This window comes from Pocillopora verrucosa, chromosome 4, assembly GCF_036669915.1.
Source record: "Pocillopora verrucosa isolate sample1 chromosome 4, ASM3666991v2, whole genome shotgun sequence".
Taxonomy (NCBI): domain Eukaryota; kingdom Metazoa; phylum Cnidaria; class Anthozoa; order Scleractinia; family Pocilloporidae; genus Pocillopora; species Pocillopora verrucosa.
The window spans coordinates 17,454,959-17,527,047 of NC_089315.1; the positions used below are offsets into that span (position 1 = coordinate 17,454,959).

The 72,089-nt window shown below is 37.7% G+C and overlaps 2 protein-coding genes, 1 long non-coding RNA gene and 1 pseudogene across 7 annotated transcripts; 1 reads left to right on the top strand and 3 right to left on the bottom strand.

Annotated features, from left to right (window-relative positions):
- Positions 1 to 666: 666 nt before the first annotated feature.
- LOC131788605 (uncharacterized) lies at positions 667 to 15,468 on the bottom strand. Its single transcript, XM_066165348.1, has 16 exons — positions 15,268 to 15,468; positions 14,127 to 14,398; positions 12,491 to 12,770; positions 11,792 to 12,084; positions 11,244 to 11,396; positions 10,563 to 10,606; positions 9,986 to 10,086; positions 7,163 to 7,487; positions 6,672 to 6,704; positions 6,388 to 6,519; positions 5,967 to 6,089; positions 4,671 to 5,021; positions 3,506 to 3,731; positions 3,045 to 3,197; positions 2,138 to 2,286; positions 667 to 1,614 (listed from the first exon to the last, which is right to left on the bottom strand). The coding sequence occupies exons 1-16, from the start codon at positions 15,466 to 15,468 to the stop codon at positions 1,415 to 1,417; spliced, it is 3,036 nt and encodes a 1,011-aa protein (XP_066021445.1). The 3' UTR covers positions 667 to 1,414.
- A 6,728-nt stretch (positions 15,469 to 22,196) lies between these two features.
- On the bottom strand, positions 22,197 to 37,798 carry LOC131780656 (uncharacterized). Of its 2 annotated transcripts, none has more exons than XM_059097272.2 (16): positions 37,605 to 37,798; positions 32,935 to 33,203; positions 32,373 to 32,652; positions 31,535 to 31,827; positions 30,741 to 30,893; positions 30,408 to 30,451; positions 29,809 to 29,909; positions 28,707 to 29,031; positions 28,019 to 28,051; positions 27,366 to 27,515; positions 26,631 to 26,753; positions 26,091 to 26,441; positions 24,469 to 24,694; positions 23,847 to 23,999; positions 23,006 to 23,148; positions 22,197 to 22,740 (listed from the first exon to the last, which is right to left on the bottom strand). In XM_059097272.2, the coding sequence occupies exons 1-16, from the start codon at positions 37,725 to 37,727 to the stop codon at positions 22,529 to 22,531; spliced, it is 2,979 nt and encodes a 992-aa protein (XP_058953255.2). In that variant the 5' UTR covers positions 37,728 to 37,798; the 3' UTR covers positions 22,197 to 22,528. The 2 variants fall into 2 exon arrangements, 1 of the variants encoding a protein (XP_058953255.2); XR_010717285.1 differs by lacking the exon at positions 22,197 to 22,740 and adding an exon at positions 23,382 to 23,703 and having other exon boundaries at positions 23,031 to 23,148.
- An 887-nt stretch (positions 37,799 to 38,685) lies between these two features.
- LOC131780652 (uncharacterized) lies at positions 38,686 to 47,123 on the top strand. Of its 4 annotated transcripts, XR_010717289.1 has the most exons (8): positions 38,686 to 38,721; positions 38,835 to 38,916; positions 40,348 to 40,437; positions 40,885 to 40,945; positions 42,995 to 43,171; positions 45,659 to 45,719; positions 46,329 to 46,393; positions 46,952 to 47,123. It is a non-coding gene; the product is annotated as an uncharacterized lncRNA (long non-coding RNA). The 4 variants fall into 4 exon arrangements; XR_010717286.1 differs by having other exon boundaries at positions 38,701 to 38,916; XR_010717288.1 differs by having other exon boundaries at positions 38,701 to 38,916; positions 40,885 to 40,941.
- A 14,326-nt stretch (positions 47,124 to 61,449) lies between these two features.
- On the bottom strand, positions 61,450 to 71,550 carry LOC136280544 (uncharacterized; annotated as a pseudogene).
- Between the last annotated feature and the right edge of the window lie 539 nt (positions 71,551 to 72,089).

The following is a 72,089-nucleotide window of genomic DNA, read 5'->3' on the forward strand; positions in this document are numbered from 1 at the left end:
TTATTAACAAGTAACAACATGATTTCGAGTTTGGTGTTAACAAGCACTTATAAACGAATATAAGCGATCCCAGCCCTTATGAATGCTACTGAACTAATAGTGAAAATAAAGCCTGAAAAACAAATTCATGTCCGTACGAGATTTGAACCCCTGACCTCTGCGATACCGGTGCAGCCCTCTGCTAACTGAGCTAACAAGCCAACTGGGAGCTGGCTTGTTAGATCAGAAAATCTTCGGCTTCGTTCCGCAACGTCCCGCAGCTATCTAAAGATGTGGTGATCAAGAAGTGGGTGGCATTCTCGATTCCTTTACACGAAGCATAGCGTGAGTGTAGTTGATTGGCTTTAAATTTGTAGAATCTTCGCTTTTCCAAATACACCGTTATTTTGTTCTCCCCGCACGAAACACTTGCGGTTTGGTCTAAGATAAAAAAGGTTGAAATACTAGTTTAAAGAAACTTATTTTGCACCTTTTTACTGGCGATCAAAGGGTATAGACAGTAAGCTGATTTCAGTGTAACATTCCGCCTTTCTTTACAACCACAGAGGTGGTAAATAATTTAAAATTAACATTTTTACCTGTTCATATATCAGGAAATAGTGTTTTGATATAGTAATGTCTCTCTGAATGAAAATGCCTATATTTTAGCATGTAGATTCTCAGATTGAAAATTATTTACCAAAGAACAAGAAGAGCTTTCAAAAAAAGAGAAAGCAGGAAAAAAAAAACACGCCGAGGGATAAAGGGCGACACACATGCAGAATAGACGTGGGTCAGAAGCAATTCAGCGTGTTCCAGGTTCTCGATCTATGCGTGGGCCACGCTTGGTGGTTGTTGTTGGCAACTCCGATAGCAAAGAAACATTATTATGAACTGGGATTTTGTACATTTGTATAAAGTATTAGCAGTTATTTAACTGAGAACAGTTAAAATGAAAATGTTATCTTTTTAAGAACACTCTTGAAAACATAGCGCTCAAGTAATTGGGTGCATATAATCATGAAGACCAGGCGAGAGATTTTGCAAAATTGCAGCAAAGCGGTATATCATTTCTCTACTTTAATAATGTTAACAAAACCATGTTAGACATACAAAAAAACTTTGGAAAAGTTATTATGAGTACTATTACTGATAGCCGATTATATATGATCTCTGTATATGCTCAAAATTGAAAGGTTTGACTAATACATACTGCTATACTTGCTAAGCGTCTGTAGGACACCTTCGAAATAACGATGAACCCTAGGTGAAACCAATGTTCGTTTTCACGCATTCTACAATATGGGAATACGCAAACAAATATGTTCCCTCTGAAAAGTGACAAATAGGCTATAAATTCAAAACATCCAAGCTACACAGAGGCAATTTAGCAAACAATTGAAGCTACCATTAGTCATTTAACACTGTAATCGTTTTAAACACTGCTTTGTTTTCCTTTCACTTGTGTAAGCAGGATGGTGTATCCAGCTCTCTCGTCATTCTTGCTGTTTTGTAACCGCTGCATCCTACGGAATTTGACTAACAAAACAACCAGAGCTACAATTGCGACCAGACCAAATCCTCCAGCGCCTGCCACACCACCGATCAGAGCTGTTTGTTTACTTTGACTTGGCTCTATAAAACAACAGATAAGAAAACATTTCATTTCCCTGGTGAACAAAATCATTCAAGTCCCAACCTCTGAGCCGTGATCGTTTCAGTCAGCGACGAGGGTCAAGGCCTCTTAGGGAATTAAGTTCTGGATCTTGCTTTGCGATTCATTTTCCTAACAGTCAATCAGATTCGAGAAATGTTTGATGAAACAGGTGCATCCTTTTGCAAAGAACCAGTTAGGAGGGTAAAGACAACAGAGTCTTTCTCATTAAGGAGGGAGGGCGGCGGGGTCTCAAAGTATGCTTGTTTGTAGTTTTAATGCATGGGTGTTAGACATTGGAGTTAAATCCTCATCTTTGCTATAGATCAATACATGCACTTCAGAAGGTGTCATTCTTCCCTTGAAAATAGTAGTAGGATCATGTGAAAGACGCGGTTACACTAATGCAGCCTTGAGCTTTTTATACCTGATTCAATAAAAGGATCGTAACGTAACAAACAGATAAAAACACTGTATTAACGAGTTTTTTTTTCGAAAACCTACGGTGATCGAGTGGTTTGTCTTCTTTCGCCGCCTCGAACACTACAGGTCCACCTGTAAGAATGATTTTGTTGGTACTTTCCTCTTGGTCTCCAACATCTCTTGTCACTTCTCTTCTCTTTCTCTTGTTCTTTATACAGCCCTTACTGCACCTGCAAAAGTGTTCATTAGATTTTGAATTACGAATGATTAGCACGTGGAATAAAATGCAAATCAATCAGCAATGCATTTCTGAATAGCCACATTTTGAAAGTTTCTATCAGTTATCCAGTGGACCAGTGAGCCACCTTAACCTTGCCTGAACTTTGTTTTTATTCTCTCTCTCTAAGTGTTTCAAGCCTGAGAAAGTACAACTAATCAAGATGGCCTGAAATGGTAAATGAACCGTGATCGTGAACGAAAGGTCTAGGTGCTTGCCCTTTCAAGGCTATCGTGTTGTTTATTAACATGAGCGAGCCAATTTCCTCTTAAATTGCCTGTCTCGAGTAGGAGTGTATGTTAATAGTTAAGAAATGTGAGGGAGATTTAACAAAGAGCACTGACTCAACCTTTTACGATGGACCAGTGCTCCGCGCTGGAAGGATAGCAATATTCCAGATAGGGGGATGGGGTTGGATAAGCTCCGGCAGAATAGTTCGCTTGGTTTGCACGCAAAATTATGTATTTATATCGATTACGAGAATAAAACTTTATCATTCACCGAATTCATCAATCACATTACGCAGGCCAGATGCGATATTGTTTCGGGAAACATTTCATGGATTTGATAACAGCCAAAAAAGAAGAAGGAAAATCGGCTGAGACATTTTTTAGTCACACCTAGAGGGATCGAAAACTCTCCAACATCCAGCTAGGGTAATTCATTCTGACTTCGCTTGTTTGCAATGTAAGTGAATAATTTGAGACCAACCTGGAATCCGGAGAATAACGATGACAGGCCAGTAGCTCACAATGGAAGTACACTGTATCGTAGTCGTTCCAAAATCTGTGCGTTCTGATTTTAAACTGTTGGTAGTATCGTGTTGGACTATAATTGTATTCAAGCGTTGAATCTGTGGGGCATCTTTTCGTTGAAACGACAACAATACGAAAATGAAATTAATAACATTGTAGATAGTAGAGCCTCAGTATGAACACTTGAAGACCTAAGATCGGTTCAGCAACAAGACCATATAACGGCTAAGGACCATAAAGCGATTAAAAATAAAAATATCGGTGCACCCCCAACGCCTCCAGCGTTGTTATTCATTGGTTTTATTATATAGGTTCCCTTAATCACATCCATATGTATTATGATGCGAAAATCGTATCAAGCTTTGACAGCTTAACTCGCAGCTGGTTCTGCTTGATCACGGTATATTATATGCTTACCCATTTTGTAGGAAGGTGTATTGCGGCCACGAATAGAAGCTTGCGTCTTTAGTCGCCTTACAGTTCTCAGCCATAATGACTAGGTCAGCTGTGGACGCCACACTGTACTGTAAATAAACAAATTCATTCAGAGCCAGTGATAGAGGGTAGTCTTGCTCCGTGAAGGGCGTGGCAAATGACGAGTTCCCGTAGAAGTCCAAGTTGAAGGTGAACGAACCATATCCCGCTAAATAGTGAAGATTAGAAAAAAGATTACCCCAGCTACTACCTTATTTTTATCGTTATAAACAGCTGAAAAGGTATCCGTAAGGAAACTTTCCTAGGATTTAATTCAAACAAGGTAGTATTTGGTTCATGCAGGGCATTTCATGGCAAATGTCGAAGAAAATCTCTTTTTCAGGTAACAACCTTAGTCACTTCTCTAAGCAGAAAGTTGTAGTTAATCCCACAGCAAAAGTTTCTTCAGAGGTCACGATTCCCAAGTGAAGCTGGCATTGCAGGGGGGTTTAAATGGTTTAAAGCTTTTTATCTGGAGGTCCAAGGTTCAGTTGGAATGCTCTGGTTTGTTCCGAGTCCAACTCCTCCGATTCACTTTGAAAATACGTAGAAGGTTTGAGATATTTAACAACTATCCCTCCATCAACGTGAGTGACCTTGAGTTGCATAGGGAACATATGTAGTAGCCTGATGGATGTCACTGCAGACTCAAGACCGAAAGAACTAAACTCAAGCCCTGGTTAGATCATTGCGATGTTTTTTTTTTGCAAGACATAACTCTTACGGTGTCCTGCTCTACTGTTAGCAAAGATGACAACATCAATACAAGGGGACAGGGGACCCTGATAGCTTTCTGAGGCCGGGTTAGTCTGCGCTTATTTTGCATCTCGTACAGAGAAGAAGCTTTACTCCCGATCGCTTCATGCTAATGAAACCGATTTAAGGTCTCCTCCAACGTTAATAACGTCAGTTCTTCGGTGTTAATCGTATCGAATTTTAAATAAAGTTATCTATTTCATTATACTTAAGTTACTTTCATTCCTGAGTTACTCCCGATTGCTTCATGCTAGTAAAACCGACTTGGGGTCCCTTCTAAAGTTAATAACGTCAGTTCTGTGGTGTTAATCACATCCTCGCTTAAATAAAGTTATCTATGAAGTTAAGATACTTTCATTCCCGAAGTAAATCCTCTGAGGTGTGAAGGCCAGACTCATTAACTTCTTTCTGGAGTATCGGCAGTAAAATGGCATTTTTATATCATGTGAGCGAGTAACCACACCATCGATTATCAGGGCGTCGGCCAGGACCTCATTCCAAAAGATTAAGTAGTCTTCGGTTTCGTTTCGCTGAGTCCCACAACTATCTAAAGAGGTGCTGATCAAGAAGTGGGTGGAATTCTCGGTGGCTTTGCATGAGGCATAGCGCAAGCGTAGTTGATTGACTGTAAAGTAGTGGAATCTTTCCTTTCCAAGAGAGACCATCATACTGTTCTCCCCACACGTAACCCTTGCAGCTTGGTCTAAAATGTGAGAGAAGGTTTACAAACTTGAGGATAATTTCAAAATTTTGTTTTAGAGGTTTGCTGTAGCGGACAGAAGAAATAAATACCTGAACAGTTAAAAACTCGTCACGAATGTCTGACATGTTTTTTTCTCATAACCGTAATCAAAATTTGCCATCCAAGTTACTTCCAAACAAGACACTTTCGAAATTTGTAATCCTGGGAAACGAGCTCACCCTACTTTAGCTGGTGGAACATCTGACCGCCGAATCGGTAGTCCGATCTACATTTCCTTTTTTTTCTTCACTGCATATATATATATATATATATATATATACATACATGCATACATACATACATACATACATATATATATATATATATATATATATAAATATTATGAGAGGAAAAAAGGACGCAACTACATTTCCCGACATGCCTGTTTCGTGAATCGCTTCACTCTTCAGGGTTTTAATGAAAGAATATTCATGTGACTATCGTGTATATACTAGGAAAATTTACATAATACGCGGTAAACTTAAAAACTTTAGAGTTCAGCTGTTGCCTAGCAACGCTTTGTTTCTGTGTCGGCATGAAAATACGAGTTCGTTACGCTTATTTAGTGATGAGAGGTCGGGTCGGTAAATTATCAGGAATTTTTCTTTTAGGCAGAGGTTGCATCTTTTACTGGAGCTGTTGTAGGAGCTGGAGCTGGAGCTTTTTTATGAATATTCTCTCATTAAACCCCTGAAGAGTGAAGCGATTCACGAAACAGTCTTGTCGGGAAATGTAGTTGCGTCCTTTTTTCCTCTCATAATATTTATATTTATATATATATATATATTAAAAACTAATATATATATATATATATAATATATATATATATATATATATATATATATATATATATATATATATATATATACATTTTACACATTTCGGGTCACACTAGCTATTACTCACCAACACAGGTCAAATTGTTTCTCCCCATCGTTAATCCTTTAGGACATCCGCAGTAAAATGTTCCAGGTATGTTGAAGCACTGATGACTGCAGCCACCATTATTGATGATACATTCGTTGATATCTAAAAAAAAAAAGCCCACTCCATCTTTCAGTTTGATAACGCTGCATGGTAACTAAGCGTCCGAGTTGTTTGCCATTTTAATCATCAGGTAAAATTAGGTGTGTACATTATTTTCTGTTTCCAAAACAGTTCCACTAATCTTCTTCTACGAGAGTGATCAAAATAAGTGTTACTCTAAAAGACTGGTACGGATGTTTTTATTGGATCGTCGTTTTTGTTTGTGGAGAGAGCGATATGAATACGAGTAACAGACTCTAGCCGATTATGATTATTAATCAATACTTCTCATGTTTTTCACCTGTACAAGACTTCCCGTTCGACTGCAGTTGAAATCCCCTTTCACAGGAACAGCTGTAGTTTCCGGGAGTGTTGTCACAGTCCTGATCACAACCTGCGGGTAACGTGAACTCCGGAAAAATATTTGACGGTCCTGAAGCGTTCCAATGTACAGACAAGAAAATTCTAGCAGATCGGTAATCATAAGCAAATTGCGACAATAACGTTAAACAATTTTCCCAGCCTTTTACGACAGTGTGTCTGTCGTTATTGCTGTTATAGTAACCTGAAGATGCAGACACTCACCTCTGGAACCAGAGTAGGCACATTCATCTACATCTTAAAGGCGAAAAAAAGGAAACCATTACTTAGTGCCGCATTCTGAAAGATTGGCGCAAACGAAGAGGACGGGTGCATAGGTGTTATAGACCAATCACACGACGGGAAAAAGATGGGTGAGTGCATGAATAACTAGAGGACCAAGGTGTATGAGTGGAGGGACGGACCAACAGTCTGAGGACGGATGAAAAGAAAGAAAGACGAATAGATGGGAATTATTTTGGGGAAATGTGTGCTCAGAATCTTCCAGAAGCTAGTTCCACACTCCACGTTTAGTGTCGTGGGAAGGACATGAAGGCCGAGGCGCCAACACAGCCATAAAGGCTAAAAAATAATAAATTAAATTAAATCAAATCCTCAAAACCTCTTTGATGAAGATTTTCTAAATAGGTTGTTGAGTGCGCACTTCATTTAAGGTTCTGTTTTCAGGAATTCTGAAAATCTAAAATTTTGCGTACCAACACAGCTTTGGAAGTCAGGTGAGCGAAGAGAATATCCAGAAGAACAAACGCCATCTACGTAGAATCTCCAGGCATTCGAGGATGATATTCCGGGTGTGGGTGTACCGCCAGAGGCACAGCCCTGTCCAACAACTACTCCTTTATCTATCTGGATTGCATATAATCCATCCATGCTCAGCACAGGATGCGGAATCGCAAAATGCAGTGTGGTTGAATTACTACCAATTGTCACGTTTTGAGAGAGTGCGTCCACTTTGTAGACAGTTTGTCCACTGGGCAGCAAGACGAGTCTTATGTAAGACGATGTTCGAGGTTTCTTTATCTGAAGGAAATGAAAAGCATTCTCATCATAAAACAGATTTATTATCAAACACAATGGGGAGTGCATCAATGTATTTTTTGCTGTGTCGTTTATTTGGACATTATGGATTTTGAAAAAAATCGAATTGAATAGTGTTGGAATTTCCGTGGGGTGTCGCATCGCCGTTTCTAGGACTCTGCAAGGAAATTTTGGATACTTTGCCACGAGAAAAAAACCGGAAAATCTTGCAAAAAAGCAACAGAAGAAGGACGAGAACCAACCACTAAATTCACTCACAAATGAAGCCACTAATACGGTAATAATCGGGGGCAGAGCCCTTAGAGGTGTGCGATCTTACATATGAACCATCACAGCTTCCTTTATCTGAGGAGCCGTACATATAAACAGATTTCATACTTTGCTGTGTATGTTCAATGATTTCATGTAATAAGTAATGTCGAAATTTAATGTGAGAAAATGAGATCTGATGAGTACCAGCAAAGAGAAACTATCCCTTGTCGGTGGTACCCAACAGTTAAGATAAATCAGACCAAAACTTTCGTCGCTTTTCCTCTATATTTGAGTGTAATCGACACCCATCTTGATTCACAAGCTACAACTGACATTATTATTCAATTATCTATGCTATCGCACAGAAAACAACTGCGATTTCGGGGAAAATAGCTGTTAACCACCGCTTTTAATTTCCACAGGAAGCCAACCACCTTGCCATGCGGGGGGCCCCAAATAGAAAAAAACTTAGACTCTACGAAAAACGCGGGAGAGGACACGACAAGATCCCTTTGTTTAAAATATCTCAAAAAGTCATAATAAAGCCAATGACAACCTGGACAGTTTTTCTCCTCGCTAATGAATCATACGTAAAAAAAATTATATAAAAAAGCAAGGCTAATATATATATGTTATTTGCCGGCTGGGAGGTCCGTATGGTGAAAAACTGTGACCGAGGTCTGGAAAATACTGCCTGAGGCCGTAGGCCGAGGGCAGCATTTTCAAGACCGAGGTCACAGTTTTTCACCATACGGACCGACCCTTAGCCGGTAAATAACATATTTATTGTTTTTAAACTTGACGAAATTCTTTCCGAAAGAACCCGAATGATTTATGGACGTAAATGCGGCAAGATCTTCCATAAACTGAACCATTTTTGAGTGGGTAAATGGTAGTTAAAATAGAGGTGATGCAAATTTAAGAGAGATGCCTCAGCGAAACATTTTCATTTCCGTAACGATAAAGGTGATTTAAAAGGCTTCCAAACAAACTTTGAAACATTATTTTTACAAGTATCTGTCACAATCTGACACCTGTCAATTAGAGAGCGCGCAAGAAAAAAAAAAGCGAAGGAACATTTGAAAACAAACAGAACTAGTTTGGCAAGGACTGTCACCACAATGTTTTCTTCAAATCAGTTAATGATCTAACGGAAAGTATTATTCACTCTCATCGACCATTCATTCATGTACGAAGATTTACCTCTGTTCATTAAGTAAACGGCGAGGAAAGTAATTGTGAGTAAATTCAATTTTTTTATTTTGAAGTTGTGAGAGTTTGCTCGTTTGTTTGCTGTAATGGCGTGTTTAACTCTGATCTTTCCTTCACAAAAACTAAATTCGAACGGCACACTCCAACGAGACACAAGGGAATGTAATGCGGCCTTTTCTCAAAAAATTCCTTCAATTTCTGTTGTGCAATTTAAGGTACAAATGTCCAAATTGAACGGAATTGGAAAGACTCGCCAGGAGCGTATATTTGTTGTAGAACTTAAATTGAAACTTCGCTCGCTCTTTCACTATGAACAAATTGCTCGAGAAAATTCAGATATTAAATGAATGAAAGTTCCATCGTTCAGTTTAACTGTAACCAAATACCTCACGTTTCAACTTTCTGGGTACTTTTTGTGAACGATTAAAATTAATTGCAGACGGTTTTAAGGCCGCTTGTCAACCAACGTAATGACACTATTGTTGATACAAATTCATTCTGAAACCAATATTTTTCTGTCAACCAAAGTGATTTGATAGAGAGAAAAGAGAGGATTCATAAGTTATTTATCGGCTTGAGGTAGTGACCGACGTGTTTGCTTAAAAATACTGCCCAGCCGGAAAACGAGGTATATTTATGAAAAATGACAACGAAAGTTGGGATGTACTCGGCGACTCACGAAAGCGTTACCGTGGCCCGTGGGCAGAGATAGGAAAATACTGACCGGGTAAAGAACCAATCAGATTGCAAGATTCGTTACCGTGCCCTCTAAAAAAACAATAATGTGGGTTATGAATTTGCTAAGAGCATAAAACATAATGTGAAACGTTCTCCAAAGATGCGCGAAAATATGGCCAAATTTGACCAAACTCAATCAGATGAAAGTGACAAATAAATAAGCACCCAAAAAGGTTTAATTGGAAAAAGAGCTTGACCTCAAATTCTTTTGATAACTGTGTCTCGATACTCTTAAATAACAGCAAATAGCACGAAGTTTACAAATTTGTTGTCCCTACCAATCGGTCAAACTGAACGCTCCAGTTGGAATAACCTGATCCATATCTGCTCACGGGTGTTATGGGTATGCGACTTGCTAAAGTGACTCGCGGAGTACTGCCTGGAAATGGTTGTTGATCATTAATTGTTGAACCTCTATTTGTGCTTAGAAATACCAATGACATAATCCTTTATGCGGTAGTTCCTTATCACTTTTGTATGATACTGCTACTCTGCTTATAAGCCTACTCCTGTGGGAAAGCGGCTCAAAATGTTATTTGTTTTCTTTCCATTCTCAGTGAGATAGTAGGACGTCATTGGTGCACCAACAATCTACATGGCAATTACATCGGTAGACCCCACGAAAAGGAAACCTTTTCAAGCCTTCAAATATTACACCAATCCCAGATTTACTGGGTTACAAGCTAGTTCCGACTTTTACTTTTTCTTTTTGATGAAAGTCAACAGGTAACCGAGTTCACCTGTCTCAGTAGCAGATTTCTAACTGATCTACTAACTATTACTGCGACGCAACATGAATTATTAATCTAGTCAGACTATCATTTCTTGAAAAGGAAAAGTGTTTAATCTCCTTACTCATGCCAACGAGAATTGTCACACATCGCCAGTCACTTTCCAGTCTGAAAAAGAAAATACATCACATAAGGATAGCAAATAAATAAATAACATAGATAAATAAGTAGAAAAATGTAAACGATTGAGTTGTTGTAGGAGAATTTTTAGAAAACGAAGAAATTCTACGTTTCGACAGTAAAGTCATACACTAACCGCTACCTACGCTTCGTTACACACACACACACACACACACACACGCACACGCACACGCACGCACACGCATATCCATGAAAACCTTTGTTTCAGTGAGTCTCCGATTTCACTCATTGAGCGTATGAAGCGATGGGGACAAGTAAATATCTGCTGCTAATGACCTATGGTCATATCAGTTGCAATCAGGCTTAAAAGTAAGATGCAAGTCATTAATCAAAATAATTGGGAAACTGTCCCCACAAACTTTAATGATAAGATCCCCAGAACATAAAGTTAAGATATTTTATAAAACGAAAATTCCTCTGGTATCCCCCCTTAGAATACTGAATCTAACTATTAACCATAGTCGAGCCATTTCTCTGGTAATAATGTACAGAACACCTTAACTTCTTACGCGGCAAAGTGAAAAACGCGAATGACCTACCAATTCTGTAAACCGCCTAAACTATAATATTTGGAGTTCATGACCATACCACCTGCAATTCTTACCCAGCAGAGTCGCGGGCCTTAAAACAGAACAACTGCTGTCCAATTTGATGTTGACTGGGGTACCATGTGACATTTCGGTAGTAGATTTGTCCATGATTGCGCAAAGATGTAAGTTGCATTCCACTTGGAGATGCAGTGCTTATTTCCACAATGCTGAGATGATTGAATAGAATAACGTTATAGTTATCATAGATGATAATGACGTTAAATGCCATGAAATTTTCAGGTTCCATACTAGAAATTATAACTTGTTGCGTTACCAATTTCACTCGAGTAGATGACGGTTTGCGGAAAACCGTGGAAGCGTTAATTGATTCTTGTTTTCCGTTCTCATAGAAATTCTTCATCATTTTAACGACCTGAATGGAATAGTATACCAAGAATTTATATAGTAGCTTATAAAAACACACTTCAACGGTGGTCATGATTTATGGGAGGTTGTTATCTATATGTTTATGAGGATCTTAAAAGATGGGAATTTGCGTCTCTTTAGTGGAAAAATATCGAAAGAAGAAAATAATCAAGGGCAAGTTGTTTAGTTTACATACGATTTTGAGAAGTCTGCAACCTGTACTTCGATCACTGCTCCATATGCAGAGGCAATAGGGACATCGGAACATTCGCCATCTTTTGGGGTGGATGCTGTAAAGACAGGCTTTTCGTCACAATGGCCAGTATGATTACTAATCACCATGGCCAGAAACTGTAATGGGATACTGCTGAACGGCGTAACGCTACCGAAGTTTGTAGTCCCCGCTGGAAAGTCTTCTAAGGTTAATGCTACTACAAACATTCCGCCAACTGCTGCTTGCGATCCATTGTATGTTAGAACGCAAGCTTTCTGCAAGGGAAATGGATAACACCTGATACTATCCTTTTGAGTTCGCTGAATGATGCATATATTCCTTTTCTTAAGGAGACATATTCCCGGAGCATTGCACGCACTTCAGCTCCTGACATACTTTGTTCAAAGACTGTGTCGACAAGCAATTATAGAATATAAAAATACATCGCTATGTTTATCTATTACTAGCAAAAGTACATGACATCAAACATGATAAAAAAGTAGATTGATGTTTCATGTTTTTCTGCAGTGGTGATTTCCTTAGGAAACTCAACGCTTCTTTTTTGGAAAATTGGCACCATACATTTTTTTTCGGAACGTCTAGACGTCAAACCAAAATTTTTACGCGATGTACTACATAGTGAGAGTGTTTTGATTAGCGGTCACTCCTGCTTTTAATTACCTCATCCAATTCACCGTAAGGAAAACTTGCATCGACTATGACGGACTCCGAATGAGTCGCAGAGCGACATTTCACTGTATCGCCATCTGGGTCTTCAACTGGAATTCGAAATGACTGACGACAACCTCCTGGAAATCGAACAATGGCTGGACTTCGAGTTACAGGAGATGAGTTAATTTTTCCGTTATCCGATCGTGGAGCGAGGTTTATTGCAGTTTCTACTTTCCAATCTGTGGAACCGGCGTAATGACTCAGAGAAATCCAACAGCAACCTGAAAAACTTGAAGTAAAAGGGAAAATAGAAAAAGTTGTCGTGAACTTCCTCCTGTTTTTATGACTTTTTCTTATGTTAACCGAACCTCATACGTAAGCCCTGGAGTTGTCGTGATTTTTGCTGCAATCATCTGCAATCATTTTGAAACTGGTGTTCAACATTGATAAGTTCGAAATCATGCCGAAAAAATAATAGAGAGCACTACATCAGAACGCGAAACAGAAAAACAAAAAACAGAAATAAAAATAAGAAAAAAACAAACAACCAAACAAGGGAAAGGAGTGGGTATTTGAGTAATCCAACGAGATTTTCCCGGTTACTAATGAAACTTTTCATTTGACTGCAACCTCTGAAAATTTCAATGCAATCCAGGCCTTAAATTTTTCATCTGCTTTCCACTTTCCGTGGAAGACACACTTCCCCATTATCACGAAGCGAAAGAACAGCCAGAGAAGAACAACTGCTAGTGCATGAACGCGAACAAACATTGCCTCCTTCGCTCAACTAACGCAGGAAACAAATAAACCATGATGCATTGCAAACACAATGAACCATAATACAATGCAGGGCATTGGAGACTGGGCTCTCGGACTCTCATTCTCCGACCGTACCGCCTCTTATTATGAAGTGTTTTGCTGTTTGCCAAGTTAATTCAAGTGAAATCAGCTACATTGCAAAGATTTCAGCTAGCTTTTAAACACCTGCTGCTCCTTGAGAGAAATTCCAGACTTAATCCAATTTTTCAAGACTTTGCCTTTAATTTCCATACTTTTTCCAGGTCTGGAAAAGTAGTTCGCAAATTTCCAGACTTTTTCAAGAATTCAAGACTTTGTACGACCCCTGTGAAATACACACTTCTCGTATTTTGTCCAGTAACAGTTTGTAAGATGTTATGACATTCTAAAGGGGTCGAAAAGTTTGGTACAGCGCTAATATTCTTCCCGTGACCTAAAAACAATCTGACAGCTTAATTGCTTGATGAAATATTCACTTTTCTGATGTCATTTAATGATCATTTTTCATTATCACTGTAATAATCATTGTCCTTTTTTTTGGTCCCCGTTGTATTGTCACTTAAACCCACTATGAGAACGTTGGCTAAAAATTGCAAGGATTTTTTCAGTTGTGGACCTCGCTGTTCCAAAAACTTGTCATCTGACAAACTAAATTGACAAATTGAAGTCCTATATCGAGAAAATGATCTGGCCTCTAAGGTTGTCTTCAGATCGAGTCCTCAGAGCACATGCTTCTCTCACATGCATCTCAGACGGCGAATGAGCACAGTGTGATGAGAAAATACGACAGCAAGAAGCTTAACAGAAGTTTCCTTTTGCTCAGTTCTGAAGATGTAAGAAAACATACCTCACGTGCCACTGCTTTTCGCTGTCATTGAAAGTGTAAGTGAAGTTATTTTCGCCCACTGTCCAATCTTCAGACACACTATAATCAGTGCAGTAGAAGTTGATGTTTGAAATGGCAAGCGAAGACCCACACAGTGAATTAGACGAATTGTCACATCTTGCTTCCCATAAGCCTCCGTAATTAATAAGTTGGTGACTGCTAATCATGTTTTGGTCACACTTAAGACTATGACTGCTTGATCGTCTCCAACCGATACGAAATGAAAAGTGTACCTGAGAATAGAAAGGCAGATTACATCAAGTTTGCCCGCTGATACACAGGGTAGATTAGCAATATAGGCCACTTCGCGTAAGTGGGAGAAAATACATTTATTGGTTTAAATGTGGCGCAGTGTTTTAACTTAGCAGATGATGTCGCGCAATCATGCATAATTAAAATTTGCCACATTTTAAACTAATAAATGTATTTTTTTCAAATTTTTTAAAATAAAAACTAGTGAGCAGCAAACAGCAACAGATCATGTCAACTTAGTTTATTATTCGACCGGTTTCGTCTGATCACACAGACTTCATCAGGGATTTAACAAGATGAACAAAATTGAATTACAATTATACTGCAAGTTTACAGTACAAATCACGTTCAAATTGGGGTGTGAACAGCAAAAAAAACACCCACAAACAGGAAATTTTACGCAAATCCAGCGTAACAAATTAAGTAATGTTTATTTTTGGGCTCACGATTTAACGTTAAATTTTTGAAAAAAATTAACAAGTGCTAGTTTATTCCAAATTGCACGAGAAAAGCATGTGATTACGTGTTAATGATATGGATGAAAAAAATACGAGATGGCTTATCATAATTAAGCATAAGCAAAGCGCGCGCATCAAGTGCAAAAATAATTTATTCAAATCGTGCGTTCAGTCAAAACAACCGCGTACGATCAAAACAATAATATGCAATGATATCTTCACATCTTCAAGGCGCAAAAAATTTCAAAGTCCGGCTAAACAGTTCAAGGAATTGTTCAGTCTGTGTCTGAATCACTTTCGATGAAATGGAATCGTCGTTTCCGAGGTTTAACCATGTTTGTTTTTAATTTCGGCGTTGGATAGCTCGAGCAAAGTGTTCCGACATACCTCACGTGCCACTGCTTTTCGCTGTCATTGAAAGTGTAAGTGAAGTTATTTTCGCCCACTGTCCAATCTTCAGACACACTATAATCAGTGCAGTAGAAGTTGATGTTTGAAATGGCAAGCGAAGACCCACACAGTGAATTAGACGAATTGTCACATCTTGCTTCCCATAAGCCTCCGTAATTAATAAGTTGGTGACTGCTAATCATGTTTTGGTCACACTTAAGACTATGACTGCTTGATCGTCTCCAACCGATACGAAATGAAAAGTGTACCTGAGAATAGAAAGGCAGATTACATTAAGTTTGCCCGCTGATACACAGGGTAGATTAGCAATATAGGCCACTTCGCGTAAGTGGGGAAAATACATTTATTGGTTTAAATGTGGCGCAGTGTTTTAACTTAGCAGATGATGTCGCGCAATCATGCATAATTAAAATTTGCCACATTTTAAACTAATAAATGTATTTTTTTTTTCAAAAATTTTTTAAAATAAAAACTAGTGCAGCAAACAGCAACAGATCATGTCAACTTAGTTTATTATTCGACCGGTTTTGTCTGATCACACAGACTTCATCAGGGATTTAACAAGATGAACAAAATTGAATTACAATTATACTGCAGTTTACAGTACAAATCACGTTCAAATTGGGGTGTGAACAGCAAAAAAAAAAAAAAAAAACACCCACAAACAGGAAATTTTACGCAAATCCAGCGCAACAAATTGGAAACGTTACGCTAATCCAGCGTAACAAATTAAGTAAGGTTTATTTTTGGGCTCACGATTTAACGTTAAATTTTTGAAAAAAATTAACAAGTGCTAGTTTATTCCAAATTGCACGAGAAAATCATGTGATTACGTGTTAATAATATGGATGAAAAAAATACGAGATGGCTTATCATAATTAAGCATAAGCAAAGCGCGCGCATCAAGTGCAAAAATAATTTATTCAAATCGTGCGTTCAGTCAAAACAACCGCGTACGATCAAGACAATAATATGCGATGATATCTTAACATCTTTTAAGGCGCAAAAAAGTTCAGAGTTTCAAGGAATTGTTCAGAAGTCTGTGTCCTGAATCACTTTCGATGAAATGGAAATCGTCGTTTCCTCCGAGGTTTAAAACCATGTTTTGTTTTAATCTTCCGGCGTTGGATTAGCTCGAGCAAAAGTGTTCCGGGTCGGCTCGTAGTTTTCGATTTCCTTGACAATTCCCTTCTCTAAACACCACTTTTTTCCAAACCGACAACCAAAAAGCAGTGCTTTTTTACAGTTTTTCGTTGTTTGAGCTGTTTTTCAGCTGCGGTGACGAAAGAAAACCGCCGGCCATTATTTCACTCGCAAATTTTCATTTTCTTAAAGGGCATGGATACCCAAAATATTGTTTTACCTTTACTATGTAAAAAGCGGCATAGAAAACGAATTGTGATTTTTTTTTTTGGTCCAATTCGACTTATTTCAGGAAGAAAGTAGGCATTTTTAACTGATAAATTCCACTTCAGGTAAATACAGTAGCGAGAGGTCGTAACGTAAGCGGTGAAACTGAAATATTGCGCAACACGTATTCCGCAGTAGAACTGATTGGTATGGCGCAGCTCGTGCAGAAACAGTAGCTCGACGATGGTTTTCAGAAGAAAGTGACTTGAATACCTTAAATGTATATGAAACGATTGGGATAACTCAGAATCTTTAGGAGAGTCTAGGCCACGTCCTTAAAATATGAGCCGCGTAGGGTTCACCGAAACCATCCGCAAGAAGACAGCATGGAACCGGTTGACGGCAGTGCTGATCGTCTAGGAAACTCAGAATGGTATTTATTCACTGTATGATTTATTGTATATTTGACATGAACATCCAATACGGTAAGGAAAACAATCTAAAAGGATGTAATAGAAATTTTTTAACCTGAGCTTCCGAGGGTTTATATACAATTATCAAAGGTGGCGAGTGTGGAACGTTCCAACCAATGCTGAAAACAATTAGAAATTTGTTGTACGGATATCGGGCAATTGTGGCAAAAGGAGAGGAACAAAGGCCTGAAACCAGGATGAGTCTTCCTGCCAGGGAAGAAGAGAAAAACATTGTCTACACACAGCTTGTTCGTTTGGCGCCGGGATTATCTCGGCAAACATGTCAGGTCGCTCTGCCAATCTTGTGCGGTAAACGAAATCGGAAACACTTTTCCAGCGGATTTTGTAATGTCTTACAATGGATTAAAACCGCCTAGTCTTTGAGAGAAATAAGGTACATGTTAATGCAGATCATATTTATTTATGTCTTACAAGCAATAGGGTTGCGCCTGTTTGTTAGGAGATATTTATGTATTGCTTTCGTTCATTTCTTCGAAGCATTTTCATTGCTGAGCAGTTGTAACGTGTACATTTCTTTCTGTGGCCTGCATAATTATCGAACCCCGTTTGCACTTGCTTCGATTGGAATACCGAAAAAATCTGCAGGCTTAAATCGGAATCTTTGATCTATATTCAATAAAAAAAAAATTTGTCCTTTTGACTTTTGAATGCCCTCCACTGCTGTGAGAAACGAGACACTAGGAGATTCAACTGCTCTTTCTCTGCAGGGTTTCTCAAAGGAAGCAGCAAGTGGGGTTGGCATGGACTCCCTCATAGAACATAAGGGTTGATTATAGGATCATTTATAGAATTCTTTATGTCGAACCAACAAAATTCCACATCAAATTAAATACCGACATCAACGAATTCTCTATCTTTAATGCGTGTTTCGAACTCATGCACAGGTTCAGACAGGTCAGTGTCTTTATCATGTTTTATGGGATCAGCGCTGGCTCCCGAACAATTGGCTTCGCCATAATCTTTCAATAGATGAGAAAGGTGTTTTAAAAGAACCGACAAAGCTATAGTTATTTAATTTTCGTAAGGTTTCCGTGTAAATCAATTTTGTATCTACTCTGTTGACTACTACAACTTTATACACTACAGTCTATTTCCACCTTTACAAACTGGAAATAGACTTTTGAAAAAAACGAATGGTGCCTTTCGTATATTTGATACATTTACTAAACATCGATGTCAAAAAAAGTACATTTTTTGGGTTTAACATACCCTTTAGATCTACGAAAAAAGGACTTTGTTTCAAAATTTTGTCTCGGCACAACACGACTACGCGTTGAATTGGAATAGTTAATATTCGGGAAATTTCCGAACTAATTGAGCTGTTCTACACTAATTTTTTTTCAGTAGTATCCTCTCTTAAATTACAGATCATCTCATATGTACTACGGAAATCATGCATGACTCGTTTGTTCCACCGTCCCTTTCAAACCTGAATTGAACATGAATTGAACTATTGCTGAGATATTCCTTTATACTTAAAGGGGTTTATGCTAAGAGTAAGTCAAATGACATATGACTTTAAATGTGGCGCTATTGCTGAAACTATTAATCGATCTCCAAGAAAACGTGCAGCATCACCTGCAATTGAGTGTTTTTAGAAAAGCGACACAGCTAAATTTCCGTGTATGTGAGTGGGTGGAGGCGTTCGAGAAATTACCACTCTTGCAATAAAAACTGAACTTCTGGGTCGTTGAAAAGCTGATAGTGAAATGTCTAAAACTGAAAAAGTTCGTCAACAAAACACGAACATACCATCCAAAAGCAGAGAGAATCAAGATATCGGGCCAAATTGCGCATCTGATTTGAAAGCTAAATTTTCCGACTCATTAACCTATTTAGGGTCTATTTATCTCCCTCTATTAGTAGAAGTTGGTATTAGTGAACACTTCAGTGGTAGGTAAATATGCGAACAGGTACCATCTTGTATATGCTGGGTTCGAATCAACTTAAATTTAGTACTTGAAATACTAGATCACTTTCTGCCGTAGAGTAGTTTAAAACTGTTTTTGAAAGAATTACTAAGCTCTATACCGTGTTGCTGTTAGAATCGTCTGCAACCCACATTATAACTGCCGTGTCGAAAGTGCGATGCTTCTGTCAATGTGCCAAGAGCCAAAAAAGCGAAGACCCATCCCGCGGGAAAGCCACCTGACCATTTTGTTGCTCGCAGGTTTCGGGACTCAAACTGAAAATAGAAATGCTCGGTGCGTTTACTGCATTTTGTACTGCTCGTACTGTGTCCGTGTAGTCAATAGGCTCTTTGCAGGACATGATCACGTGCTTGGATACACATAGCAAGGCACTGGCATCACGCTCCTTGAGGCGTCAACTCAAGCGGAGCCAACCACAGGTGGCCCAAACTCCAGCTGTGAAATGATCATCTTGCAAATTAAGAGTCATGGCGAAATTTTAAGACTTTGTAAAGGAATATTTGCGACCTCTCTCAGGTGATAAAAAAATACAGTCGAATTCCCAATAAAAATACCAAGCTCCAGCTGTGAGATGATCGGTCTTGCAAAATAAGAGTCATGGCGAAATTACAAAAGTTTGTATGAGAATATTAACGACCGCTCTTAAGATTAAAAAAAAAAGTCAAGTTCTCAATAGAAATACCTCATCTTACTTCCACAATGAAAAGAACCCATTTTAGTGAGTTATCCATTTCTAGGTTTACCACTTACATAAGAGGAGCGCTTCTCTTATGATCATCTCACAACACATGTTGAGTTTGCCTTGATTCAAGATGAAACATTTGTTTGAAAGGCGAGAATTTTGGCGCCAATCTGTATTTATTGACGCGTCTCTTTTCCCGCAATTTTTACCAACCCCAATGGTGTATTTTAATTGGGAAAAATTTCTATATATGGAATGTACTAAAGTTTTAAAAACATAAAAGTCATTCAGTTTACTTTTCGCGTTCTATTATTAAATAGTAAAATGTAAGTCCAGAAACAATTTTTTCCATTGTCCTGAATTTGGTCCAAAAATGGGCTCTCTCCTAAGCGCCTTTCAGCAAATGCTCAACTCTAAAAGGAAACAGTGAAGGCGCAGTGACTACTTTGGGCGAAATTTTACGTTTATACTCAGGACTTAACGAAAACATTCTGATGAAAGTTGCTTTGCCAGTGTGCCTTCAGTCTGTGCACTAAGGGATTAGGCCCACTTTTCCTTCCTTGCTGATTGTCAACTTCTCAGTCGATTATCAAGTTGTAGTTAAAGAGCAGTTTTAGAAGTTATTATTCAACTAAATGTTTCACAATTCGGACTCCCACGCTCAAAAGTTATTCATTTGAGTACCTTCATTTCCTCATTTTATTTTGCATTTTCTTCAACATCAGAGGGAACTAAACGGAACGCCCATCAACCACGGTGCTTGGTATAAACCACATGATTGTGGTCAGCTACATACCTGCAACATTTGTCTGAAAACCGCACAGAGCTGTGATGTACGTTGCGCAAAATATTTGGAACGAGGAAGACTTTCAGGAAACGTTCCATTCTGAGATAGACCTATGTTTTAAAACAGATTGCAATTCAGCGAATAACATGTGCCATAACATCGTGTTGTGAGTTCACATCTCATGATTAGTTTGTCAAAATTATGAAAGTCGAATGTATTATCATAACCATTGGAGTGTTGAAGCCTATTCGCCTTGCGGGATCTTGTGTTTGACAAAGCAAAACATGCACAGTCTCATTTAACACTCCAAAAACCCTCCGAGTGGAAACCACAAAAAATTTATTTGAGTAATTGGTTTCTAATCATGGTCATCTCAACGCCTGACGTATTCCAGTTGTATTCACTCAGCTGAATCTCCTCTATCGGATTCGCAAAGGTAAATTCAGTATTTTAATTACCAGAGTCTCACGTCTTTCAGCTTTTATGGCCTCTACAATTTTACCGTACATGCCATTGTTAAAAACTTTTTTGTTGCTCGTCGTGGTTACCAACCCGTTTGCAAAATGTTCTGCTACCGAAAATAAAGGAGCCATCAATGAAGAGATCGTATGGTATTATGGGCAATGTTAGCAAATAAGTATTTTTTATGTAACGAGTGATTTACTTTCCTCATCCTTTGCGCCAAACAATGTTATAATCATCGAAAAATTTAACAAGAATTGAATGATTCTTTTCTTCTGGAAAACTTGGAAAGTTTCCGTCATTCATCGCTTTCCACAGATTTTGTTTCACGCCTGTTGCAAGAGGTCAAATATCTCGAGAATTGAAATTCGTATATTTAGATGGGTCTACTATATGTACATGAAGCTTTCATTTAGAATTAATGCTTAAGCGTGGAAAAACGTTTTTGTAGTCAATTGTATTAACGATCAATAGTAATGACAACTCAGTTGGACCGTCCAGATCGTTATCTAGGATTCGAAATGAGGCTATCAGAGAATTCCATACTGGGTAGTTTAATTTTACAAATTGTGAATACACCTTAATCATTACTCTTTATCTTAAGTCGTGAGATTGGAGCATTTATTGCGCATCAGAATGTTGATAAGAAACAAGATATTGCGCTATGCCTTTAATTGGGTACTGCATTAGTATCTTGCCCAAAAAAACACATTACAAATTGTCTTTCTGCGGAAAAAAGCGTAGCTCAGGATAAGGAAGGCAAACTAATAAAAACAAAATTGATGTCTCCACTAGACTACGCAGTTATTATCTTATATTTCATCATTTAAATTTGAGAGGTAAAAGCGCTGCACTTATGTTTCCCTGTTTTCAAGTGCACATGAATCGTACATGAATTGTGAAAACGCCGAGAAAATGGAATAAGAGAAAGAAAACCAAAAACACGGCAAAGTGATTGTAATAAATTCAAGCATTCCACTTCTCTGGTTTGCCATAAAAAACGAAAATGAACCTTTTCTTACATTTTTTCCTCCGTTTTTGAATTTTCAAAGGTTTGAAATTAGTTTTCGAACGGCTAGGTCACAGCATGGAATCCAAAAAGGTGGCAAGTTGTATATTTACTTTTTAATGGCGGGGGAAAGCTTATCATATCTGGAGTATACTTGTTAAAGTGATGAAGTTTTTACACAATGCTGGTGTGGAATTTTATTATTTCACCAAGCTAACAAATAACACACGCTATAATTGAAACCGTTAAAAGTTATGTTTGATAGTGTAGATAAGTAAATGTATATGAGCTTTACATATGCAACCAGGTGCCAACCAATATGTACTGCAAAACTAGTAGAGACATTTCAAGATGCATTCCGAAAAAAAAATCTGTGAAGATGATTCTAAAGGCATGGCGCTCTATAACATAAAAACATGAAAATAAAGATAGACCCTCCGTAAGAGAAACAAACAAGAGATAAATCTCAATGCCGACGTTTTGAAGAAGAAATATATCAACACCAGTGTTTTTAAGCGAAATTCGACTTAATTATTGCCTCCCATTGCGATCACATCATCCTCCGGCATGTAAGCAGCATTGTTTTGTCCCGCTGGCTCGTCTTTGTTGCTGTTCGGAAACCGTTGCGTCCTGCGATACTTGACAAACAAAACAGCCAGAGCTACAACTGCAAACAGTCCAAATACTCCAGCGCCTGCTACACCACCGATCAGAGCTGTATGCATACCCTGCTTGGGCTCTGCAAAGACAAACAAGAATTAGTTACATTCCTCGAAGAATACTTACGTCGTAGCCTCAGAACAGTGAAAGTTTCGGTCAGCGCCGAGAATCGAGAGCTCTAGGAATAGAGTTTTGGTCAAGAGTCATCCTTTGAAAAAAATGGTTACAGAGGGGTGAAGGGGTCAGGCTGTTTACAAATGAAGACAAAAAAGTTTATCAAAACAACCATAACGTTTCGATGTACAGACACGCGACATAAACGAATGCTTATTTCTAAAACCTACCTTTGGATTCTTCTTCTTTGGCCCCCTCGAACAATACAGGTCCACCTGTCAGAATGACTTTGTTTGTGCTTTCTTCTTGCTCTGTCCCATCTCGTACTATGTCTCTCCTCTTTCTCTTGTTCTTTATACAGCCTTTACTACATCTGCAAAAAGTCAGTTGGGTTTTGAGTTACAAAGGACTGTGACATGGACGAGAAATACAGGCTAATGATCGAGAATACATTCCCTTTCTAACAGTCGCTGATCATGATACAATGAGCCAAAACGCGAAAAAGCGTGACCCGTTTTTCCATTTTTTCATTTCTCTCTGAAAGTCGTGGAAACCATCGATGTCGAATATAATTGTTAAAATGAACCTAGCAATGCCCTTGCTCACCTGGGGTCTTTAGGGCTCAGTGGTAGAGTATCGAAGCTCGAAGGTCCGAGTTTCCGGACTTTTAACGTTGACTTTCGCGAAAAGACGAAAAAATTTCTTGTGTTCATAATCGTGATACGTAGACGGCGTGGTTTATGGTAATTATTTGCCGTGTACTCCAGAACGAAGGGTCCAGGTTCAAGACCTAGTAGGCGCATTGATTCGTCCTCTTTTTGCATTGTCTACCTTGATCAAGGGGCTTTAGCCGCTACGGGTAAGTGGGTCCGAAATACTAGTTAGTACCCCATGCAGGTGGCATAGCAATACTACTGATCCTCCATTGCTTTAAAAAAAATGGAAAATGGAATGACACATTTGGCGACACCTGGCAGTCTAACAAAATAAACCAACTCTCTAGAATTTTAATACAGGGTCATTTTTCCGACTTCGCTTGTTTGCAATGCAACTGAAATCTCTGAAACCAACCTGGAATTAGGAGAATTCCGGTGACAGGCCAGCAATTCACAATGGAAGTACACAGTGCCATAGTCGTTCCAAAATCGGAGAGTTTTGATTTTAAACTGTTGGTATTGTCGGGCTGGATCATAACTGTAGTCAAGCGTTGAATCTTTGGGGCATCTTATAGTTAAAGACAATAATTAAAACAAGATCGAATGAATTAAATGGATATCCGTGTAAATATTGGAGCATCAATTTAAACTAATTCAGAGAGAAAGATGGCCCTATCATTGAGACTGTTATGACTGTTAAGGCCTTTTTAGTAACTGTTGACACCAAATAGACGGTCCTTATCACAGCTTTTAATATCTTGTTTCAACAATGTAATCAAGTAAAATGATTCAAATTACAGGAGGCAACAAATGTCATCGAGCTTGCACAACAAGGCAAGCGGAAGGTAGTGCGCGACGAACTCCCCTCAGGATTTCTCGCCTCCCACGGATTTCTCGCCCCTCGCGCTCGCCCCCCGCTCATCTCCGCGCGCCTGAAAATCACAAAGAAGACAAGGCGTTTTCTGCAGTCTTAGCTTAGCTAAATGTATTAGATCAGTTACTGGCTATGCTTGATCACGGCACAATGATAAACTAACCCGTTTTGAAGAAAGGTGTATTGTGGCCAAGAATAAAAGCTTGCGTCTTTAGTAGCCTTACAATTCTCAGCCATAATGACCAGGTCAGCTGAGGACGCCACACTGTAACGTAAATAAACATATTCATTAAGATCGACCGTTAGAGGGTAGTCCTGCGTTGTATAGGGCGTGGCAAACAAAGAACTCTTATAAAAGTCCATCTTGAAGGTGAAGGTACCATATCCCGCTAAAAAAAATGAGGAAAAAGCAGGAAAAAGAGAATCAAGTAAAATTCTTTCTTTTTTTGATCACTACATGCGGTCAAATAGAGCGTCCGTATGGTTAATTGTTCATCCGACCGCACTGAATGCAAACAAGCCAGAATTGCAGAGGTCTCAAGTTCAATTGGACTATAGCCGTGGTTCCTATCCTCTATTGCATCTTGCAAAAACCCAACATTCAGATTTTGAGCACTTCACCTCAAGGAGAAATTCTCAATTGAGTGTCGAAATTCATCCTAGTTTTAATGGTTTTCCTTTGCTTCTCTCTGTCACTGGTTTCAAATACAAATGCCACCTCTTGGCCTGGCGACACTCCATCGAAAATAACTTTATCTGCATCTACTTTAGTACCCCGAGATAGTTGGCATTTGTGGAAGACGTGGTAGTCTAATGTCTAGAAACCGGATAGAAAGGTCTGATAATCAGCCCTCGTTCTGTCAATACAATATTGCGAGGCAAGACACCTAACTACTTCAGTGCTCCTCCTCCACCCAGGAATACAAACGGGTACCGGCAAACTTGCAGGGAAGCCTGATGAAATTCCGAGGGATATTATTTGTAATTTACCTACATTTCGTCCGGTTCCGTTTTGTGTTTCATGCCAATTTATAATAGTAATAGCACTGAATGGAGACCAATTCGGTCTGTAATCGTACGAGTAATTGACAAAATCGGGCGACCTCGAAGCGGGATTCTGATTAGTTGATCATGAGTATGACTAAAGACAGAATTGGATGACACGAAGTTATTTTACCAATTAATCAAAACTATGACAAAATTAGAGAAAGAAAACAGGCATCACTCATACGTTTTCACAAAAAAAAAACTCTATAAAATGCGCGCTAACAGGGCGCGCATATGACGCGTACTGTCCACCTACCAGCAGGCATGATGTGTCAAATGTCTTATTACACTGTGCAATTACAAGCATGACTTGTACTCCTATTACGCACGTCTGATTGGCTGAAAACGAGTGTATTTTTCATGTAACATGAGTACAAAGACAAAAATGTAACACGAGTGCAAATTACAAATAGCGTGCGCGCTGCCAAAATTTCGTCCGTCTTCATGTAAATTATTAACAAATAACATGATTTGGAGTGCAATTTGTTGTTCATAAGCACTTATAAATTTTTCAAAGACTTGTCTTTGCAAAATTTACACGTGCTTGCTAACACCAAATTGCACTCGTAATCATGCTGTTACCTATACAAATCGGGCTGGTGTTAACCAATCACGTTCAAGAATTTTGTTCTAGTTTTGATTGGACCAAAATAAGTCCCACTTAAACCTTAACCAACTAACCCTGACTAAGACATCAACGTCTAAATAAACTTATCTATTTCGTTTCATCTGAGTTACTTTCATTCCCGACGTAAATCCTCCGAGGTGTGAAGGCAAGGCTCAGTAGCTTCTTTCGGGAGTATCGGCAGTAAAATGGCAGTTTTATATCATGTGAACGAGTAACCACATTATCAATGATCAGAGCTGCTGCATGCACCTCGTTCGAAAAGATGAGAAAATCTTCGGTTTCGTTCCGCAGCGTCCCGCAACTATCTAAAGACGTGCTGATCAAGAAGTGGGTGGCGTTCTCGGTGCCTTTACATGAAGGATAGCGCAAGTGTAGTTGTTTGGCTTTAAAGTAGTGGAATCTTCGCTTTTCCAAATAAACCGTCATTTTGTTCTGCCCGCACGAGACACTTGCGGTTTGGTCTAAAATCAAAAAGTTTTAAGGAATAATTTGAAGAAACTTGTTTTAAAATCTTTATGTTACTGGCGATCAAAGGGTAGACTGAAGAAAAAAAAAGAACTGAAAAAAATAATCAGCTGGTGACAAATGATCAGAGAAACATTTTTTCAGAAAGAAAAAAAAAAAGCAAACAGACATCAGTCATTTCTTACCAACACAAGTCATATTGTTTATCCCCATCGTTAATCCATTTGGACATCCGCAGTAAAATGTTCCAGGGATGTTGAAGCAATGATGACTGCAGCCGCCATTATTGATAGAACATTCGTTGATATCTAAAATGGAGTTGACACATGAACAACTCGATTTAAGAAAATAAATAATACCCAAATAGGACCAACGAAGCTTTTTACAGTGTACAGACAGAGTTTAATGGAGTTTGGGTAGGCAAGTGGTAAACGCATGGGACCCCACGCGAGAGGTTCGCGAGGGATGCGAGCCTTGATTGGGGGCTGAATGCGAGTCTGTTGCTGTTCTTGTGCCGAGGAATTTCGGACTTAGTGCCCCTCTTTACCAAGGAATTGCAACTGAATGGATATCAGCATTCCCAGGGAACTTGATTGACAGTGGGGGTTAACATGAGATGGATTCGTATCGCGTCCAAAGAGAATAAGTTGTTCGAACAGTAGTGTTGGCTTCTTTTCACAAGGAAGCCGGTATAACTACTGGTGGCTCGAACTGCCTCGATCATATGCAAAGAATGGCAGAAAATGAAACTTTTAATTCGCTTTATTTAATCTAACTCCTTTTTATTCAGAAAATTTAATACTAACAATTTATGAATCATATAGATGAGTGTTACAATCGAGTAAATTGTTAGTTTATTTGCCGAAAAAAAGCATTTTAAATACGGGAACAGGATTTGTCCAACTTATTTTGTTTCTTGCCTTTACAAGATTTTCCATTCGACTGCAGTTGATATCCGCTTGCACAAGAACAACTGTAATTTCCCTTAGTGTTGCGACAGACTTGATCACAACCTGCTGGTAATATGAACTCTGGAAAGATTTTTGACCGGGCTGAAGCATTCGAATGCACTGAAGAGGAAAGTTAAAATAGTTAGTTCAAGGATTAAAACGCTTTTTAAGCGTTAAACGACAAATACAAAATTTAAGCGGAGTAGCTTTCCACTGTCTACTGGTGCAAGTTCATGCAACTGATTTTGCGCGGTTAAACTGAAGGAGATGCAAAATAGGGTGTGTTCTTTTGACAGATTGTGCATAAAAAAAACGACTTCCTTTCTGTGACTTTTTAAAGCCAGGTCCTGCTTTGTAAACTTCAAAGATGATGAGTTTTAGACTTCCCTATGGGAATGAATTAGCCAAAAAAAAAGAATGCGTTGTGTCTTGGAATTCTGAGTATTTCACGATTTCACCATTGTTAAAAGTCACCGTAAAGTACAATCGAGCGTGTGAAAATCGAAATAAAGAAACAGAGCTAACAGAGCACAAAACTCTGATTTCTCTTAAAAGCTTCATCTCGATTTCAGACGACTACATAGAGAACGGTTTATTTTGCGGGGAAAGATGTAGCAACTCACCATAGGAGCTTGCGTAGGCACATTCATTTACATCTGAAAGAAAAAGAATATCTGATTGATTAGCTGGGCAACCACTTTGTGAATGACATGTAGGGACGTAAGGATGGATTGATGGGATGGGCATATGAATGAAATACTTATGGGATGTGTAATATATGCCTGTGGTATAAATTGTTAGAGTTCTTTCACACTTTTTATTATTATTATTTTTTCCTTTTACACTTTACACTTTTATTTTTCATTTTCTTACATATTACAAGATATTCCTTTGACCCAGCAACGAGTCCATAAGTTAAATAAGGTAAAATTAAGGATTTATAAGTATTTGTGAGTACAGATGATGGAACAAAGTGTCTCAGCTTAGCAATCATTTCTATGGTCTTACTTATTTTAGTGATAACACAGTCCAAATGGTTTTTCCAAGAAAGATTTTCATCGATCAAAACACCTAAATACTTGATATAACTCTTATGTTCCAAGGTGACTCTTCTATTTTTTTCACTATCAAATATACTTATTTGAGGAAGATAACGGATTTTCAGGGCATTTTGCATTGTTCACGAAGGGTTCTGGGCTAACAACATGAGTATTAATGTATTGAAACATTTACACGAAGAAAGTAACGTCGGATATACATAAGTCATATTAAAGAATTTATGAAGAAAATGTGAAAGTGCCATCAGCTTACCTACACAGCTACGAAAGTCTGGCAAACTAAGCGAATATCCGAAGCGACATACACCACGTACATAGAATCTCCAAGCGCTCGAGGATGATATTCCGGGTGTGAAAGTGCCACCAGATGAACAGCCCTCTCCAACCACTACTCCTTTATCCATTAAGATTGCATATAACCCTTCCATGCTCAACACAGGAAGGGGAATCAAAAAACGCAGTGTGGTTGAATTACTACCAATTGTCACGTTTTGAGAGAGTGCGTCCACTTTGTAGACTGTTTGTCGACTGGGCAGCAAGACGAGTCTTATGTAAGACGATGCTCGAGGTTTTTTGATCTGTTGGAAAATTTGCAAAGTATAAACCTTTACAGATTGCAGTAATTAAATTAGAGAGAAAAATGAAATCCAGCTGTGTCATTTCCGGAAGGAGTAAATGTGTCTTCTTCCACTGCTCACAGAACACCGACTGGAAATTCGAACATTTTTTTTTGGAGGCAAAAAAACTGGAGAACCTGGGAGAACTTTTGGAAAAAGGACGAGAACCACCGAAAAATTCATCTCACAAGTGGCGTCAGGCTCCGCAAGGAACCTGAGCAGCAGCTCTCGGGGACGTGCGTTCTTACTTCTGTGTCATTTTCTCTAACCCAATCGTAAATTTTATTGACTTAATTATGCGCTGTCTTGTGCCTGTCCAGAAAAGTGATTGATAGATTATGGACAACTAAAAGGATGCAGGGAAAATAGGGATCTATTTGTTTTTTGCAATAAACAGACAAAACCATTTCTGAGTAACCCAGGGTAGCCGTCTCCTCACTCGTGAATCATGGATGAAAAGAACTCAAAATGTGCCAATTACATAAAAACATATAGCCTGTGTTTTGGGCTATGAACTGGCCGAAAGCGTGAAATGAAGGATGTGTAAATGAGCGCTCGAAAGTGAGCACATTGACCGATCAATTCAGCTCAAAGTGATAAATGAATATCTGCCGCATGCAGACTGTTTCACTGGAAAAGAGCCTGACCTAAAACGGTATACTGCTAACGTCATGTTTTGTTACCACGCAAATTAACCCATTATCCATTATCAGTGAGACACTGATAATGGAACCTTACCAATCGGTCAAACTGAACGCTCCAGTTGGAATAACCTGATCCAAATGTACTAACTGGTGCTTTGGGTTTGCGACTCGCTAAAATAACTCGCGGAGTACTACCTGAAAAAAAGTTGTTATGTTTGAACCTCTTTTTACGCTTTTTACCAACACTTTGAGTGATAGTTCTTAATACACGTTTCTGATGATAAAAATTTGCCTTCCTGTCGAATTCGTGAAACAAAAGGATTTCCAAGACTAAACTTTTTTACGAATGATACCTAGGTTATAGTGACTTCACTGCCCCGAACGGAAAGTCATTGATAAGTAAAAAAACTAAAGGGTCATCATGTTGGTAGCATTTGCTGTCGAGACCATATCAAATTTTTTCGAACATTTTAGTGTTACTCAGAGGGCGTTATTCGAGTGAAGTTCACTATAAAGTCAAAATTTGGAAGACGTAGTTCCCACTATATTTCCCTCTAAGTTTAACGAAAGGCTTCACAATGTTTTTCCATTCGATGCAAGTCAATGTGTGATCGTGTTCACCTAACTGGCAGAGTCCTCGTTAATGTAAATTCGATATTAACGCCACACAATGTGAATTGAGTATATACTTACTCATGCCGACAAGAATTGTCACACATCGCCACTCACTTTCCAGTCTGTGAAAAATACATAAAATGAGAGTAACGGGTGAATAGAGTAAACGAAAAAATGAATGATGAAAATTAGCAGCAGCTGATCAGAGGAAAGGAAGATATCACAAGGAGTTAAATAGCATTCAAATTAAAAACGAGCAAACTGCCTGAAGCTTGGAAAAACGCGAATCACCTGTCAATTCGAAAAAAGGAATATTTCAATTTTATACGATTTGAGATTAACATTTGAAAACTGTTAACCGCCTGGATTAATATACTCGGGATTGATGTCCATACCGCCTGTAATTCTTACCCAGCAGAGTCTATTGCCTTAAAGCAGAACAACTGCTGTCCAATTTGATACTGACGTGGGTACCAGGTGACATTTCTGTAATAGATTTGTCCTTGATTGCGTAAAGATGTAAGTTGCATTCCAGATGGAGAAGCAGTAGTTATTTCCACAATGCTGAAATGAATGGATTAAATAAAATATTGTGTCCATGATATTAGCTTAGATACTGAGGTATTTTCAGTTCCCGTTCGGGCATGAAGAGTGACATTTCGTCGTAATACCAATGCCTACGTACCAGTAAGCCATGGCGGGGTAATCTCATAGTCATTGAATTCACAAAATGTTTTTCACTTAAGTACCACTTCATGATAGGACGGAAAATGCGTGCACTGTAAGTACCTATCGTTGTCCCATACAAAGCCTTAGAAAACTTTTCTAAGGGTTTGTATGGGACAACGGGAGGTACTTACAGTGCACGCATTTTCCGTCCTGTCATGTGGAGAAGTTAATTTGTTTTTATGCCCTCATTTCTTCCAAAATGTTCTCCTCAATCAGAGTTCGAAGCGACTTTGCATCACAGCTTATTTTTCACTTTCTTCTTAGCTTGCGAGCATTCTCTCATTGACCCTGGCGTTACGAGCTCGAGTTAGCGAGCTGTTTTAGCATGTGAGGGTTCTGGCACGAAAATGTTCCAGAATTCTGACAGACTTTTTCGTTCGGAACCTTCATATACATATGTCCTCTGAGTCAAAATTTAATTTTGAAACTAAAAACTAAAACATTCCAAAGCAACTACTCTAGTTCGCTAAACTTACGACTTTGAGAGATCTGCAACTTGTACTTCTATCACTGCAATATATGCAGAGCCAATTGAGACATCAGAACATTCACCGTCTTTTGGGGTAGATGCTGTATAGACAGGCTTTTTATGACAATTACCTGCATGGTTACCAATTACCATGACAAGAAACTGTAATGGGATACCGCTGAACGGTGTGACGCTACCAAAGTTTGTAGTTCCCGCTGGAAAGTCTTCTAAAGTTAATGCCACTGCATAAATTCCGCCAACTGCTTGTTGTGATCCATTATACGTCAGAACGCAAGGAGTCTGCCAGGGAAAGTTTATATTAAGAAATAACGCTAGTGAGAGTACCAACATACGATTTAAAACTCTCTCATATAATGTCCTGATACACTTCCATTCTGGTGTAATATCAAGGTAACAAGCTTCAGGCGACGAGTTTATCCACCATCATTTACTTGCTTGATAATACCTTGATATTGTAAGGACAAATTATATTTCAATCACTGTTGGGAGTTATAGACTTAGCCCTCTTTAACGCCTGCAGGGCCGAATTCTCAAAAACCTCCAGCTTTGCTCCAGCACAAGCTCCAGATCTTCTCAATCTTTTGACCGGAGGGCTGTTTCAATTATCAAATGTGATAGGGGCATTGCTGCCCTTATCACATTGCGTTAAAATCGAAACTGGCGGATGATAGGTTCTCCTTCCTTTAACTAAATAAATCTGATTTTCTGTAAGGTTGTCTCTCGAAAAATTCAGTTTATGGTTTTAGCCAAAATCCTTCTGATACCGGCTTTTTTATTTTTTGATTAATTTTTTTCAACCTGAAGTCACTTTCGTTATCAATTACCTCATCCAGTGTACCGTATGGAAAACTGGTATTGTCTCTAAGAGACTCCGAAATAGTCGCAAAACGGCATTTCACTGTATCTCCATCCGGGTCTTCAACTGGAATTCTGAATGACTGACGGCAACCTCCTGGAAATCGAACAATGGCTGGGCTTCTTGTTACTGGGGAAGAATTAATTTTGCCATTATCTGATCGCGGCGAAAGGTTAATGGTAGTTTCTACTCTCCAACTTGTAGAACCACCATAATGACTAAGAGCGATCCAACAGCAACCTGAAAAGCTTAAATCAAAGAGAACTTATAACTAAAATTTTGTTTTTGTTTTTGGTCAGCCAACCCTCAAAGGGTGTGATAGTGAAGTTTATTCTTGATTTTTACACTGTTAAAAAATGGATCAAAACTACATTGGTACCTCTGAATATCAGTATCCATTACCATGCACATGCTATGCAAAATTGCTACACAAATATATCAGATGTTCGTTAATCGTGAAGAACATTAATCGGCTTCCGTGAGATATATTCAGTTTGAGTCGAAAGCATAGGAATCCCTCATGGACATACCTCACATGCCATTCCTTTTCGCTGTTACTGAAAGTATGCGTGAAATTATTTTCACCCACTGTCCAATCCTCGGTGGTGCTGTAGTCTGTACAGTAGAAGTTAGTATTTCCGATGGCAGTCGACCCACATACAGGATTAGGAGAATTGGTGCATGTTGCATCCCATGAGCTTCCGAAAGAAATGAGCTGATTGCTGCTTATCGTGCTCTGGTCACAGAAAAGATCAGCGCTGTACGATCGTCTCCATCCGATGCGAAATCGAAACTGTAACTAAATTAACGATAAATAGGTGTTAGCAGAGTGTTCGGCCTTTGTTATAAGGCTATCAGAGTGCCACCATCCTTCATTGTCCTACGCTAGGACAACTTGTCTAATTGAATTTCAGTAAATCATTTACGAGCAGAAAGGGGATAGAGTCATTGTAGTTGCCTGAAAACATAGCAAAGTGGCACTGAATATCCATTTAATACATGCACCATTCTTTCAAAAAGACACCTGCATGGACTTATTGCAGGCATTAAAATAATAAAAACAAACAAACAAACACAAAAAAAAATGACAAAATAACATCAAACTGAACTTTGGAAAACATCATACGAGCAACCAATTAGGAGATCATGGAGCCAATGATAAGTTTTTAAAGCTTTTCTTCCAGAAATCCTCTACTGCTTCTACTACTACTACTACTACTACCAACAATATTAATAATAATAATAATTATAATATTCATAATTACTTATTAGCTTATATAGCACATTCTACATGCCGTAATGATCATGTGGAATTAAAAAAAGAACGCACTAAGATAATCTTAGCTTCTTCATTCAAGAAATAACTTTCAGTGTCTTACCCTTTCCCTAATCTCCCCTTCTTTCCCAACCTGGTGTGAAGGTTTCTTCTCATGTTACAGACACAAGCCATTTTAAATGAATTGCCAGTGCAAGAACAACACGCACAGTTGAAAGAAAGTACATCAATTTGCTTAAGAAGAGTGGCTCACTTATTTTTAGGAAAAGGAATCCAATGACGATGACATGTCACCTTGTAGATATCATCTTTTTGTTAAGAGAGCCAAGAGCCAAGCCTCTACAATATTTGAATGCACCATATTTCGTTTTCAAATTAAGTGCATTGTTACAAAAGTTGATCCGTTCTCATCTGCTTCTATTCCTAACCCCCCAAATAAACCGTGAACCTGCGAAGAGTCATTTTAATCATATTCATGTAGAAGTTATCTTCCTTGAGTATGGGCTTGGGGTGTTTATCCAATTGGTGGAATAGCAAATGTTTGTGAACGTTCCAAGCTTACTTGCACCACTCCCACTCTGACACATAGTTTGGGGTGGGGTGGAAGGTGAGGAAGGGGAATTGATATTTATAAAATGTGCGACATCATCTTCAATTTCGTAATTTTCTCCGAAAAACGACAGACGTCACTACGTCACTGCGTGAAATAATGTTTTGCAATGGTGGGTTAAAATGATCCAGTTCTCATCAATAGAGATCAATTTTACGGCATAGGAATCGAATGGTGAGCTAACTATTTGATATGTAGTTACTTTATCTCGAGCTCAAAATTATTGATAAGTGATAAACAATTCTCAAAAATTGCCATCATCTCCTTGAATTCGATTCAGTGAAACTGTGGGAAAACATTTCGATTGAAATTATTTGAAAAAGAGGCGTTTTAAGATAAAGATGAAGAAACATTTAAAGCACACAGGGAAAAAATATTATTTCACTGGTTCATGAATTGGAAGAACTGTGTGAAAAGTCATTGATTTCACGATTTTGTACAGGCAAGTCACTTCTAAACCAGTCAGATAATTGTTATAACACGTAGTAATAAATTGATATTTTCCTAATTCCTCCCTCTGCTGTATTAATTTTCTTAAATATACGAAATCAGCTTTGAAGAAGTCGGCTCCAGTTTTTTTTGGTTCAAAAGAATGTAATTGTGGCGCCCTTGCTTGGGAAATTAATTTTTTTAACTACATGACCTTTATTTTTAAATTCAAATCAAATATGCATGTACATATGTAACCAATTCAGACATTTGAAGCACATGAAAAAACAAGCTAATAACAGACGTAGAACGCACGTTATAATTCCTATTCTGTGAAATTTTATTTCATTAAGGTTCTTTTTATTTTATCCTGATATGATATCTTTTCCTGGTCACTATTCACGATAAACGCAGATTGCATATCCGGTGCATATTGTGTGTAATTATGCTTGTGCAAAAGGCCGCTTGTTAGTCAACTTTATAAATTCTAACCACGATAAAGATCATCTTACCATCCATGAGAATCAATTTGTTCAGTGTGGTGATTGATAAATCAACTATTGTCTTTCAGCAAAGAATTATTCCCTACTGCAATTGGCAGTTTGCCTTCATTTTTGCCAAACTGATGGCATTTTATCTTGATATGCGTCTCGTATCGAAGAACACCCCCCCGTCGATTCTCCAAATGAAAACAATCTAGTCTCGGCTATCATTGCCTTATATAATATACATTTAAATGTCAATTTCGAACCCGATTTTTATCTCAACATTTTTTTTAGTTTCGTTTCAGTAATAAGTTGCATTGGAGTTCGAAAAAAACTTACTTAGCCCGCACGACCAAGTATAGTAGGTAGGTCACACATGTATGTATTGTGTACCCATAAGTTACCGATATAATCGCGCAAATTGCGAAGTTCAGTATTTTAAGCACGGCACTAACAGCAATGGCAAGATTGAGTTCCGTTTTTAAGTTTTAAATTCCCTTAATTCCTGTCACGAGGGTCATCTCGGTCAGTTTTCATAATGGTAGCGAGTTTAGAGTACTATTTTGATTCTGCTTGATGTCGCGATTAAGAACTAAAGTATAGGTAATGATTTTTGGTCTCTACAAAATAATAGAAAGGGAAAGTTGGCACACAGTGAATAAAGCCCGGTGCCGCTCTAAAATGAGCGTTAATTAAGCATTTCGAGAAGACAGTTGACCCCGCTCACGTATGGCGCGTCGAAAATTGAAGCAGTCCAACTTCCTTAAAGTACATAAAAAATTTTTGTTGTAATAAAAACATTTGTTTGTTTGAACCTGTGAAAGAAGAAAAACATTTTTGCCCTTTAGAGATATCTTTACTTATTCCAAACTGGCAAATCTTCGTAAGGACTCAACTCTCGCGGTTTATGTATCAATCTTAGATCCTGCCTCTAACGATGCGAGAGGGTTAAGTGTGCAAACCACTCTTAAATTTGGGAAATTATGTTTCTCGAAGTCTCCTACTTCACGCATGTATCGAAATTTACCAGCGAGGAGTAGAACTTTTGCGAAGAAAATCAACGAATTGCCTTCTGAACTGATTCTGGGACGTAAAATCTCCTAATGTGGGACACAGCCCACTTTGGTCAGAATATATCATTTGCAAATGTTTAAGTTCATTTCGTTCTTTTTATACTTAGCCAAAACACTTAAACTAAAGTTTATGACTGTTTTCACAACGACTGTATCAAGGCTTATGGTGGTACGTTTTTTTAGAGTTATATTACAAGCCTGTTACGCCAGACACCCAAAAATGTTTTTCCTCTTTGCATCATGACTGCTCGCCAGATCTCGGAGAAATTAAAACGTGCATGATATTCGACGGAAACACTTTTTTTTTACAATGTATTCTTTTTTTTTGTTTTTAAATACAAATAGATAAAAGATAGCCAAAACACCTCTAATTAGGAACATACTAAAAGGGCCAAGCTCTGACCGACCTTGGACTTTCAAACTATTCAAACAATGGAAGCACATGACTAGCATGATAAGCTCGTGATAAATATGCTGCGACATGATAGGAACACCTAACATTTACATACCTTACAACAGTGTAAAGGGTTGCCTTTAACCTGATGTTACCTCGCCATATAAAGTTTTCTAAAACTCTGAGAGCAGCTTTTTGAATAATTCTTACAAAGTGACCTTCGTTTCATTAGCCTTTTTTTTTTCTTCTCGACACCCTCAATACGTTATCCATTATCTAACAAAAGGTTTATAAGACTGCAAAAACGTATCAGATTAAGGGCGTTGCCTTAACAAACACAACTTTTTATCAGCTTCTTAGTTTAAAAGGAAATGCATCGAGGCTGTAGGAGAGAATTTTTGGTGATATCTCGGGAATCTGGACTAAAGTTCTATCTTTTGTATTTCATTTTTCTACCTTGATAATTGCGCATCATTTACCGAAAAGGAGTTTTATCTTGCAAATGCAAAAGGCAACTAGTTTGTGAACTTTGCTTTCACGTACATATTTCCGAATCTCTCTATATTTCCATCTTGAAACTTAATTTCACCTAAAAATTCAAGTTACTCGATTGCAATTTGTGTGGGGTAAACAATTTAGCTATCGTCATTCAACTATTGCCTCTTTTTTCTTTTTCCACTCAAGAAAGAAATTATTTCAGGTTCGTTTTCTCTTAAGTTAAGGCAAAGCTGAATGGCTTTTAAGAATGCTAAGAAAAACATGCAAATTAATTCTCAAAAATCGCCTTAAGGTGGAATTAGGAAAGATTTTCACAAATTCCAAGAGCATACAGACTTCCATACAACTCAACGTGATTAAATTGGGTAACTATATAGTAGAGGATCGCCAACTTTTTGAGGCTTCGTAGAGATTCTTTTACAAAAATTACCATACCTTATTGCTGTTAGAATTATCTGGAGCCCACATTATACTGCCGTGTCGGAAGTGCGATGCTTCAGTCGTAATGCAGACAAGCACAAGAATGAAGATCCACCAAGCTAGTACACGGCACTCCATCAGCTTTGACCGTAAATTTTAAAATCAAAAGTGTTGAACACTAAATATATTTACAGTGCTCAGCTTGAAGAGTTTACAACAGAGGCCGAAGACCTTTGAGTTTTATTGAGCAACGAGACAACTTTTGATACGGTCTTATCACATGATGCGTTTAACAAAAGGGTTCCTGTGTGTTTCAGCTGGTTCCAGTCGATAAATAATGGTAATAAGATCGGGTGGAGTCTGTAACTCGTGCGAGCATTTAAAAAAATGGGACATCCGCAAAGCGGGAGTTCGATTTGTCAATCACGAGTAAGCTTAATGACTGAATTGGACGACAAAACGTTATGTTACCATTTAATTACAATTATTACAATTTCCGCGAAAACCCATCTATTTATTGAAAGAAGAACTTGTAATAGCATTTTTTGAACACTGCACTCAGCCATTACAATCTCCTTTTCCTTCTCCTTTTCGTATTTCTTTTTTTCCTCCATTTTTCGGAAACCCCCAGCTCCAGATGGTAAGTTGTTGTTATGGTTTGTGAAATCAATTCTGTGATTGGTGGACCTATTTGTATGTTCTTAGTGTGATTGGCTGATGTAAATGTCTAAGAATTACAGGCGTCCGATTACAAGCAACCGTCCAATTACATCATCGTTTTCATCTAGCAATGGTGTGCTTTTCTGATATGCATGTTAAGTCGCTCTCATACACTGTGACAATCCTAACAATGTCAGGACGCCAGTAAAAGTGGCGGATCGGGTGATATGAACACGAAAATAACACGACTTTTATCCAGGAAAAGAAGGTAAGTATGAAAATTTGGTAATTTCCTTGCCACGAATTCTTCTTGCAATAAATTTTCTTTAAAAAAATATTATGAAAAATCCTGTCTTCATCACGTCTCATCCCCAGGGTCTCTCCTTCAGTGAAGGAAAGCGGAAGTAACATTTGACAATTCCCATATTACTTTGCAAGTGGTTATAATGGCGTCAGTCTCGTGGGTTGTATTGTAAAGCATACAGAGTGAATCTTTTAATGTTTTTTTTTTATTATTTTTAGCGCCCAAAACAATTTTCTGGGATCGTGTTGAATGCTACTTGACCTACTTCATTATGTTTGAAGGCTGGAATCAGGGAAAATTGAAGATAATTGTGCGTCAATGACGATTCTGTGGAGAATTAGAAATTTGGTTGCATCCAACCTGGTAAGATTTATACAAAATAAACTTTTGTGGCATTAATAATAGTTAAAAACGTTATGTTAAGTCAGGTAGGCATATTAGGTTTATTTAAGATACGCTTTCAAACTAATGTGATGGTGTTGTGTTAACAATTCTTTGAAAAATTACCCGCTATTTTGAAACTCGGTAATAGGCTTGTCCGATTATTTTAACTTTGCTCTCCTTTGCCATGGTTAATTTTAAGACAATAGTTCAGCTTTCTGGTGAGATAAGCAATTTTTTTAAAAATGGGTAAGATTTCTACAGAATCCCTAGACTTCACTGTGTTCTTGGATATGAGGAAACCATTATTTTAGTAAAAACAATAGATTTCCTTTCAGACTACGGCTTTGTTTTTTAATAGTATCGGATCATGCAAATTTTTTCCAATTAAAAACCTATATGGTTCACAAAATGTTTTAAAACATAATAATTTTTACTTGATCATCCCCTTTCCACTTCTAATAAACCCATTTTATTTAATTTAACCCTTTGACTACCAGAAATTACTAACATGTAACTTCTTACAATACCCATACATTATCCAGCAAAATAGTAATGAGGATACTTGTTTTCTTTTGAGTACGGCCTGATCACTAATATAATCTCCCCTTACATTCCAGGGCCATCTTGGTTAGTGAGAGAAAACCTAATTTCCACTTATTTAGTTAATTCACTTCCACAAGCTTTGCATGCAGCTTGCTATTGCACATTTAACAAAGTTTTATAAGTAGCAAAAACAATTGCTTTGCAAAATAATGATAAAGAAAGGTCTAAGGTCTTCCTCTTTACCATAAATTTTTACTGCTGTTTGTACTATCCTGCTTTGGACTACCAAAGTTATACAACATGTTAAAGACATTAATTTAAAAACCCTTAATTTAAATTTATTTTTCTCTTTGCAAGTTTTTTCCCTGTCAGTTTTCCTGTGTTGGGATGATTTTGCCCCAATAATTATACCATGTTTGCTCCTACCTTTACCTGTGTAACCCCAAATATTCAATTCATTTCCAAACAGTGGAAACTTTAAGTGAAAGCTATAAAGAATAAAGCTGGGGATAAAAAATATCCATAAAACTGTTGTGGAGAGTACAAAGATGTGTGCACTCTGATTGGCAGAAGATTGTGACATTTCTTGCTATAATCAACTTGCACCAAGTGATTACAGCGAGGGGGCTAAATTTCAAAATGGTCACCTCATGTTTTGTCAGAAGAGTGATTTACATGAGGACGGGAACATCAGTTGACAATGACATGCACAGGAAAAATATGAGTAAGAAACTGAGTCAAGAACGTTGTCTCATTGTGTCTCAAAAGTGACTTAGCAGCCGTTGCAATGGACAGTCAATGTTATGTTTGTTCTTGAATATCCTAACCTCAGCTCTTTTAAGATCACCATCACCTTTGAACTTTCAGTTTTAAAGACCACCCTAAGGACAACAAAATTATCTTCTTTGAGAGTTCTGTAACAAGCACAAACAGAGGATAGTTATATAGATGCTGCATGTAAGTTGGTAATATGAATCCACATGGGTGATTAGACTTTGAAATTATTCCATCCCAGTTTAGTCTTGAGTCTGCTGATTCATCTATCAAATTTTGATATTTTATTCTCAAATTTTTTATATAATGAGTTCCTGTTTAACTATGAACAAATAAAGTGTACTCAAACTAATCACCCAAAAAATGGCTTGACTTAGGAATAAGACTTCATTCCTTTTCTATTTTTTTCATTGTTTAATTTTTTTTCTTTTTGAGAATAAAATTTATCAAGACTGAATCAAATTGATAAATTTAAAAAGCCATGCCAAAATCAAGTTGATTGTCATTTTCTTTCATAGGGAGAGCATGACCTTCTTGTCTTAGTTTCACCAGTACTTATCAAAAATTTAAGACATTAAAAGTGCAAACCCAAGCTATTCTCAAATTTTTATCTCTGCCTTCAATTTGCAGAACATTTTAAAATCACGGTAAAGATGATAATGACAACAAATAACACTGGATAATACAGTAGGTAAGCTTTGTGATATTTCATTTTGACAAACTTCAACATGAAGCAAGTTTAATTTATTGATGAATTAATTTACGATAAAATTAACTGCATCCCATTTGTAGAGTTTTCATTCAGGGTTAAAGAAATTTATTAAAGGAAAGTCCTTACATTGTTTAGAGCCTTGCTCAATTAAAAGCGAACTGAGCTTAGAAATCTTGGATGGCTTATACTAACGATCACGTTTCCCTTTGGGAATCCAGAATAAATGTAGTCTGTGGTAAATTTTTGCACACACGCCAAATAAAACAAAGAAAGGGACCTGGTTATCTTGGAGTTCTGAAATCATTCCAAACAGCATTACCTCATTTATAAGAGCACAAGTTACACAAATCCCAGGTGTTTTGATCATGACGAGAACACCAGTGATTAACGACGCCCTGAACTTGTTTGGGAGAATGGCAACACTAACACCAAAAGTTGAAATAGAGTCATGTCCAGACTATCTGTGCACTTTCCCACTCTAAAATGATGTTCCAGTCCTCTTGTTAAGTCACTCTAGTGTTACCAAGGAACTAATAACCATGATAGAAGAAAACTTAATTCTAAAGAGCATAAAAGATGCTATTAAGTTTGATGTAACACTTTGGAAAAAAGATATGACAGAGGTTTTTGCTGATTGGATTAAATAAAGCTGCTGATTAAATTGTTGTGAAAACTTGCTACATATCTCTATATGAGTAATCAAAACAATTGTAATAGAAAGGTTTTGACAACAAAATAAATATCATGAATATTATTGAATAGTCCCTTTGCCTTTGTCACAGGGATTGTTAAACAATATTCACTTTGCCTTCAGGGAATAATTGTTAAAGAGATCTTTTTGTTTGAATCAGGACAGATAAGTTGATTTATTGATACTTAAAACAATAATTGAGGTCCCCATAATATTATTCTTAATTAAATAAATGTTTTACCCTTAGTGTCAACACAACCCCCTAAAACAGTAATGCTCTTCCTTAGCAATTCTCTGGCCACACTATAGGCCATTTTCGTAGGCTTTGAAAAGATAAATTTGATCTGAAACTTATTTTATTATAAATTGAATTTGGATATCTTTGGAATAATGAACAACCATGAACCTCACTGGCGATGAAAATTATGTAGCATTACCTGAGTCGATAGAATCAACATTGAACACCACTGTTCATTTCGGAAACCAACTAAATTAACTTATCTACTCAAACATTTGAACTAAACGAAGGTTTCTTTTTGCACATGTAACTAAATCAGTGAATCACATGTAAGTCAATCAAGAGGTAAATGCATGTATTAGAAACTTGCAACAATAACATGCTTTTACAGAATGATGTTTATTAAGTTTTTGGGTCAGTCCAAACTTTAAAGGTAGTTAAGGTACAGTGTTACTAGTTTTTCAAATGTACCATGAACATACTGCAACACAAAAAAGGTGTTAAACTATAGCCAATTATCTTATTAAGTTCCAGAGTAACAAAATGGCTATGTGAGTCAACATGCCTCGGAAATATATCTTATTAGACATTTTGGTGTGTAGTATCAATGACATTTTTTATGAGTTGTGCTTTATTTTGATGAGCCTGCAGAGCAAGACAAATTACAAAATTTAAAATTTTTTTTTTCGCATTTCTGACAAAGTGGTGAAAGCATGACAGATAGAGTAGCATAGCATTTGCAGCTGAGTAGTTAAACAGTGTTTTTTTTAATTAAAAAGGAACCAACTGTCCAAATACAGCATGAAATTTGTACTCACTTCTCGTGCTATTTATACTCTGCTCACTGCCTCATTGTTTATAAACTTTTCTCATGTTCTTCCAACATCTTATTTATTGCTCAACAAAACCTGTGTGGGGTACCTTAGTCTTTGTTGAGACAACCACCTCACTTACAGAGGACCTTTTTGGTACTGAATTACTATAGAAGCAGTCTTGTATTTGAACTGCACTTCCTCAGAGGAGTAGCATGTTATTTGTGTTTCTGACAATTTCTAAATGGATGAATGTTGCAGTTTTTTTGTTCTTTTAACCCACACAGCTCAAGTATGGCCAAATTAATCTAGATGATAGTACCTGGGTAATTGTGGTTGACATCTGTCAGATTGGAGAGGTGTGGCTTTTGGACTCCAACAAGACTACAAACTAACACACTCCGATTGATACACTGTAAGACAAGAAGATAAATGAAGAAAATGAATGGGATAGAAACTTACAGGTCGGTTTGTTAACTGATACACTTGCCTCAAACATACAATGTAACTTTTTGCTGAGATAGAAATCTTGAAAGTGTTTCTGATGTAGTTGTATTTTTAAATCAGCAAGCACATTGGTTAAGTTTCAATGAAAAATTATGAAACTGACTTGCTGTGTTTTTATATTATTACAGTAATTCAGACATAGATAACCCATACAAAGATGAATTCCAAATTTTAACAAGCATAAAAAAATCCATTGTACAAATTTTTTTATCTCCTAAACTTTTGACTCCTAAAAGACTTAAACAGGACTTAAATGTAGGGTAGGGTATACATGTGGTGTAAATGTAGTGGTACTTAGAACATTGAATTTAAGCAAGAGTTAGCAAATTCCTAAAAAATTATATGATGGGGAAGGAATTTAAAATTAGAATCAGGTCACGTAATCTAGGGCTTGAGATAGATACAGTAATACATGTTCCTCCTATGACTACCATTTTTATTTAAGTGCTACTTCTAAATGAGTGTTGGATACTGACAAACAGGCACTGCTTATAGGAATATGTGTCATTGGTACAACTGTCTCAAACAGCCATGAAATGCATTTTCCAGCAAAATAAGTTTTTTCAGGCAACAGTTCCCTTCAGGAACAGACAGGAGCAGTGACATTGAAATAGTGGCAAACATAGTGCTAGCCTGACACAGACTAACAGTTTCACTGGCATGGCTGTATTTTTTCATCAGAATAGATGATTGATCGACTCAATTTTCTAACTGCTAGAGACTAGCTCATGGACAGACTAATTTACCACCCCTTTGACTAGCTCATTGAGTAGGTGACTCACTGAACTTTGAACTAACTGACTGACTTTCATATTGGCTTAACACTGCCTGAAGCACTTACACTGTACAGGCTGACTGAGTGATTTACTGGCTGACTGATTTACTCATTAAGTGACTCACTGACTTACTACATGGCTGACTGCTTAACTAACTGACTAAGTAGCTGACTACCTGATTGACTGCTTGACTCATTGCCTAACTCCTTACTGGCTGACATACTGAGTGACTGATTGATGGACCTGATGGACTGACTTACTGTTATTTAGCTGAATTATTGCCTGGCTGTCAGGTTCACTTACAAGTGGACCAAGCTATTGACTGCTAGGTTGATTGACTGACCAACCAATAACCTGACTGATAGATAGACAGACTGACGGTTTGAATACCTGACTCCCTCACTGATAACTGACTGACTGATAGACTGATGATTTGACTGACCGACTGATTAACTGACTGGCCAACAGACTGATTGGCCGATTAACTGATTGACTGACAGACTGACTTTCACACCTCCACACTTACACACTACCAGGTTAAGATAAGTGCAAGTAAGCTAATTACACATCACACATCGTCACGTTTCATGGTAACTCTAATGTGATTAATTTTATGTGTAGCACATTCCATTGTGATGACATGTTCTGTGCTCTTCTGCCCCAAGTAAAAGCTGACACTAACCACATTTACTCTTGACTGACTTTCTGACTGACTGCCCACTGATTGACCGACTGACTTACTGACTGACTGTTGAACTCACTGACTGATTGACTGACTGACAGACTGACTGATTAACCTACTGACTGACTGACAGACTGACTGATAAACCTACTGACCGACTGACTGACCGACTGACAGACAGACTGACAGACTGACTGACCAACCTACTGACCGACTGACTGACTTACTGACACATTTCCTTTTCTAGCATGCCTGATTGTGATAACAAAGGTTCTGATTTTGGAAAATATGTCATTTAGGGCTTAAGTTTATCTCAAAGTCAGCCTCTGGTGACTTAAAATCTCAATATGATTGCTGGATAAAAATTTTGGTAGCCAGGAAGAAAGAAACCTTGTTCAAAATTGTATGATGTAGCAAACAAATAGCCATGTTGCTTGTATTAATTTTTGTAGAATATGATGGAGTTGTAGCACTATTTTATGAAAATGTGTATCTTGCTTTGACTTCCATCCGCTAAAAGTATGTTATAAAGATGTTACAACTCCCTACATGACAGTTGAACAAATAATTAAAGAAGTAGCCCATTTCTGAAACACCTTTGACCTCTTTTTGAAATCGAGTCTTAGCGTTGATCCTTTCATATGATTATAAGTTTTCATTCACAAGCAAATTAAACTCATTTTCAAACAAATAGTTGATCACCAGGCCTCGACTATCAGGGGAGGGGGGGTTTGGAAGATTTTGGGTATCACTTGGTTTTAATCATCCTTTCCCCTTTCTCAAGCATTTTTTAAATGGGGGGAATATAGTGGGGCCTCATTAGGATACTAAAGAGTCTCATGAGGGAATCAGATAAATGTTGTTGTGACACATCTATAACCCCCTGCCCCCCCTGACTCCCCCTTCCTCTCCCAGGTGTTAACTGATGATCATTCCCACAATTAATTTTGTTTTCGCATTAATTTTTCTTGCATTCTTCCTTTCAGATGCTTGAAAGAAAACCATTCTAAGGAGGAGGTCAAGGAACGCGAAATGCTTCAAACCTTTGTGAGTATGGTTGAAAAGGAACCTTATGTAGTTATTTTTAAACGGAGCTCAAATTTGTAGAACAAATATTTCAAGTATTGTTTTCAGTAAATTGTTTTTGACTGTAAACAGATGTATCGAAATTTTCTTACTTTTTTCTTACTTACTTTCTCCACTTTCAAAGACTGAGAGCATTACAACTTTGAAAGAAACTCAGTGAAGACGAAAATACGATATATGTGGAAAGCATGATCGTGTGGCTAGCTTTTATTTTGGAATTCAGTGAATTTGCATCTTTAAATTGAATCATTTTCGCATAACTGCAAACTATTTCCAAGTAGAATTGAATTGCCGTGGTTGTTGTTGTTGTTTTTTTTTTGCCGCATCCTTTCCCCTTTCAGTTATCGCAGCTTTTACATTGAAAAAGACGGTCAAGGAATAAGAGGAGACTCAACTTTTCCGTGAGTCTAATTATTGTGTTAATGTCTACCTTCCCGAAATAAAGAGTGTAGTTTTGTGAAAAATTTATTGTCCTACCCGCAAATAATTTCAGTGTCGTCTTAGAATGAATTATTTCAACTAGGACCTTTTATTTTCCATTCACTATTTCTGTAACTTTTCGCCTTTCAGGAAACGCAAATATTTAAAAAATTGACACGAGTGGTTTTGGAGGAAGAGAATACTCCTAGGATCCGGTGAGTACTAGTGATGTTTTATTGTATAAACCTTTGAGCTGAAATTTGTTATTCTGTACCAGTATCAACCTTTGCAAAGTTGCATTTTCCATTAATCTAACTATCTGCGACAGTTGAACCTCTTTATCAAATTGAACCAGAAGTGTTAGAGTTCTGTATTTACAAACATTTTTCTTACTTTTCCGCGACCAGATTGTAAGATCCCGCCAAGATTATAAGTTTAAGAAGACGGTAAAAGAAGAAAATACTTAATATTATAGTGAGTGCGATAAGTATGTTACTGTTGAACTGCTTGATTAAAGATCTTTGTAACTTCGTCGAAAGTTGCTTTTTTTTATGTTTCGTCTAGAGTAAAGTACCCTAAACTAGTACCAGAAGTATTGAATTTTTTCAGTAATTCTTGCTCTCTTTAGAGTTAGCTGTTTTTTTTTTTAGCTTTTTGAAGGTATAGAGAACACTTACTGTAGACTTGAAATTGTTTTGTAGTTGCTAACAGATGATTTATTCTATGTTAAGTATTGTTGACAAAGCGATTAATATCATCTGTGTTAACTTCAGGATGTGAGAGAAGGACAAAAGACAACGGAAGGTCCAAGAAAGGTCAATGAAAAGGAGGGATAAATTTGCTATTATTCCGAATTGTCTCGTGTAGTGCTCTTGTTTTGATTTTAAAATTCTAATTTATTGTGGATGCAATATTACAGAATAAAGGATTAATATGAGAGATGTTTATTTTGCTAATGGGTATCTTATTACTTTTCATAAGAAATGACCATTTCAACAAAGCGTCTTAGGAGAGTCAACCTTGGAAGGAACGAAGAATCGGGGGTCGACCCGCCACCGTCCCCCACCACAGCCACCTCTCATAGACAGTTATTTTGTAATTAAAGACAAGTTTATCCTTGTGGTAACTACGTCTTTTAATACACATTTATGTTGTAAGACGCATGCTTATCACAATATGTCGTACCACAATGTTAAACTAGTCTCAAATTACAAAACAACTGTCTATTAGAGGTGGGTGTGGTGGGGGACGATTTTGTGGTGACCCCCGATTTTTCGTTCTTTCCAAGGTTAACATTTCCCCTCAGACAATTGGCTGAGATGTCACCCAAAAGACTTTTCCTTTAAAATACAGCATGGACGCACACCGTACTTTACGTTAAGTGCACCACTAGGAAGAAGTTGGCGTCTTTTTTAGACTACCAGTTTGCACTTATTTTCAAGGGTGAATTTTTCCGGCATTCTTTCGTGAAGGAGGCAGAGATACCTGCGAAATAAAAAAAAATAAACGATTAACTTACTTTTTATAGTTTTAGAGAGGGCTTCATATGAGAACTATAACGCTCGGTTTAACTTTCCACATAAGTTATACTCACCAGAATATTAAGTGTCATTACCAATTTTTGCTTTCTTTCTAGGGATGATATTTGTTTTGTTTTGTGCAACCAAACCTCTGTCTTAAAACACATGCGTATTATACGATGTTGAAACCACAAGGTAGAAAACTTTCTATAAGTCGCGCGTGTGACTGGGGACGGAAAGACCTTCAACTTTCACTTTCCATCCTAGGTTGATATTTGTCTTGCGTAGCCATAATTCCGTGCCTATCAGATGTTGGCACAAAGTAAGAAACTTTTATAAAGAGATAAGAAAACTGTCTAAAAGACTCTTTGACTTGAGATGGTCCTTTCTCACTACCTTTACAAAGGCACGAATACACAACATGTGGCAGGAATGCAAGAACGTAGCTATGATTTTTCAAAGGGAGGGGGGGTCAAACAAATGAAACTCACCGGATTGTCAAGTCGACCTCCATGCCGTGTTTACTCGGAAAGATCCTCATCTCCAAAACATACCATGAGTTACTTTGAACAGAGAGAACAGGATTTCAATTGTGCCCCAATGGCAAGAAAATGTGTGACAAGAAAATGTGGGGTGTCATGGGCACCCCAGGGTGCTGCAGTGAAAAACAGAGTAGAAAACTGAGAAAATTCAAAGCGCACTCTCACCTACCCCCACACTGTCCTCCCACATGAAGTATGCCAACCACTCCAGTCTAACAACCTGTGGTTGAATTAGCGACGAGATGGAGGTATCCAGACATCTCACTTTGAATAGTTCAGCAATCAATAACCCATCTCTTGTACACAGTTCAAGATCCGTTCAGCACAGCAATACAGTTCAGTTTCTGAAACAGTTTTCTTTCCCTTCTCTCTTTTTTTCTTCGGTGGACCAGGTGAGCATCTCAAAGCAAGACTAAGGAAGGGACTTTATAGGTGAGGCCAATTCCATTGCAGGTCAGCTGTTAATCACACCATCTCTTATACACAGTTTAAGATCCGCTCAGCGCAGCAAGACAGTCCAGTTTCAAAAACAGTTTTCACATTCTCCTCTTTGTTTTTGATGGACTAAGTCTTAGCATCACAGATTACAACTGTGGAAGAGATTTTAAGGGTGAAGCTGACACCATTGCAGGTCGGCTGTTAGTCACACCTTCTCTTCTACACAGTTCAAGACAGTCCAGTTTCCAAACACTTTTCACACTCTTCTCTTTGTTTTTTTAGTGGACCAAGTCTTGGCATTCCAGATCACAACTGTGGAAGAGATTTTAAGGGTGAAGCCGACACCATCACGGGTCAGCTATCAGTCACCCATCTCTTTTGCACAGTTCAAGATCTGTTCATCACAGCAAGACAGTCCAGTTTCCAAAACAGTTTTCACACTCTTCTCTTTGTTTTTTGGTGGACCAAGTCTTCGCATACTAGATCACAACTGTGGAAGAGACTTTAAGGGTAAAGCTGACGCCATCACGGGTCAGCTATCAGTCACCCATCTCTTTTGCATAGTTCAAGATCTGTTCATCACAGCAAGACAGTCCAGTTTCCAAAACAATTTTCACGCTCTTCTCTCTCCCTCTCTTTTTTTTTTTTTTTTTTTTTCGGTGATCACAACTGTGGAAGAGACTTTGAGGGTGAAGCCGACGCCATCACAGGTCAGCTATTGGTCACCCATCCCTTGTGCACAGTTCAAGATCTGTTCAGCACAGCAAGACAGTCCACTTTCCAAAACAGTTTCCACGCTCTTCTCTATTCCTTTTGGCGAACCAGGTCTAAGCATCCCAGATCACAACTGACGCCATTGCGGTTGGCTATTAGTCACTCATCTCTCGTACACAGCTTGAGATCCATAAAAGAGGTAAGTGTGGTGGGGAACAGTAAAAGGATAAACCCCAATTTATTTGCCTTCCATGGTTGATATTTTTCCATCACCTCTTTCTAAAATGGTCATAAATACCTGTGAAATATAGAGAATAGTTACTGTAAGAAATTGAACTTCAGAGAGGTTGAGAAGCTGTAAAATCTTGACAATCAATTACCATTATTAATGAGGATTAGACTCCCATTTAAACTATACTGCAACAATTAATTTCACCAGAAAGCAGGATACCCTTGTCTCCCTCTATGTTTTAAAACCTGTCATATTTTCATATGAGAAATTGAAAAGGACCATAAGAAAAGAAATTCAATAATACTAAAAAGAATCACAAGAACATGTAACCGTATCCTCACCACCTTGAGCCTCATTGCTATATTGGGAAGAGGTAAAGGATGTGAGGTCCAAACTTTCGGTTCTAGTTGAAGTTATCTATTATTTAAAAAAATGTATAAAATTTGCAGATACAAATCTATGGACCATGAAAGCAGAATTAGACATTTCCTTTCAACTGAAACGATACTTAAAACGAAATTAGGGGCTCAGTTGTGTAAACAAATTTATCCTCTACTGCTGATTATCTCATATATCCTCTGCTGGAGGTTGGACAAAAGTGCAAAGGCACCTCGCTATTGCTAGCTGTGAGACTTGTTTGCTGCATATTTAGTGATTTTGCGATTAAATAATAAGCAATAACTTTTGCCCCTGCTCTCAGATTCCTATTTAATCCCTATGTTTTCTTTTTTTTTTACCTCGAAGAGAGTTTACGAAAAAGATAAGACAAATCAAATTTTGATCCCAACAAAAACAGTCTCAATGGCAACACATGCTGTACAAGATAGCTTTTCACTTTCTCACAATGCATGATCACTAGGCGCTATAGTTTGATACACCAATACAGCGACAAAAAAACGTTCTTTGAGTTACTGGCAGATAAAGATAATATCAATGTGTTTATAGGGGCTGTATTGTTGCTAATTGGTTAGCTTCTTATAAAGGACATGATTAAGAAGAAATTGGATTCTTTCGACATCATCTTCAAGGGAACATAGGGTACATGTACATGTACATGTACATCTTGTAGTATAGAACCAACAAAGAATCGGTGTTTGAATATATTGCTATCTCATTTAATCTACATAACAATAAAGAAGAGTGAGATCGGAAACTGAGTTACATGGTTGGACCATTTAAATCACCATGGCGACTTATTCTGGTATGGGTGACTTGATTTGGATCCAAAGTTGCTAAAATGGTTAGCGACGAAAAAGGTGTTAAATTACCTTGAAAGTTTAACATTATTCTCCCTTACGATAATATCAGTCACAAACAAACACACATGCTACTTGCAAAACACTTGATTCCATGTTTCCAACAGAGAATGCTTGACTGGCTAGACTAAGTAACCTTTTCTAACAACACAACTGGCTTTCAAGATGTAAATTAAAAATTAATTTTGGAGTTGACAAACAAGCATGGAAAAGAGAACTTACAAAATAAATTTTGGTAAGTAGCATTGTTAACAATTGTCACAGACTCAGTGGACGGGAAACCTTACAACTTATTGGTTCATAAAGTAAGTTTATGATACAAAAAATTCTTATTAGATACACCCTCTGTCGCTGAATTTTTCATCAAATGTACTTTCATCAAATATTTGAGAATTACTATCCATCAACGTAAAGGTGAAAAATGGTAGATATCTACCAAAATGGTAAAAGACAAGGTAAATATGTATTACTCTCAGCAGCAATGAGGCGGGAACAATAATGTTTTATCGAAACTTATTCCTAGTTTTAGAGAAAATTTAATTTCAAATATCTTGGGAACCAGGACACCTCCACTTTAAAACAATCTCTTTAAAAACTTTATATGTCTTCATTGGTAGCTTCAGAAAAATGTAGTTCATAAATGACTGGTTTTTTTAACAAGTCACAGTTATTAAAATGTCTTAATTAGTACTTGTAACAAAATGTAGTTCATCTATATATCTTTTTAACAGTCACAGTCAGAAAAATGTATTTCCAAGCTCTATCAAACAGCAAGTAACATAAACTGGAAGGTACGAGATGTCTAAAGTGTCATTTTTGCTCCTGCAGTGGTATCAGAATAGGAAGTTCATTCCATCCATTTTACGATGTAAATAAAAAAGGCTGCCATATTGTGTTTACTTTCTACCAGTTCCCAGTGTTTTATCGTTTATGACGCAACTGCGTCACAAATTAAAGCACTGACATGGCACAGACAACACGAGCTCTGATAAAGAAAACTAAAGAAAATAAATGGACAAAAAATAGCGATATGCCAGATGAAAGACAAACTATAAAGTGCTATTCAAGAATATTTCAATTTTGGACGGAGAAAAAGCGAACTTTGGTCCACCACCGCGATTGTGATCTGATAATCCTTTCATGAAGTTTCTGAAATTTGCAAAGCTAGTATGGAAAATCTCTTTCGCTTTTAAATTTCAAGTAACAATTTTGCTCTTCCTCTCCCCCCTTCGTATTCTTTTTGTGTTCACGCGCAGCGCGCGTGATTTCACAAATAAGCCAATCACGTCAAAGAACTCTAACCTTGACATTGGAAAACTGACGTAGACATTTTTCGCGTACTTTTGGTTTGCTTTCGCGGAGTTTTAGTTATCTTTGAGCTTTCGTTCTCGTAAATTTGTTATTCCTTTGTTTGGAATTTTTAGGAAGTTTCGGACTTTTTATTTCAGCCAAATTTTGTCGTCTATTTAACAAGTTTAATACATATTTTCCACGGAGTTTGGACTCTAGCCTCTTTTTTCGTAAATGGATTTTTTTTACATTTAAGAAAAAGTTATAATATTTTCCGGAGCTTTTCCAGCGAAAAAAAAGTCAGTCTAATAATTTTTACCGGTGATATTTATTTCCACTTTGAGGACTTAACCTTAAATTCACTACTGGACCGCACTACGACAGAAGAAGCAAAATCGAAAGACGACAACACCGAGCCGTGTCCGCCGGTACAAACGCCATTCACCTATTTTTTTTTTTTTTTTTTTATTGGTGGCACTCTGTTTTCCTTCCTCCGATTTTTATCTATTGCCTCTCCTTGAATTCAAGCTTTCACGGAGTCCATGTTGAAATGTACAGAAAGTGTTAAAAGTGCTTAAACTTGGCCAAATCTATCACATGGATTTGCACACAAGTCTTGAATTCACAATCAGTTTGCAAGTGGTTTTCCTTCCCATGTATATAAGATTCTCGATAAATCTCCTATCAGTAATCCTGGTAGTATGTCGCTACGATTTTATTAAAGCAAAAAATGGTAAATTTTCCTTCTCAGCAAGTAGTTAAGGGAGAGATTTAGTCGAGTTTCACAAGTTCTTTCACCTTCACTAGTACCGCGCAGCCAAAAGTGAAGGCTTAAAACGGCGCAACCAGTTATTTGAAATGCGTTAAAAAGGAAATGAATGTGAGAAAAACAAAATTTATCTTTTCGTTTTAGGCGTTCAAAGTGCTTTCTTTGTTTCACAAAACCAAAGGCCTTCAATAAAGTAAAATCTGAGAATTCGTCCTATGTGACGCCACTTCTTAGGACAGGAAGATGTTGCAGTTTACGATAGATTTTTGACCAATCAGAGCGCACGTTGTGCCTAATACCAACAGATCTTTTAATAGCATGTTTAAAGCTTTTCTCTTCAACACGGTTTAAAATTTTTCTGCTTCTTAAACCGACGTTTGTCGAATTCAAATTTAGCACATTGAAAATAAGTTAGTGGCTACTGGAAACCTTTGGAAAATTCAGTTTTTCAGTTCCGTTTCTGATTTCAACTCAGTTAAACCCGGTTATACATGTTTTTGGTGGTGTGAATGGGGTATAAGTTATTGTATAGAAGCATATCACAGCCTTTTCCTATTGATTTTCATTCGAGTTATAAATTAACTGCATATACAGTAACCAGCGGTCTACGTACTGGTGATAGAGTTGATATAATAGAGTGGAATGGATTGGAAACTTTCAGCCGGCGGGTCGACGAAAAAAATATGCAATTGCATATTTCAAATCTGGCCAATTGCAGCCAAGTCCACACTAATCTGGATAATTCTTCGAACGCAACTTAACTTGTGGCTTCTTTTCACCAGAAAACGGATGAAATGTTTTCCGTGAAATGCAAGCCTCTGTAATTGTCGGCTGCGAGTGCAGGGGCGAATGCAGGGGCGTTAGTTTTATAACTCATGGCTTCGCCACCAATCGAATATCAATACTGGACAAAAAATGCTTTTGTTGCACTAATTCCCCTTTATGATTTTCTTGTGCAATTTGATTATGTTCGCACCTTTATATTTACATAGCTTCAAATGTGGCACTAGTAACAGTCTGGAAGCGTATCGCGGTGGCATCTCGAAACGATTATTATTCACGTGATCAACATATGACACAGTACGATAAATATGGTACCAACAAACAGTGGAGATGCGACCTCACCTCGGTGACCAATCACGGTTGCTTTTTTCAAATTTTTAAATGCCAACAGGTAAGACGCTTCATTTCTCTGTTGCAGTTGCTTGAGAAAGTTTTGCTAAATGCGTGTAGAAAATAAAATTGAGTAAGAATGGGATGTACCTTGAGCATCCAGAAGGTAAAGGTGAGCTTACTTCAAGTGGTTGAGTAGAGTAGTCAAAATTCGTTTAAAAATGCGCACTTTTGTTCAACGGAACGACATTCAACTTTATCCCAGAAACCGTTTGCCTTTGTGACATCATGCGCGCGCGGCACTTGCATCGAGATTGTGAATTTGCGCGAGAACTGAACGAATCCAGCTGACGATTTTGCGGAGAGCATTCGACGTTTGACGTTGTTAAATAAGGAATAACCCTACAAAAAACCAAACTTGTGTCACGCCTATGTTCTGATCGGTTCAACTTTCACCATTCGGCAAAATTTGACATCTTTCCCTCTGATTTAAACTCTCAATCCATTGGTGGCATTTAATTCATGGTCAATATTCTGAAGTCTTAGAGCACGACAAGAAAACGAAATCTTGACTCGATTATCTCTCTTAAATTAGACCTCTACACAATTAACATCTCTTCCACAGCCTCAGCAGTAAAAAAGAAACAGCTACTAGTGACCTTGACAATAAAAAAGTTTGAATACGGAAAAAGTAGATCGTTTTTACACTTTCCTTTCCATTCGTGAGCTAGCTTTGAGCCCACGTTAAGCCATTCACTTGGCCAATCAGCGCATACTCAAAACTGAGATTCTTGACTTACTGCCCTCCTGTCTTAATGGAGTTGCAAATTCAAAATTCCTTGTCAATGCAAGACTTATATGAAAGGAAAAAACCTTAAAAAAATGGGTCAAATTATACACTTAGGACCGGTTATTAACACGAGGTCTAACGCAAACCGCGGTTTTACGCAAGCAGTGGGCCTTACGTATTCTCTATAAGGGTTGTTTTCGTTAAATAAAAGTCTCTCCGGCCACTGCTAGTTTTCGGTCCTCTTGACAATGTTCACAAAAATAAATATTCAAAGAAAAGTTTAAACAACCAGCTCTTAAAGTTTTAACACCCGAACAGGACGCGAGTGGAAGGTGGGGGTGGGGTTGGGGCTTTTGCCATGGAACTGCAATCTTGCAATTGGCCGGTGGAAGATGCCCTGAACAACACATAAGAACCTCTCTAAACCATTGCCGTCCTGTTGGCGGAGTATTTGTCTTTGTCTATAATCAGAAAGTCTTTGCGTACAGTCTTCCTACACAATTTGCTAAAGAGCCAACTATTAAGAAAAACTCGCACTTATTGGGAATCTTAAATAAATGAGCCCCAATGGCCTTTAACATAGTACTTCCGTGTAAATGTTCAAAAACCGGTTGTTCGAAGATCGAATATCACTATCCACTCGATAAGTCTCTATCCGTTGGATAACGCTATACGTTTTGCCATCACTTATCTTTTGGGTAGTGATTTATCAGTTAAATTTTATACAACTGGGCTCTGAAAGTTTTCTTTTCCACACAAAGCCTCAACGGTCAGCGGTCACAAATAAAAAGGATGGCGCTCAAATCGTGCCAGTGAGCCAGAGATCTTTGTTTCTGTTATGATACCCAAACCCTAGGACTGATCGTGATTACGGGATAAGAAACCTTCACAGGAATTCATTTTGTGATGTATCGATGGATACAACTTCTTTCTTCACTAATAGCGAGAGGGTCATTCATCAACCTCCTAAAAAGTTTGGTGTAAACCATTTTCTAGAAGTAACGACACATGACATTGTAAAGTCAACTCATTTTAGACACAATCGCATGCTACTTATCAGTTTCGGAAAAAAAATAAAATTTAAAAAAAATTCAGATGCTCGTTAAAGAACCAAGTCGCTGAATTGCGTTCGACGTGAGGTCATATTGCATGATATTTTTGGAGATTCAAATCATTGAAGTAATGCATAATGGCAGTTATACGAGCCTCTGTCGTGACCTCAATATAAATTCTTCAACAGTGTCATAACCATGATACTACAACACATTTTTAACTGCCCAACTTAATAATAATGCTTTTAGTTGTATCTGCTTCACATAGACTTGGCGTCAGACTCCAGAAGTTTGTTTATTTTCAACTGTCATGGTATGTCCAGGTCTGCCTGGACATACAATCAAGAAAAGGCCGCCACTTTTTCAGGTGAGATAACACAGGGGTTTGAACTAATTTGTTAGACATGAACTAGAGGTAGTGTTTGATCACTTAAGGAAACACAAATATTGATGCAAAGAAGATTTGTAAGCGTTCGGAAAACTTGTCGCTCTCTCTCTGAAATATTTTGACTTTTTACATAGTTGTTTGAGGGCTGCAGTGAAATAATGGTTTTTACGGCTGACGGTCAAAGTTTTGGCCTCTTTACGGCTAATGGTTAATTTCACACCGTAGCGATTAAAAGAAAAATTTTTTACGATTAGCTTTTTTTAACGCCTCACGGCTAATTTTATTCGCCGTTCTATGGCCAACGGTCAACCCACTTGAGACTCTCTTGTTTTATATCTTACTAGTGAGACGGCTATGTCAAAAATGACATTAACAAGTGGACAGGCTCAATTCGCCAAGTTGACAGGTACAGTTATCGTTATCTTATGAACATTCTCAAAAGAGCTGTACCTTGTGACCCTTTCACCCCATCAGCAGTTAGGCGAATTATCGTCACGATTTCACGGGACAAGTTTGGCATGGGGGGGTTATCTTAATATGACATTAAATCCCCAGATTAAATTTATAAGGAAATCTATAGCAGCTGAAAGGGTAAATTGTTAAGGAGTTTGGGAGTTCAACCTTTTGTAACCTGACATAACTTGTTAATTAACCTTAATTGTTTCTTTCTCTTTCAGGTTTCCCTGGTGAGACTAAACTTAATTAAATTTGAATTATTCTCGAGGGTGGGGTTGGGACAATATTCCATTGTAAGTGTACGTCAGATAATTGGTGCATGAAATGGAAAAATTAAAGCAATATCAAAGTAAGAAAAATGTTAGAAAATTTATCCTAAAGATGCATGCAATTAATTAGAATGCATTGTAAACACGTGTATTTAGTTATTGTTTCAAATCAAAGTTGCCTGAAATGGACTTGAATATCAAGCTGGAAAACTGATTCTTCTTCCTTTGAAAACTGACTTATACTTCTTGAGTATTTCTATTAGTACATTTTAGATCAATGCATTCTAAGAGAAATTCTACTCTAAGCTTTATCGTAAGGTATTGCTGGATTCATGTCTTTTATGAATACTAAGCATACTCTATTACAGCCTTCTGTTTCTATTTGGACTCAATTCTGTTTGGTGGCATAAATCTGTTTTACATATTGGCAGATCAATTTTAATTGAATAGTCACCTTGCATAATGAACCAATATTCTCTGGTTTTCTGGTGAAATTTTCAATCAGAATTAGCCTCAATTTCCAATCAAATTTTTCCGTATATGGCTAAGTGTAGTGCTAGGACAAGAAATTTTTTATACCAATATTGCATGTATTGTGGTTTCTTCACAGTGAGGTGTGTGTTTTATTCATGCTGCATATACTGAAAATGGAGCTGCCAAGACAATAAAAAAGAAATTCTAACAGTATTTACAGGGGCCAACCTCACATCCAAGATCTCTTGCCATCTGGAGCAAGCAAGGGAGAGTGGGTGGGATGGAGAGAGACCCTGGGAAAGAGGTTGTTGAAGAACTGTAGCCCAGGCTCAATATGTTCAGGCACAGCCTGGGAGCCTGAGTCAAGTACATCAAGTAGGGGCTCACCTGTAAATGTTCCCTGTGTAAAATTTAATTCCTAAATCAGCCAACAGCCCCATAGCAACTCATGTGACACTTTGCCCTAATGCAAATCATTAAATTGCTTCACCAAACTATTGAGCATATTGCTTGAAATCATCAAGTTCTTTTAACAGGTGCCTCTCTTTTAACCTTAAAAGGTTACCACACACCACTGCTGGATTATTTTTGCCAGTATCTTTTTTAATTTGATAAAATTAAAGTTAATACCTGAAATGTCCTTTTCCTGTGATACAAGGTCAAAATCTTCTTTTATTGAGAAAAGTTGTTTTCATGAAAAAGTGGAAAATTAATCAGGATGGCATAATCACCATATGCAGTCTTCTGGCCACAAAGGCCTGTGCACAATGATTCAAGCATGGTGGATCATTGCATGGGTTTCAACATATGAGAATTCATACATTTTATGCTTGTAGAATGCACAAATTTACCCCTCCCAAAATAAAGCTTTGATCTTGAAATAGTTTAAGGTCATTAAACCTGACACAATTGTGATAGATCTGTTTTTCTTTTTAATCCACATGTTGTGTCCCCTATTGTGTAAAACAACTGGTTCATGGTCTAAGCTGTGCTTGTCTTGAGGTATGAGTTGAAAGGAGATCATTCAAGAAGCTAAAGTTGCTCTAGCCCATGCCTCAAGCATCTCTCTCCTCCTTTCCAAACTTCCCTCATACACTCATTACTGAATCTATGCAGGCACTTGATTTGATTATTATTGATATTTCTTGAAAAGAGCAAAACATTTTCACTCATGACTGAAGGAATAATTGAAAAGTCACTCAAAACTGAATCCTATGACTGAGACTGAAAAATCTTTAGCTAGCAACAAAAATTAAACCTGGTGAATGTCATTCTGGTAATGTCAACACTGATGTTGCATGAAGACTTATGTAATGAGTAGTGATGTAAACTGTCACACTTAACCCTTTAACTCCCAAGATCTGGTTGTCCATTCTCCCCTCCAGCTGCTATACATTTCCTCAAGGTAACAACTTCTACCTGATAAGTTTGAATATTATCATGACCTGTTTCTTTGGTAATGTTTAGATATTACAGGGAGAAGTTACATGTCAATCACTTTTGGGAGTTAGAGGGTTAACAGAAGCTTTTATACAGAGAAAACCAGTTGTCCTTCAGCAGCTATTTCATCAATAAGATAATCCCAATTTGTCACTTGCCTGCTCTTTCATTTGTACCCACTGACACTCAGTTTACTAACACACAAACAACTAAAACATTGTGTGTATCACTTTCAAGTTCACTGAAAATGGGGAGAGATTTCTGCATATCATTCTAAAACAAAGCCGTTATCCCATAATAAAAGCAATGTACTGTTCTCTTAATCCAAGAACTGTATGCATAATGACTGTATGAGAACTGTATGCATAATGAAGTATGGGGCTGTTAGGAAATTTTGCCGAAAAATGGCTATAAAGACCACACGATAATTGAACAAAAACCGTGCGAAAGTTCAAAAATTTATTTTAATTATTTCGGATATTGAAAAACAAAAAGCAATACTCGACGATTAGAAAGCCTGTGTTGTAAACTCAGCTCCAGTTAACATGTTTCCCTCGGTAAGAATACTAAATATGTGAATTTCCCGCCCAGTTAAAAAATCTGTGCATATAACATATCAGAGAGATCCGATCGAATTTTGTGTTTGCTTCGTAACTTAAACAAAGGAGGCAGAAATAAATCGAAACCAAAAAGAGTATCATGCAGTATTTGGGTAAGTAACCTTACCTCCGACTAGCAAATGATATGGAGCCACACGTGGTTTCCCCGTCAGAGTTTTTCAGCCACTTTGATGTAACTTTTTCCATCCAAACATCATCAAACTAAAAGCCAACATGTGCTGAAAGACAAGTGATGTTAAAGGTGCCGTTGGGGCAGCTTAGGCAGCTTACTCCATCACTAATTAGAGCGGTCGATTTGTTTACGCCACCATATTGAATCTGCTTTTTCCAGTTAGTTCCCAGTGTTTTGCGTCTGACATGGCAAAACGCTTGAGGTCACGTTCCACGTGTAGTAGCAAGCGTTCAGTACAAGTTCAATTAAGCAGTACCGATATTGAATACTGAGATTTAAGATACTTAGATCGTGTATTGATCAAGAGGGGATATTCCTGCCTCTCTAAATCGTGTCATTCCTGAATTTTTTAATGATAAAGGGAAAACTATTGTCAGGGATGCTCAAAAGAACGACTGTCTATGCAGAAATCTAAGGGCATCACGAAAGGTCTCCCGATTGGTTAAGGTAAAACAAACCACGTTGTATTTCAAGGACCAAAAACAATTACTGCTTCTGCTAGTTTACCTGTTTCGGTTCATCACCTACGAGACTGTGTTTTAACTATAGAGACAATGCCCTTCTGAAGAGAAACTTAAGTCTGTTATCTCGAGTTGACTAAGTCCTACAAGATTTAAGGTTCGAATTGGGAGAGTGAGTTCCTTAAAACAATGAGCAAAACGATGGCCATTGCAATACTTCATTTGTACATCTTGAGTTTCGACAGGAATACATTAATATTTACATGATTGCCTGTTTGTTTGTTCCTGTTATTCGACCCTGATAGAATTCCAAACTAGCTAACTTGCACAGGCACAGTTAAAAATGAAAAGAATCAGCCGGTATGAATAAAGCATCAGGGGATTTTGTTCTTCATGAAAATCTAAAAAAAATGGGGCTAATGATTACAATCTGTCAATTTGTTTTACCTGCAAATCCAAAGGTTACGAAACATGCCGTTGCTTCCAATATTTTGCATAAAAAAGTCTTGAAATACACATTTTAAGCCTATGATAAGCGATGAGGTGAATTATCGAAAAACTTATGGTATCTCAACAATCGATTAAATGGTTTACTAATATAGAATTTGTTGTGTTATCTCTCCGTTTTAGACCAACGAGATGTTGAGGCCCAAGAAGATGAGCGTGTTTTTATAAACGTTCATTAGATGGCCTGTCGAAACCTTCACACTAACTTTGCCGCCCGCCTCTTCCGTTCACTTAGATTGACTGAAACAAAGAGAAAGCAGCTAACCATATGGATAATTAAGAAAGTGTAAAAGGTTGTGGTATACAAACAATCGATTAATGGTTTAATAATCGAAAGTTCTTCGCGTTCTCTCATTGTTTTAGCTCCACATCTTGTCGAGGCCAATGCAGGTCGGTGGACTCCGTAATTGAACACTGGATCTCTTAGATACATTTGGACGAACTGAAGTCTGGTTGTTTTCTAGAAGTTTCTGACTGGAAACATATTAGATGAACGTGGGACGTATATTACAAAGACACTCAGGGTCTTTAAAAGGATGGAGTCAAGGGGTTATCACATACTCAAGTGTTTTTGCCATTTTTTTTCTACTCGTGATTACCTGTCTATATGCATATCACGCTCACTGAAAGAATTTAGAGGCCTGCGCGTGTACAATCCACAGTACTTCACACGACGATTTGGGCTGAATAATTCACAGCACGACGAGCTGCAGTAACTTCTCTCTAGTAATTTGTAATTAGTCATTAACTGATGTTTTTTTCAAAATAAATCAAAGAAAGCAGAGCCGCTTTATCGATGGAACTCTAGGTACAGTCTGAAAAGTGGAAAAGGAGAACACCAAATAAACTGTTCTCAGTAACTCCTTCACATGTCCGTGGAAATAAGTGAGGTACTATTCACTCTTATTTGAATAATATAAAGTTTTTTTCACAGCAAATATCCTCCAGGAATTGGTGTCTACTTTCTGAATGATTCCTTTGTGAGAATTATTAGCATGTTTTAGTTTGAAAATCCGACGTCCTTCTCCACAATTGCTGTTGAAAGTAAAGGAAGTCAATATCTATTTGCAAAGAAGATTTGTTCCATCATCAACCGTCGGTAATGGGCGTCCCCTCTCTCAACCCAGAACATTGCTTAAAACCTCCCTGGGATTAAGACATTCCGCGTAGCTCATTTGAAGATGCTAAAAACATCAAATGAATGAACTATTCAGACTCTTGGATCTAAAGAATTGTTGGCGAAAACTCTCCCTTGCTTTGGTACTGCTAATATTGTTATCCTTAAGGAAAAATGTAAATGATTTACATTTAATAAATTATAATCTCAACAAGACACAGGTGTGACCTCTGCACGTTTCAAGTAAAGAGCGAGACCACGTTATTAGCCCTTAAGGTATTGGCAGAAAGTTTTGACGTATAAGTTCTAGAAAATTTCCACTCAGGTTTTTAATCTAAGCTAAGTTTTACAAGTTCTACAAAAGGTACTGCAGTAGCCAGCTCTTGAAAAATCTTGAAAACAAAGCACGATCAATGCAAGGTTAAATTAATCGGTGGCTGAAAACTATCATATCAAGAACGAGGTATTAAATTTTTAGCAGGCTTTATCTTAAACCTTAGCTTGTTACCAAGAGTAAATTGGAAAAATTTTAACATGCAAAAAAATCTAAAAATAGAAAAAAATTCTGCTAAACTGAAAAATGTATGATTAAACGTTTCCTAAAATGTTCGAACTAGAATTAAAGTCAAGCACAGGAGCGGAAAGGACAAGGGAATTGAGATTGGCTTCGCTCTAGTATCAGAGTACTTTTCAGAGAGATTACTCTCCTGTGGAATGTAATGGAATGGAACCTTTTCCAGTAAGAATAAAATTTGGTCTCAGAAATGTGATAAGGAGCCAGTATCGTCTGTCGTTGTCACATCATTGTGATGATAATGAAGATGCTTTTTTCCGAAATCAAAGGGGCCACGCCAATTGGAACCCTAGATTAACATCTCGAAGTTGCTGAACGTCTCTATTGAACAAGCCGAGAAAAGGACCACAAGAGAGAAAACTGGTTTCGAGGCATTGATTGAAGAAAAATTCAACAATGCTACTCTAGAGCAACAAGATTGCCAATTGGAGGAATATAATGGAACGTTTGCAGACTCATGTGTTGCGTGGTTTCATTATGAGACACACTGAGGAGAGAGCACGAAGTACATATTAAATTTTCTTGGCTAAGTCACCCGGTTGGCTCGCTGAATCTTTCCTGCAGAACATACACCAAGGAGAGAGTTCCCGTTACAAGACCCTTTGATATCGTGTAGAGAAGTTCAACAAGCTATTGTGCAATATATCGATCACACAATCCTCCTCGCCATTCACGATACGCAGTCTATTTTTCAAGTTTTAGGTTTTAAAAAAGTCCATTAATGGCTACTAAGGCGGGAGTCTAACGTAGTCATAGTTTTCATAAAATTATAAAATTCTTCCCTCTTTGAAAGCACCGTCTTCTAGCGCAGCAAAAAGCGATACAATACAACGCAATAGCCATAATCCACGTAGAGTCTACTAATTAATTTACTTGCGTCCTTACCTTGATGAATCAAGAAGACCAAAAACTAACAAAGATTGAAATTATAAAGTACTGCTTAATCAAAAGACACTACACAACCATTAATAAAAACTAAGGTAAGTATGACGTCAAACTTTGAAAAACCTTCAGCCGTAATCCTCTGTATGCATGATATTCTCCTACCTTGACACCCAAATAAATTCCTCGTAAAACATAAACGTAGTCTGACCAGGATTAACTCCACAAATTCTTCCATTCTAGCCTAATAGTTGAAACAGAAAGATCTACGATTCAAAGTGTGTGAAACGAAATTAAGGGCGTGATCTTTGGAAGGCCATTGAGCCAACTGTTACACTAAATACAATTCTCAACGAGTTTAAAGTTTTGTGTTCTCTGAACAAAAATGCACCGTAACTTTATGGTTATTGTGATAAGTGTCCGAGTGGTCGACTGACTCTACTTCTTCAGCTGGACATTGAAGAACTTGAAAATGAGACGATGGTTGGCAGGGTTGATTTTCAACATCCCACTTAAAAAAAAAAAAAAAAAAAAAAAAAGAGATAGGCAGAAAAAGGATTCAGTGCAGAGACAACCACTTCAAAACTGACTTGCAATCGAAGTAAGACTTGGGAAATACTTTCTCCCTCCCAATCCAGTGAAATCGTTCCAAACGGAGCATTAATTTTTTTTATAGTACATCCACAATAACCGCTGTCATGACGAAACAAACACATGTAAACGGGCCTGCATCTTTCAATAGGATGACAAGCGCAAGAACAGGAATACTCAAAACCATTTGTTAAATGTAAGGTCAGAACAGTTTGCAATCGATCTCCCTGTGTTACACTTGTCACAAAACTCTTTTAATCCTGTGATGTCCTTACCTCTAGTATTGTTGATAAACTTTTACGGTTGGAAAAACAAAACCACTAGGGATCCCACCAGAGCTAAAATTCCGGTCGTCAATGCAAACACATGTCGTACATATATGGTAACTGCATCGTTTGAGCTTGTTCTTAATCGAAAATAGGGAAAAAAACTAACAATTATTTACTACTTAACGCTTTCATTCCATTTCAAAATCTGACAAAAAAAGCCACGTCATACTGATAAAAAATAAAAAAAAGCAACTCATGATTATATTTGTATTCGAGTTTTCACCAAAGAAGCTGTCGTATGTAGCCATCATAGATGTATTAATTTGATGTTTTAGTTCTCAGCAAGGCAACATCACACTGACTTTCGCTTACCTTTCGTCTGGGTAAAATTCCTGTATACCAATTAAAATTAAACCGCTTGAAACTCTGGTGATCACATCGATAATGGCAAACACTGATCCACTGTTTTCCTGAAAGGAAATTGCTTCATCATGTTATTGAGCTCACAGACGAAAACATAACTGCTAACATACTAAATTTATTGTCGATAGCAATCCTCTATATGGTTGGTTTCGACAGCTCTCGCCTCTCAACCGATCACGAGTAAAACTGACACCGATTTCACATTGTTCAACGTTTTACCCTGTTTCAGGCAGTCTGCTCTTTTAAGTTACGTTCTCATTAGCTGCTTGCGTATATTCCTTTTCTCTGGTAAGCCATTGTGATCACTTCTTTTTTTTTGTGCGACATTCAATCAAATTGCGACCTTATTTCAAATGCTTACTTACTGATCAACCGATTGGATGTTGCTGGTTGTATCGACCACCCTTCAGGAGTTTAATTGTTTTAAAGTATATCGCAATTTGTTTTTAACGCTAACCTTACTATCCCCGATCAGCTCAATGATGAAGACAAGTGCCATGACATGCATAATGGACAAACCGCTCCCTATTATGACCACTGGTGCATAAGTTGACTGTTTGATGGAGATGGTTTGGAAATAGCTCCAAACAGCACCACCAATCACTAACAAACCCGCCAAAAGGTAAGTCCACTAGATGTGGAAATCAAGGAAAGTTTGCGGGTTAGTAAGACTCATTTAACAAAACAAGGCTTTTGCTAGTTCTGCTGAAAGAAAGAGACAAAGAATAGAAAATCTCTCTGTAACAAGCGTCTTACACACTGCTTGGATGAGCAATGTCAAGTGAAGACTATCTTGTTTGTAAATAGGATAGAAGGGTTGGCGAGTTCTAAGCTTGTTAGCCAGTCTAGTTAACTTTATCAAAGCTATAAAAAGATCCCTTGATTCATTGGTCCTTGTAAAGTTAAAAAAAAAAAAAAAAACACCCACAAACGAATAAGCCGTTAGCAAATTTTGAACAGTCAAGGCGTTTTAGACAACACAAAAATAAATAAAATACGCTTCTGACTTGCCAGCCACAAAAGCTGTTAGTCTAGGATTCAAAATTGCAGTCCTACCTTACTCCCAATTTTGTTGTTTAGTTTGTTAGATGTTGAACTCGCTAGAGAGCCACTGATCAAGAGTATGAGTGGAAAATAGGCGGTAGATTCCTAATGCACAATAACAATAAAAACGTGATAATGTTACGATTATATTTTTCAATATGAAACCAAAAGTACAAATCACGTTGAAAAACAAGGTAAAGAAAAAAAGAGTAATTCATACCTTAGGAAATCGCAGTGTTTCTGTGAGGAAAAGCGGCAAATAGGTGGTCGTAAAGTCCTGTGCATGGCGTGTACATGCCAAAATAATAGCCACCTGAAAATGAACAGATGAAGTAGAAGGAGAACAAATCATAATAATATAAATACATCCAGCTAACCAGAAAAGTTGGAAAATCAAAGGTTTACCTTATACAATCCTGGATCCCTCAGCCAATCTTTGATTCGTTTTGGGGTTTTCTCTTAGGTTCTGCATTTTTCAAAGGAATAGGGACGCCAAGTAGTTCAGGGTTTTCTCCTGCAGCTGACGAATCATTTGTACTCTCAAAAGTTTCTATTCTTTCATCCTCTCTGCCAGCTTGTTTTGGATAATTCTGAGTGCATACATCCAAACTCACTTTCTTCTCAGGCGTGTGATCAAGATTTAAATCCTGACGTTCGATCTCGTTCATTGACGGCTGCTCGGAAAATTCAGAAGAAAAGAAAGTTACAGCCTTTTTTTGCTTTTCTTCTTTTGCATAACAAAAGCTCTTTATTCTATCGCCATCATTTTCGTCATCTTCAAATCCAGAGTTGGAGAGACTATATTCACCAACATCTGGTAAATGCACGATTCCATATTTTCTTTGGTTACGTTTGGTCCGAAATGATGTCCCTGGAATGTTTTCATTCTGGTCTTCTCCGTCATCTCTTACCTCCTCTCTACAATCCTGTTTCGGATAGCTCTGAGTAATGTCATCAAGACTGATTTTATTTTGGTCCTCTTTGTCAATTTCTGCCTCCTCGATTCCATTTTTACCTTCAGGGGGACCCACCTCGTTGGTCACTGTCCATTCACCTTCGTCAGGGGAATTTTCGATCTTTCCTTGTCCAGCCTCCAAGAACTCTGCACCAGTTACATATTCGTCTTCTTCACCGTCCTTTGCAATTTGATCCCCAGTAACATTAACACACGTTAATTGCACTCGCTCTTCCCGCTGTAATCCAAACATTAGTCCATCAAACACACCCATTAAGAGACTCCTCTTCCTTTCAGGATCTAGATGCTGCACTTCTGAAACCAATCGTCTTTTTAAATCCTCAATTTTTGGATTCTTTGTGGTATCCTCTGTGGCAGATTTTAACGGATCCTGATTTCGACCAGTGTCGTCAGTCTTCCCGTCAGAAAATAGAGCATTAACCAACGTCTGAAGTAGACTTCGTTTTCTTTTAGGCAATTCATGGCTCCTACTTTTTCCATCTCTCTCCATCTCACTTTGGTTTTCTTCATATAAAGTCGAAGCCATAATCAGATCAACAAAATTGTAAGCAATGCTCCTTCTTATAGTGTCTAGAGAATAAAAAGAGACAATCAATCATTAAGCTCACAGACGCTTGGTATGGCAGTTCAAAGAATCATAGATCCTGTGAATTAAACTATGTATTAGAACACAAGCACATGTCTCGAACCTTCATTACATGGAGGATCCATGTAACCAACATGATTTATTGCCTTAAAATAAAAGTTCCATAGCATAAAGAAATTAATAATAATAATAATAACTTTATTTATATAGCGTCTATATCACTAATTGCTCTAGGCCCTTAACAATATCACAAAATGTATTAAAAAACACTAAAAAACCTAAAACTACATATATAAGCATGGGAATTAAATAGAAATATATTTACAAATCAAAAAAGGCTTGGCGAATTAAATATGTCTTTAGGTGTTTTTTGAAAGAATTCAAGGAATTGGCATTTCTTAATGCATGCTGTTCCATAATTTAGGTCCTGCAATAGAAAATCTTCGATCACCATAAGACTTAAGCTTAGATCTCGGGACTTGAAGTAACTTATTCGAAAAAGAACGCAAAGAGTAGGAGCTGGTACAAAAGCTGAGCAAATTGGATATATAACTTGGTGAAAGTCCATTGATGGCCTTATGTACGAACAATAAGATTTTATAAATAATATGGTATTCAACAGGCAACCAATGTAAATCTATTAAAATGGGAGTTATATGTTCATACTTCTTTGTGAATGTTACAATGCGTGCTGCCCTATTCTGAACTAACTGTTGGCGGTTTAAGAGAGCTTTAGGTAATCAATGTAGAATCGCATTACAATAGTCCAAGTTAGTGGTCACAAAAGCATGAATAATTGCTTCAGCAGATTCACGATCCAAATATGTTCTGATCTTACTAATATTAGTTAGATGGAAATGACATGTTTTGCATATCTTTTTAATGTGGTCTTCCATATCAGCACTGGGATCGAGTATCACTCCAAGATTGCGAACAGAAGAGGACGGTTGAATAGTTTCACCCCCAACACGAACGAATTCCAATGAGGGACTGGGCCGATAACGTGAACTGAGTAGAAGCAGCTCGGTTTTTCCCTCATTTAGCTTAAGACCATTAAGAATCATCCAATTGTTGATTTCCTGTACACATATTTCAATTCTAGGTTTTACTGAGGAGAGAAGGTCATCACTTCCTAATTTAAATGACACATAAAGCTGAGTGTCATTAGCATAGAGATGGTACTTAAGATTGTGTCTCTTTATGACATCAGCCACTGGTGAAATGTACAGAACATATAACAGAGGCCCAAGGACAGAACCCTGCGGTACACCACAATTAAGTTCACATAACGAAGATCTTGAGCATTCAATTTGAACAAATTGTGTACGAGATGATAGGTAGGATGCAAACCATTTCAGTACAGATTCTGTTATACCATAACATTGAGACAGCCTATCCAGTAGTATTTCATGAGACACATTGTCAAATGCAGCAGATAAATCTAACAGAAGTAGTACAACGGCTTCGTTTCTGTCAATTGCATGCAGAATATCATCTTTCACCTTCACCATGACAGTTTCAGTAGAATGATGAACTTTATAGGCTGACTGAAAGTTTTCAAGTAGGTTATTGTTCATCAGATAGTTGGGTAACTGGAGAGCAACACTTTTCTCAATAATCTTTGATAGCGATTTCAAATTGGAGATAGGTCTAAAGTTCTTGAACTGTGAAAAGTCTGCATCAGGTTTCTTGAGCAGGGGTGACAATACTGCAGATTTCAAACACGCAGGCATGCAGCCATCACGAAGAGAGAGGTTGATGATGTTAGCAATTGTAGGCAGCAATAGATCTATACATTGTTTGATAATAGAGGATGGTAATGGATCCAAGACACAGGACTTCGAGAACAGTGTTGCAGTTAGTTCCCTGATGTCATAAAGCTTCATCTCAGTAAAAGTTGAAAATTTAGTCGAAGACATTGTGAGTACCTCATCAGTGACACAATCAGCAGAGTAAATAAGAGCTTTCTTTTTAACAAGGAGATCATTATGTAGTGTATCAATCTTAGTGGTGGAAAAGGTAGCGAATTGCATAGTAATAAATGAACAGGACACAAAAACAGGTCTTATCACTCCAAAAGACGAAGAAAAATGATGTTTCCCTATGAATATCGTATATTACTTTTGTAACATTATTTTGATACTGGAGGGAGACAGGTCTACAATTTTGTAGTAAACGCAAAAGCATCTAACTCCAACTGAACTGCGCAATTCATGGACTTACCGCCATTTTCGGGTCCAAAGTCAGTCAGGAATATTCCAGGAGAATTCTACAAATTAAGAGAAAGAGGACAGTATGAAATAAAATTTGCAAGACATGCGTAGATTGCAACTTTTATCTGCTGTCGACCATTGGACATTTTTACATCTATAATCTACATCTAAATCTAGGTAGTATGAAATCTCGGAAAAATGTTGTCGTACATATACACATGGAAACGACATAATTATATGACCAGACAATCTATAGGAAACGAGCTTCGTGCATAAAATTTAGGAATAATTAAGGAACACGCATAAAGGTGCCGCAATTAGCCATCAGAAGTTTCCTGGAATGAGGAAGCAAACGAAGTATTTACCCATGCAGCACTTCAACAAAATTCAAGATATCTAAAACATCTTCTATTCTTACCAAAAGACCCTTTACGGTGCTCTTTCTTCTTACGCGTGTTTGAGGTTCCTTTAAACCAAGATGAAAAAAAGCTGCAAAGAAGACTCCTGTTCCACTAAGAATGCACGCAAGGTACTGTTAAAGAAAGAAAAAATCAATAGGCAAATTAGAAGAAGGTAACTGGTAATTTGACGGACGAAAAACTAGATACAAGAGGCAAGCACAGCAAAGAGCAAACAAGCTGCCCAGGGAACTATTTTTGCAATTGCTCATATCTCTCCTTTAAATTTACTTAACGTCAATAGAGAGTTGAGTATATTATGGCCCCTAAGCGTTTATGGGTTGCTGCTACTTACCAGAAACTCTGGAAGGCTGTGAGGTCCCAAATTATCGCCTTTGTCTTGTCCGAGAAGGCCCCAAGCGACTGTGTAAACGAGAATGCCACTTAGGAAGCTGAACATTGTCCTTGTAAACAGATAAAATACGAGAATATGAGAAATCGTTCTTTAATGCCAATTACATTATCCTTGCAAAATGAACCTGGGAAATATGGCCTCCCATTGCACGTGCTTTCATCATATTACGAAAAGGTAAACATTATGTCCCACTTAATTGTAAAATGACCGAATTGCCAATCCAATAACCTGAACTGCTTTATTCTCTTTGTCTACTTCATAGCTCCCATAATTATATGATAATTTTGAGGATAATTCGCATGCATGAGTTACAAATTTATTTGAATTACATCCTCCGAAGAAAACCAAAATTAGTTTACAGGAGAACATCCTAGGCGAGAGAGTGAAGAGAGAAATTTGTAAAGCTACATAAAACACATATATGAGAGCCATACAGACTCAAAGAATACAGTTATCAGCCATACAGTTTCAAAGAAAGTTGTCTATAACAAACCTCAAGGTGCTTATAGCTGTATATTCCTCAACGGACTCCGCTACAGTAGCGATGAAAGACGAATGATTTACTTCCATAATGATGACAAATATGCCATAAATAGAATTCAAGAAGCCGTAATAGACGATTGGAAGCCAGCTATGATGATTACCAATACAGGGATAACAGCGGTTGGCGTAAAGAGGGACGACTACGGACAACAATACTGTTGCCAAAAGGTGCCAAGATTTTCGTCGGCCAAGTTTCTTTGAAAGAAAAGGTAGCTCAACCCTATCAGCAAGGTAACCAGAAATTGATGCGAAGAACGCATCAACTAATTGCGCAACGAAAAATATAACTCCAACATCTGCAGCTGACAGTTCCACTACTTCCATCAAAAACAGGAGAGCAAATGAAGCATTATGATGCCGGCAGAGGTCTATGAATATATTTCCTACTGCGCAAAATATTCGTTCTCTTCTTCGCATCTTAACATGCAACGAGCTGTACGCAATCCACCCGAAAACGGTGCAGTTTGGTTGGATACAGATTTAGTCACGAATCTTGTACCAAATGACTTAACCATGTCCATAAAAGCATCCCTTGATTATAAATTCCTACGTAATTGGCCTCTTGGAACGTCTAGGAATGTGATAATTCGAACAAAAACCTTCCAAAAAAATTCTACGAAAAAAAACTTGCACTCGACCTCGAACTCTTAGGCAACACTGTTTTAAAAACATGCCCGCCGGCAAGCAATGTATTCTTTGCAGATCATACATGCACGTTTATGATATGTTGACCTGAATCCACTCCCGGAAATTTGCGCTGAAAATTAAAATTTTATCTTAAATGTGGTTGTGTGCACAGAAAATTGGTACCTATTACTCGTTCGAAGCTTTCCGAAAGCTTTTGATCAAGGCAAAAAGATTATCTGAACAAAGTTGTGAATTGGCTTTTAAATGTATAGTTAGAAAGTTCATTTGTATTTTTTGCAGTCACATTCATGCAAAATGGATAAAGTAAAAATTCGTATTCCAAAAATTTGCTTCTTCTATGACCACAACGATTATCCCGAGGAGTGAAATTCGGATAAGGTATTATTAATTTGCCCACTAACCAACATAATAACGGAGGTGCAAAGGAAAGAAGATCATTCTGAATGAATTGTGCTGCGCATATAGGTTAGATTAGTACGATTGGTCCCATGTAGATGCTCCAGCATTTTTTGAATATCAACTGCAAAAGTCTCGCTCATTTACCGGCTAAGAAATTCTGAAGGACAGAAATTCAAAGTGCCAGAGGGCTCTGGAATTGAAAGTTGTCGACACATCTTACATGGTAGGAAAAAATGGATCATGATTCAATAGTTATGGAGTCAAGTGTTTTTTTTTTTCTTCCATCATGATTATAAATATATATTCATATCACGTTCACTGAAGTAGTTT

Bases quoted from the DNA above. Each gene is read 5' to 3' on its own strand.
- LOC131788605 (XM_066165348.1), bottom strand. From the start codon at position 15,468: ATGATTAGCAGTCACCAACTTATTAATTACGGAGGCTTATGGGAAGCA. The intron at 6,705-7,162 runs GTACGCAAAATT...TTCGCCTTTAAG, and splicing joins TGACTTCCAAAGCTGTGTTG to ATGTAGATGAATGTGCCTAC. The intron at 5,022-5,966 runs GTGAGTAATAGC...CTCACATTTTAG, and splicing joins AAACAATTTGACCTGTGTTG to ACCAAGCTGCAAGGGTTACG.
- LOC131780656 (XM_059097272.2), bottom strand. From the start codon at position 37,727: ATGGAGTGCCGTGTACTAGCTTGGTGGATCTTCATTCTTGTGCTTGTC. The intron at 26,442-26,630 runs GTAAGAAATGAC...TTTTGATTTTAG, and splicing joins AAACAATATGACTTGTGTTG to ACCAAACCGCAAGTGTCTCG. The intron at 24,695-26,090 runs GTAACTCAGATG...CATTTTTTTTAG, and splicing joins GATTTACGTCGGGAATGAAA to CGGGATATGGTACCTTCACC.